The sequence below is a fragment of the Juglans microcarpa x Juglans regia genome, chromosome 6D (assembly GCF_004785595.1).
Source record: "Juglans microcarpa x Juglans regia isolate MS1-56 chromosome 6D, Jm3101_v1.0, whole genome shotgun sequence".
Lineage (NCBI taxonomy): Eukaryota > Viridiplantae > Streptophyta > Magnoliopsida > Fagales > Juglandaceae > Juglans > Juglans microcarpa x Juglans regia.
Genome location: NC_054604.1, coordinates 3,782,978 through 3,854,204, shown reverse-complemented (window position 1 = coordinate 3,854,204; position 71,227 = coordinate 3,782,978). Strand labels below are relative to the sequence as shown.

General features: G+C 34.6%; 6 protein-coding genes across 10 annotated transcripts in view; 5 read left to right on the top strand and 1 right to left on the bottom strand.

Annotated features, from left to right (window-relative positions):
* Positions 1–5,160, top strand: part of LOC121234944 (alpha-mannosidase I MNS5) — a 7,233-nt gene extending 2,073 nt beyond the window's left edge. The window contains exons 7-15 of the mRNA XM_041131099.1: positions 1,574–1,622; positions 1,709–1,888; positions 2,054–2,174; positions 2,948–3,029; positions 3,136–3,221; positions 3,385–3,485; positions 3,951–4,092; positions 4,209–4,359; positions 4,600–5,160. Coding sequence (XP_040987033.1) covers positions 1,574–1,622; positions 1,709–1,888; positions 2,054–2,174; positions 2,948–3,029; positions 3,136–3,221; positions 3,385–3,485; positions 3,951–4,092; positions 4,209–4,359; positions 4,600–4,830 — 1,143 coding nt within the window. The 3' untranslated portion in view covers positions 4,831–5,160. The remainder of the gene's footprint in view (positions 1–1,573; positions 1,623–1,708; positions 1,889–2,053; positions 2,175–2,947; positions 3,030–3,135; positions 3,222–3,384; positions 3,486–3,950; positions 4,093–4,208; positions 4,360–4,599) is intronic.
* Positions 5,161–21,271: 16,111 nt separating this feature from the next.
* Positions 21,272–22,239, top strand: LOC121235880 (snakin-2-like). Its single transcript, XM_041132309.1, has 4 exons — positions 21,272–21,432; positions 21,544–21,594; positions 21,678–21,720; positions 21,868–22,239. The coding sequence occupies exons 1-4, from the start codon at positions 21,379–21,381 to the stop codon at positions 22,050–22,052; spliced, it is 333 nt and encodes a 110-aa protein (XP_040988243.1). The 5' UTR covers positions 21,272–21,378; the 3' UTR covers positions 22,053–22,239.
* An 806-nt stretch (positions 22,240–23,045) lies between these two features.
* On the top strand, positions 23,046–32,802 carry LOC121268826 (putative recombination initiation defects 3). Of its 3 annotated transcripts, none has more exons than XM_041173091.1 (12): positions 23,046–23,414; positions 24,452–24,602; positions 25,030–25,183; positions 27,979–28,113; positions 28,509–28,561; positions 28,656–28,850; positions 29,100–29,165; positions 29,270–29,319; positions 30,306–30,447; positions 30,707–30,788; positions 31,622–31,724; positions 32,484–32,802. In XM_041173091.1, the coding sequence occupies exons 1-11, from the start codon at positions 23,353–23,355 to the stop codon at positions 31,720–31,722; spliced, it is 1,191 nt and encodes a 396-aa protein (XP_041029025.1). In that variant the 5' UTR covers positions 23,046–23,352; the 3' UTR covers positions 31,723–31,724; positions 32,484–32,802. The 3 variants fall into 3 exon arrangements, 2 of the variants coding, with proteins under 2 accessions (XP_041029025.1, XP_041029024.1); XM_041173090.1 differs by having other exon boundaries at positions 31,616–31,724; XR_005941265.1 differs by lacking the exon at positions 30,707–30,788 and having other exon boundaries at positions 31,616–31,724.
* Positions 32,803–44,829: 12,027 nt separating this feature from the next.
* LOC121234188 (calmodulin-binding protein 60 A-like) lies at positions 44,830–51,677 on the top strand. Of its 2 annotated transcripts, none has more exons than XM_041130023.1 (8): positions 44,830–45,022; positions 45,223–45,341; positions 46,213–46,291; positions 48,394–48,446; positions 48,554–49,044; positions 49,530–49,690; positions 50,450–50,653; positions 50,751–51,677. In XM_041130023.1, exons 1-8 carry the CDS (start codon positions 44,864–44,866, stop codon positions 51,378–51,380), a joined length of 1,896 nt encoding a protein of 631 aa, XP_040985957.1. In that variant the 5' UTR covers positions 44,830–44,863; the 3' UTR covers positions 51,381–51,677. The 2 variants fall into 2 exon arrangements, with proteins under 2 accessions (XP_040985957.1, XP_040985958.1); XM_041130024.1 differs by having other exon boundaries at positions 44,831–45,041.
* Positions 51,678–52,142: 465 nt separating this feature from the next.
* Positions 52,143–54,085, bottom strand: LOC121234187 (serine/threonine-protein kinase TNNI3K-like). 2 transcript variants are annotated; one of them, XM_041130022.1, is made up of 3 exons: positions 53,760–54,085; positions 52,702–52,815; positions 52,143–52,564 (listed from the first exon to the last, which is right to left on the bottom strand). In XM_041130022.1, exons 1-3 carry the CDS (start codon positions 53,793–53,795, stop codon positions 52,481–52,483), a joined length of 234 nt encoding a protein of 77 aa, XP_040985956.1. In that variant the 5' UTR covers positions 53,796–54,085; the 3' UTR covers positions 52,143–52,480. The 2 variants fall into 2 exon arrangements, with proteins under 2 accessions (XP_040985956.1, XP_040985955.1); XM_041130021.1 differs by having other exon boundaries at positions 52,143–52,361.
* Positions 54,086–67,526: 13,441 nt separating this feature from the next.
* Positions 67,527–71,227, top strand: part of LOC121236046 (LIM domain-containing protein WLIM1-like) — a 3,825-nt gene continuing 124 nt past the window's right edge. Inside the window, exons 1-5 of the mRNA XM_041132540.1 lie at positions 67,527–67,896; positions 69,606–69,702; positions 69,786–69,826; positions 69,966–70,055; positions 70,805–71,227. The exon at positions 70,805–71,227 is cut by the window's right edge and continues 124 nt beyond it. Of these exons, the coding sequence (XP_040988474.1) occupies positions 67,759–67,896; positions 69,606–69,702; positions 69,786–69,826; positions 69,966–70,055; positions 70,805–71,059 (621 nt within the window). The 5' untranslated portion in view covers positions 67,527–67,758 and the 3' untranslated portion in view covers positions 71,060–71,227. The remainder of the gene's footprint in view (positions 67,897–69,605; positions 69,703–69,785; positions 69,827–69,965; positions 70,056–70,804) is intronic.

Here is a 71,227-nt window from a genome sequence, read left to right as displayed (position 1 = left end):
TGATATACTTATAAAAAAGGATATATCTCTGATATCCTAGTAACTTTCTAAACCAATTTAGGTTGCCTTCTTCTAGAAACAAGAAACATATAGGATTGTGCTTTTTGTTGCACCAGCACAGTACCAAGCCTCTGAACAAGGCTTGTAAAGTTAAATAATATTATTAAATTTAATATTTAAAGATATTCTTCGAGACAGCTCTATATATGAGTTTTCCATTTATATTGAAAATAGCTTACTTTTTATGTAGGATAACTGACCCGTATTTTGTCTAGTCAATGCTCAGTTATTTTTGGCTATAAATTAGCCTGATTTCAGTACTTTTAATATCTGAGATTGAGAATTTGAAAGATACTACTGGTAATTTGTAAAAAGATACCATTATACGCCAAATTGAGTATAAGAGGTTCTTGCCAGATTTAGTAAAAAGATACTATTAACAAAGCTTTACTTTTACTTATCAAAAAATAAAAAGATTTGAGTATAAGAGGTGTAGGACGTCGTGAATGAGATTCTACATTGCCTCGGAATGAGTAGTTCTTGCCCTAGATAATGATTCCAAGGGATCCTACTTAGGTGTCTCTTTTGTATGCGTCCCATGTACATGGATTATACCTGTTGTTTTCATCAATAAAGTTCTTGATTACTTAAAAGAAAAATCAAGGGACTCAAATTTTAGTATTGACTAGTCGTTTCGGGGTTATAACACAAACATGGCTAGCGCTTTCCCACATCATGAATGGAATTTTGTCACTTATTCCACGGATCCCACATTATGAATGGAATTTTGTTTCCTTGACCTAGAACTTTGATACTAAAGACCAAAGTTTGTTTACCGATAAAAAAAAAAAACTAAAGACCACCATTGATATGTCCAAGGGTTTGAAGTTACCTTTTGGGATCTCCATGTAGACTTCCAATTCATCAAGCTGTTTCAATAACCAATCCGGTTGGATTTCGATTTCTTTCAACTTTTTGGTTCTTCTTTGTCATGAAGTGATAGATAACCTTTGATACAACTGACACAACCAAGGCCATGATGAGACAAGAAATTACTTCAACTGTCTATTGAACTCTTAGTTTCTTAGAGGAAAAAAAAAAAAAACTCTATGTAGAGTGCTGGAATAAAAAAGATCCTAGATTTCTTGGAAGAACCAACGAGGCTAAGGCAATTGTATGGATAACAAAGAATAGCCATCATACATTTAATCCTAGTCATCAATAAAAATTTCTTTACCGATCAAAAAGAACATTTAATCCTAGCTACTTTTTAAACAAATTTTGACCTGTATCAGTCCTGCTTCTGATGCTTTTCAGAAATGTAAAGCGGCTGCAAATTTATAGAGTTAAAAGATCCCTGTTGTCATCCTACACGAAATGTCATCAATCATATACTGGAGCATTCTTTGTTGATTCTACTAAGATGTTGAAGACAAGCTTAGGCATTACTTGCACACATCTTACATAATCCTTTCAAGCAATTCATGCTTAAATTCTTAAAATGTATGAATATTGTCTGTTTGTTTGTAAGAAGGATATATGACTCCGCATCAATGCGAAATTCTGTGGACAGTATGGAGTGATGGTGAATGAGACTACTGAAACAAGCACTTCAGGGTGTGGTAATATGCTTATCTTTTAAAGTTAAAGATGAGGCAATCAAAAAAAGTGCCGCCCTGAAATTGGCTGGTTTTCATTGTGGATTTAGGGTCTTTGATTCTTGAAATGGGAGCCTTATCACGATTGACTGGTGACCCCATATATGAATATGCGGCTTTACGTGCTCTTCGTAAGTTGTGGAGCATGCGGAGCTCATTGAATTTATTTGGAACAACGCTGGATGTGGCAACTGGGGAATGGCTCGAGCATTCGTCTGGTATTGGGGCTGGTAGGTAATCTTTGGGCATAGATTTTTTTTTTTTGCTTGATTTTAATGTCTGGTTTCTGAGGCTTCTAAATATGTCAGCATCCTTTTATAAGCTTCATTTTGCCTCTTTGAATTTGGCGAGCAAGGGTTGAATATATCTCATTTTGGATTCTGTGTCTCTTGTAGGGGTTGATTCATTCTATGAGTATCTATTCAAGGCCCATATTCTTTTTGGGAAGGAGGAGTTTTGGAGAATGTTTCATTCTGCTTATCTTGCAGTGCAAAAATATTTTAGACATGGTCCATGGTACTGAACCAATGTGTAGCTCTGTTGAATTTGACTGTTTCTAAGCCATCTTTTTTTCCGCCCATGGTCTTTTAGTTTAGGTTTGTTACTTGTCTAGAGAATTTTACTTATGATGATTTTGTGTGCTGGCCTTTGCCGCCTTTATTTTGGCTTCTCGAATCTCCAGTTGTTCATTCTGCCAAAATCTCTGGCCGGTTTTTGAAAATTCAGGTGGTTTGATTTTCTTGAGTATTCTTAAGCTTGTCATTTTCATACCGTTTTGTTGTGATGAATCAAGTTTCAATTAATGTGTGGATTCCATGTTCTAATGCAAGAATAGATGCAGCCTCAGTAATATATAATTTGAATGACCTACCATCTCATATTACATTTGACCAACACATTTCTAAAATTAATGCTGGTGAAATTAATACATTATACAGAAGTAGAAAAAATACAAACTGAAGGGAAGTGGATGCTATAAACCACAAATTTTGGGGGGAAATCTCTCTCTCTCTCTCTCATAATTAGAACTTTGCAACTTGAACTGTCAATAATATATGGTTTTTAAGTTACTATGGGCAAGTTGGGTGTGAAACGCCTTATACATCATTTGTGTAAATATTAATACTTTGTATTTTTACCTTGCATATCCTAAAAGAACCTCCTCAAATATAAATATTATAGTAGGACTTTTTATCAGGAACCTAGAAGCCAAAAGAATCTATATTCGCCTATCAATTAGTTTGCTGGAAAATAGTGTTTGTTATTTGAAGCTTGTTATTATAATTTAGGTACCACGAAGCTGATATGAGAACGGGAAAGGCTACTTATTGGCAGCTTACAAGCCTTCAAGCATTTTGGCCAGGCCTACAGGTAATTACATTTCATTTATTATTTTATTTAATTTTAAAAAGTGAATTAAAATTTGAAGCCTCATAAAAAAATCTTCTGATCTTTATATTTTAATTATGGAAATTAGGTTCTCGTTGGGGATATTGCAGCTGCTAATTCATCACATCGTGAATTTTTCCATGTATGGGAGAGATTTGGGGTTCTACCAGAGAGGTACCCTGCTTTTGAGGTTTTTGTTATGTCTTCCTTTACTCATATAAACTGGAATAATTACTAGCGTTGCTTAATTTAGTTTCTGTGTTTGGTTTCTTCTATGGCAGAAGTTTTTGTTCATAATGGTAAAGAAACAGCTAACATGAACTGTAAAATTATTCAGGTATCTACTGGACCATCAAATGTTGCATCCCACAGAAAAATATTACCCTTTGCGCCCTGAATTTGCAGAGTCAACATTCTACTTATATCAAGCCACCAAAGGTCTGAGAAGTTTTTATATCAGTTAATTTTATTGACAGTCCATTATTTTCTCTAATGTTAATTTCGTCTAATCTTATATATATATATATATATATATATATATATATATATATGTTACCCTTGTTTAAGCTTTGAACTTACTAAACCATCTATAGGTGGTAAATTTTGGGTAACGTCCTAAAGTTGTAATCTTCCTTTAAACATTTCAGCTTCCAAGTTGACAGTTGCTGGACCTTTTAGGCATTGTTGTAACCAAGTTGCAAGGGACACATTAGTTACACTGTCATTATTGTGTCCTTAAAAAGATTAAAAAAATCTGTGTTTGCTTTAAGTTTCATTATGTGCATGCTTGTAGTCACCATGCAGACGCAGCACGCTTCTCTTTTGAAGCATGGCATTGTTTAGCTGCACTTTGAACTATTCTGATTTTTACATCTTTGTTTCCTGTCATTTATCGTGTTTCAGATTCATGGTACTTAGACGTGGGTGAATCAATTGTTAATTCTCTTAATTTACACACCAAAGTGGAAGGAGGATATGCAAGCGTAAGAGATGTAACAACTATGCAGTTGGAAGATCATCAGCATAGTTTTTTCCTCGCTGAAACGTGATAGCCTTTTTCCTCTTCTTTCTTCCTGCCATCTAGTATATTGTCTCTGCCATAGAATTGTCACACTCGAAATTATAACGATGCCTTCTGGCATGTTTTTAATGTTTCTGTAGGTGCAAGTACCTGTATCTTCTGTTTGATGATTCATTTTTGGTCAATCGGAATTTTATATTCACGACTGAGGGTCATCCCCTTCCAGTATTAAGTGACTGGCATGAAAGGCTTCCAGAGACCTACATCCCAACAAACTGGACTTTTGTTCAGGTGCTTTGTTACTTATCTGGTTGTATAGTAAATAATATATCTTAAACCCATCTTTAATCTTTTCCAAATATGCTTCCTGAATCCTGATTGAATCAAAAGTTTCTAAGAACTCATCTTCTGCATGCATGCCTCGTGATTTTGATATCAGTTTTGCAGTTCTTACTGTTTTCGTTCTGAAATGAATTGTGGAATTGAGTGTGTACTGTACGCCCATAAGTAATGTGGCTTCTTCCGGCACAGGGTGAAAAGCAACCAAGTCGAGCCAGTGCAATGTCTTTGCAAGTCTGTCCAGCCACAGCATTGAATACATGGGGACAAGGCGACCAACAGGCAGAGAGTGCTTGCCACATCCCGGATGCTCGTATTGACCACCGGTGTTTGACGGAAGAAGAATGTGGAGTTGATTCGACCACGTGTCGACGAAGATCATGTAGCATGGCTGGCTACTGTGGGCTATGGTTGTTCATTTGATAACCATTCAGACAAAACTCTTTTTTTTTCCTCTCGTGGTAAACTAACGCTGCATGATACAAGAAGGTTTTGGTAATTATTCTGGCAGGCTTACAAGCTCGCACCCATGTGAGATAAAATAGGGAAAAGGGGAGAGAGTAGGAATACATGATATGAAAGTTTCTTTTTATTTTTTGGGTCGTCCATAACATCAGCATATTTGTATTTTGAGACCATGAGCCTTCTGTAAGATCATGGAAATCAAACTCTAGCTGCTCTGCATATAAACTTTCAAAAGGTTCATGCTGTGTATCACAAATCACTAAGGCGTGTCTTGCAATTGCATCTCAATCGTTCAGCTTCGAAAGTGGCTTTGGCATTTTAATTTGAGTTATCGCTTCATATTAGATTTTATCATCTGTTGTTATAAATATTTAAGTAATTTTATATGTCAATACTGCATAGAAATATCATTCTTCATGTTAAATTGTTTCAAGTGATTGCGAAAGTTATAGGCATATAAAGACTTAAATTGTGTCACTTCAACACGTGTGACGATGGTAAAGTTTAGGATTAGAATAGTATTACTCATCACTTAAATCAATGCTCACTAAATATGTCGCATAATAAAAAGTTATAAGATGAATATGATTATGATTTTTTTTTAAGAAAAACTGTCATCATTCATTCATTAGAAAAATTTATATCCATGACTGAATACATTTTAAGATGTTTTCATATCAAACATGACATCATGAACTAAAATAATGCATTTAGAGCTCTATCAATATACTATTTCCTTTTGTGACTGGTTTAATTTTCACTATTATTGATATTCTCTACAGACAAATATTCAAGAGATAACACTCTGCCTAAACAGAGATTCAACCTCACACTTCATAGAAAAAGATGACTCAACCTCTACAAACAAACGTCCGAGAGACAAACTAACCACCACTTTTCTCTAAACGATTTTCGACCTGTAAATCTATTTGTGCTGTACGTGTCTCTCAAGAGCTGTAAGAAAGATGTAGATCTATATTTTCGGCATTGAAGAAAGCAAAATAAAACTAAGCAAAATAAACTTTGATAAACAAGGTGGATGAATAGAGGAATGAGGAGGAAGAAACCGAGGCCTCCTTCCCCTCCGACAAAAATTAGATCTAAAACCCTTACTTTTTTATTTGCAAGTTAGTGTATAAAATATATTTTATATCATTGACGGAACATGATTTGATTTGCAATATAAGTCATTTTTGAACTTTTTTTACCACTTAAGTTATACCATGTAGTAGTGTGGAAGGTGTATCCTTTCAGCTTCCACTAAAGTTTTGTTTTAGTTACCGTTTAGATAGTTAAAATTTTGTAATATATCTGTAAATAGTAGTGAAATAATTTAAATTAATATATTTTATTGGGTTTGGAAAAAATAGAGAAAAAGTTGAATAAAAATATGATAAAGTTACAAAATTGTTTGAATATAATTTTTAATATATTTTTCTAAATTTGAAAAATTTGTATTGTTTTTTGTATTTTATTTGAAAGTTTGAAAAAGTTATAATGATTAGGTATAGATGAAATAAAAATCGAAAAACCAATTGAACTGACCGAACCAGCGGATTTGGACTGATTCATAACCAGTCCAGTCTAGTATTGGCTTTCATATTTAAAAATCGGTTTGAACCGAACCAGACCTGTATAAACATATATTTAATTTTTATATAATATATAAAATATTTTTTATTTAAGTTTTTTTTATATTATATTGAAATTTTATATTGTACTATATTATATATATTATATGCTAAATTGCTAATTAATATAACATGAAGTTTTAATCTTATTATTCATATATATTAATCTTATAACATAAAATAAATACAATATGAAATTTTAATCTTAAACATGAACATAATATTAAGTTATTAATATAAACTTACTTTTGAATCTTAGATATATATATATATATATATATATGTGATAAATTTATTTTTGGCATAATAAATTATAATATATACTTTTTTATAAATATATTTTTATACATTTAATCATATATCTTAATATTTGATCAATTTATATAGTGCCACACATGTAAACGATAAATTGAAAAAATTAAAAGTTTCAATTTTGGTGATGAATCGAACCGTATCGGTTCTTAAATTTTTAAAACTTGTGTATATCACTAATCACTTCAATTTTAAAATTCATTCGAACTGGATTATTTAAATCCTTATAATTATAAGTTATACAACCTCTTATTGTTCACCGAACCTCCACATACCAACCTACGTGTCTTTTTTTAAATGTTAAACATGCATTTTGATTGTGAGAGGAAATTCCAAATTCATTTACCCTCCCCCGCATTCTCCCCCCTCCCGGTTCTCTCCCCCTATGTTCTCTACCCCCTGCTGGAGCTTGTTGTCCTTTCACCGGCCTCACCCTCCCCCGCATTCTTGCTACTGACAATGTTTGAAGTCCATTGTGTACTTCTGGCACTGTGTGGCTTCACTGTCAAGGCTAACCAAAGTTCAAAGCTTCTCTAGTTTCACCACTTCCGGCACAACTTCATTCCTCTGCTAGCATTCTTGCTAGCGACACCCATCGTCGTCTGGCTCCGACGACAAGGGTAAGAAATGAAAGAAAATGGTTTTTATTTTTCTCTTTTCGTTTCATCTCTCAATTTCTAGCATTACTCATATTGTGTGTTTTTTGTGTTTAATGAATATGTGTGTTGAATGGATCTGCGATTTTGTGTTTATTTGATTTGTGTTTGGTGGGGTTTTTGGTTGCTGATGTTTTGGGTTTTTTCTCATCCGAGAATGGCATTAACTATCCACAGCACGCATAAATTTCGTATACCATCAACTGTGCACAACATGTATTATCAGAAATCACCATTTGGCTCGCCTCTTAGACAATCATGGGGATCGGTTAGCACCAATTCATAAGCTCTAAAATAAGTTTATCTTCCACAATGACTTGCACCTAAAAGAAACCAAAAAATGTATTATCAAAATCTTTGCTTTACATTTTGACATAACTTTATAGTGAACAAATCACTTGATTAAGCTTTATAAGCATGATTCATGTGTTATGAATAAGCTTTAATTTGTGCTGAAGTTGTTATGATTAATGTGTTTGGGAGAAAGATCACAGTACTGATTGTTATTTATTTATATTTTTGAGCAACATTGAATGTTCAATAAATGTTGTAACACTCATTTCATGTGCCTATTTATCTACCATTTAAAGCTCTCAAATTCAAATGAAATATTTGAAATAGAATCTTTCAATACTTGGGCAAAAGTACTGTGAGATGGATGCTGCGGAGAGAAATAGAAACGAAAACACAAAAGCAAGAATCACTCAACTGATCTTACATGTTACTGTTTAATGTAAATTGCATCCAATAATGGCCTGACAAGACGAGTTCTCTGTTTGATAATTTTATCATCATTTTTGTGATAATATCATGCAATTGGTAATGAAATATGCGTTTGAATTGTAATTGTGAATTCAAAAGTGCAGTTGGGCATGGCAAGTGCACTAGAAACTCTCTATGGGCAAGCATACATTGCGAAATAGTATAACATGCTTAGAGTATATCTTCAAAGATTGTGTATAGTCTTGTTTTGCACCTCAATGTTTCTTCTTCCACTACTTATCTTCACAACCCCAATTCTTAAGATTTTAGGCCAAGATGGGAATATAGTTGATATTGGAGGGGACATTGGTCACTGGTTCATTGTCGTGCTATTTTCCTTGATTCTAAGTTTTACATGTCAAATGTTCCTACATACCAATCAATTGCTTGCTGTTAGTTCGTACTGAGTTATGTTAGTTTGATCACTAATTATTATTGAATATGACATTGTGTACTCTTTTACAATTAAGTTAGTTTGGTTGCTGATATTAATTGTCGTTCTCAAACTTAGTTGAAATAACATCATGTCCAAAGAGGAAGCGACATCGATTTCACCAAATTAGATATGATATAGATTGGTTAGTTGAAAATGTCATCAATGTTTTATATGCATCTTTAAGTTAATGCATTTTTTACAGTTTATTATAGGGATATCCATACTACCCGCCATATATGCTACCATCAAATACATATCCAAATCCATATCCGTACGCTTGGGGTAGCCAGGTAGATATATGTATATTTTATTGCATTCTTTTTAGTTGCATGCATTTGAGGCTTTATAATATAATGTGTAATTTCTGCAAACAACAATGCCACCGTATGGACCAACTATGTCTTATCCTCTGTCGAGTAATCCGAAAGTTGTAAGAGGAGCTCAAGATATTATCCATGGTAGTATATTTTTTTTTTTAAAAAAAATGTTTGTTGTACGTGCATGCAATAGAGTCTTTCTAACAAAGTTGGTAATTACAGCATCCGACAATTCGACCATATGGACCAACTATGCCCTACTTATACTGCCAAAGTCATTCATCAACTATGTCATTTAGTGCTGAAAGTGAAAATAATGTTAGAGGTACGTCACAGCCAAACGACCAAACTTTGTCATATTATTTTTTTGGGACACTTTGTTCTCGATGAGTTAATTTTAAATGTATATAATAAAAATGCTAATATGAACGTAAATATTATTGCACCAGAAACTCCATCAGACATTAACATAAAGTCAAATGTGAAGGGGACGAATAAAGTATCAAATGATGATGAACAAGTTGAGCCTCCAAAATCTAGTATGGTGTTTAAAACTGATAAAGAGGTTTTAGTCTATTACAAACGATATGTCAAGCAAAAAGGTTTTGGAGTTATCACAAAAAGGATGAAGAGAGAAGTAGATGGGAGTGCGGAGTATGTGATGATTTAATGTGCACGTGGTGGCAGGTACTATTCTAGTCATAGTAATTTATCAAAGCTACAACTAATAATTAAAACGAATTGTAAGACGAAGGTAAATGCTCACTTGGTGAATGGGGTATGGATTTTGATCACTGTTGATCTTGTTCATTAGTCCACAAAAGTCTAAATTTTTAGATCTCACAAATGTTTAGATGAATACAGTCAGAAGATGCTCGACTTGAATGACAAAGCGGATATTCGAATGAATAGGAACTTCCAAGCACTTATGATTGATGTGGGGGGGGGGGGGTTTGAGAATTTAGAATTCCAAGAGAAAGATTGTCGGAATTTTTATTGACAAAACTAGACATTTGAGGCTAGGTAAAAGAGATGGTGAAGCATTGAATGACTACTTTAAGAGAATAAAGGAGATGAATGATGGCTTTATGTCCGTCATGAATGTGGATGACGAGTGTAGAGTTAGGATGTGTTTTGGGCTGATGCACGAAGTCGAGCGACGTATGAGTATTTTGGATATGTTATCACGTTCGATACGACGTACCTAACAAATAGGTACGAGATGCCATTTTATCCTTTTGTTGGTGTCAACCATCATGGATAGTCCATATTGTTAGGGGTAGGTTTGATTTCAAGCGAGGATACAAGTACTTTCGTGTGGTTGTTTGAAGCATGGTTACATTGCATGAATGACCGGGCACTCAAAGCAATCATAACATACCAAGACTGGGCAATGAAGAGTACTATTGCCATTGTATTCCTGAACTACCGCCATAGATATTGTCTATGGCATATAATGCAGAAATTGCCAGAGAAATTATAGGGATCCCACTCGGAATACAACTCTAGATTGAAGATTGTCATTCAGAGTGCACTCTATAATACACAAAGTTACGAAGAATTTGAGGAGAAGTGGAGGCAATTACTTCATAAGTATGACCTTACTGATAATGCATGGTTGAAGGGGTTGTACAATGAGAGGTCATTTTGGATACCAGTTTACTTGAAGGGTGTATTATGGGCTGGTATGAGCATTACACAACGGTCTGAAAGCATGAACGCCTTTTTCGACGGATTTGTTCATTCCGGTATGACATTGAAGCAATTTGTCGACCAATTTGACAATGCTCACAAGAAGAAGGTGGAGTTGAAGACGACAACTTATTTCCATTATTGCAACCAAACGATCTCATGTTTATCCCCATTCAAAATTGAGATATAGTTTCAATTATTGTACACAAATATGAAGTTTAAAAAGGTTCAACGAGAGGTTGGGGGGATAATTCTATGTAACCCTGCATTTGTCAGCACACAAGGTTGCATTTCCACCTCCAATATTTTCGAATAAATTTCCACCTCCGATGAACATGTAAAAATTGTCAAGTACTCAGTTTATTATATGAAAAGGAGTGCGAAGTTAAATACACGTGTGCCTTGTTTGAGATGAAAGGGATTATCTGTAGGCATGCATTTAAAGTTTATCAAATGAAGTACTGTGATACACCATATTTTAATGTATTTTAATTGAATGATTATTTTAATTATTTTAAATATTGGTTCTCTTATTTTAAATTTTATTGGATTTCTCGTTGGATTTATTTTATGATTTTTAAGTTGTGAAATTTATTATGATGTGCATTTAAATTGTTTTTTACTTTAAATTAGTTCAATGTTAGATTTTAAAAGTATTGTATTGTTGGATTTTTATTATTATTTTATTTTAACTAGTCTCTGCATTTAAATTATTTTATTCAGCTTACTGTTTTGAAATTATTTTCGTTGGATCAATTCTGTGACCCAAGTTGTGAGGATCATTTCTTTCTCTCACTTTTTTCTTTTTTCATTTTTCCATTTTTTCGTTTTTTTTCTTTTCCTTCTTCTCTTTTCTTTTTCTCGTTCTTTTCCTTTACTTCTCTCCTCTCACCCGACACCACCCTCCCCTATCCCTTGTCCATTTTCTTCGTCTGCCCACAGCGCCGCCGTGCGCCATCCGTGAGCGACACCGCCCCTATCATTTTCTTCCCCTCCGGCCGACGACCTTCCTCCCTTCATTTTCAGCTCCTCCCTTGCCGACGTTAGCATCCAAGCACGGCTTCAAGCCAAGCAGTTTTTGTACTCCAGAGTCACCATGCCGCCACCATTGGCCACCAACTTTTCACCACAGCACCGGCAGCCTCCCAACTACTTAACCCACCCATCCTCAGCTCAGATCCACCATCGTTGAAGCCCCCTTCATCCCCATTTCCAATTTGGGTGTTTTGGCCTTCAATCGCCTCTCACGTGGCCACCCACTACCAACCACCACTACCAGTAGCTTCACAACACCCATAAGCCATTCACTAACCATCCCAAGCCTTCGTTTGTCCTCGTTCAAAAGTTGAGTTTTTTATATCCATGACCCTTGTCAATTTTTGCATTGTTGCATGGTTGTGCCGCCACTTCTAGCACCTCTTTGATATTTCGAAAGTTATATTTTGGCACTGTAAGTAATTTTTCAAAGAATTCCTTGAAATTTAAATATATTTTTGCTCTAACAAATCTTCTGCAATCTGGTTGGTTGTTTTGAGTTTAAATATTTGTGTTTTGAGTTTGACGTTGGTTATGGTAGATATTGATAAATTTATAAGGTTAAGAGAATTTTAAGTATTGAGGAATTAAAATAAGTACTTCAATTGTAAATATAAGATATCTGTTCATTGGAAATTTATTTAAATTACATAAATTTTTTATAGGTGATGATTGATATGCATTTGACAGAGTTGTGAGGAAATTTAGAGAAGCTAAAAAGTACAGGTAAGTGAGATTCCTATACTAGACTTTCATCAAAATAAAATGGACTGGGGTCAATTTTGAAAATGTGCATGTTGTGTTATAAAAAGAAATGTTAAATGATCTCAGTTATTTGTTTGGCATTGCTTATGAGATTCTGTATAAAAATAAAATATTTTCTGGCATGATTGGTGTAGACATTAGCTTATTTTTGGTATTCTGTTATTGAACTGAGAAAAATTAACGAATATGAAAATTTGATAAATTTTGCATGTTGCTTGAAGATGTTATGAATCTATTTTGAAAAATGTGAAATGATCTGAATTGCAATACTCTGTTTTGATATGATGTGGCATCGTAAAAACATTTGGCATGACTTTCTGATTCTGTTCTGACTCTGATTATGATTCTATTCTGACTCTGGTTCTGGTTCTGATTATGTTCTGACTTTGATTTTGATTCTGGTTTGAGTCTGATTCTGATTCTGTTCTGACTTTGATTCTGATTCTAATTCTAACTCTGATTCTAATTCTGATTCTGTTTTGCTCTGATATGTGGTCCTGTCACGGAATATAATAGTGACCTCTGACCCTATCACGGGATACAATAGTGACCTTTAGCCTTGTCATGGGATACAATAGTGACCTCTGACCCTATCACGGGATACAATAGTGACCTATGACACTGTCATAGGATTGGATACAATAGTGACCTATGCCCCTGTCATAGGATACAATAGTAACTTCTGGCCCACCACGAGATATAATAGTGGTTTTTTGTTATGAGTGCAATCGCTTTGATATTCATGGTGATTTATGTTCTGCTTGGCTTTTCGCATAATACACAACCCTTCCACGGAGGTTAAACATAAATTTCTATTCTAACATGATGTTTTAGTTATGTTATGGCAAGGAAATTTTGAATAAAAATGTTTTCTGAACGTTTCGCTCTTATATTTTTAGTAACATGTTTCGATTTTGGATTCTGAAAACAAGTTTTTTGATTTTGCATTCTGAGAGAAAATATTTTGTTCAGCATTTCAAAGTCTGATAAATACTCATGTTTATATACTTGTATATGTTCTCTACTTACTAAATTGTTGATAACTCACCCCCTTATCTCCACTATATTTTTCAGATGATTTTGGATATTTCAGCTGAGGATCAAGACGATGAAGCATTGTATGAGATGACTTAAGAATAGTGGATTAAGAATAAAGAGTTTTCTATGAGTACTGGCGATTTTTGTTAAGAAATTTCATTATGTTCTGATGACTTGGCATTTTGAAGAATTGATTATATTGAGAAAATTAGTTTGAATCAAGATTTCTTTATAATATTAGGAATTTAGAGTCTATAATTATATTGTTGAAATTTTAGTTTAAGTGACATGTAGAGAAGCTGATATTTTTGGGTTACTGTATCTATGAATTGATATATGAGTTTGTGTGGTTAATTAAATTTGAAGTGTTTATGTTTGATTTAGAGCTTTTGGAATTATATTAGCAGTGTTAGGGCTGATTATCATGTAACATGAGTTAACTCTCTGGACCATCAGGAACCGGGTGTTACAAGTGCATTCATGTGTTGTCAGAGAAATATGTATTGGATCGATGGAGAAAAGACTTAAAGAGGAGATACACACTGGTGAAGAATAGCTATGATAACTTGTGGGTTAATGCGGATGCACGACAGTATGACATTGTGGTTAAAATATGTTTGAGATTGGCAACGGGTATATCCCCAAGTGATGACCATGTGAATGCATTCTTGCACCATTTGGATGACTTTGAGCACAAGTTTATAGGATTACAGCTTGAGTCTGGTTCAATCAAGGTAAAAGAGAATATTATTGCTGATAAGGGTAAGAAAATATTAAGCGCTCAACTTGTTTGAAGGAAAGGGAGACCTCCAATAAGAAGAAAGGTTCCAATGGTGGAAAAGTTTGGAATAAAGAGAAAGAAAAAACAGGTAGTTGGTCTTTTTCGAGTACTTGTGTAAATATTGGATTGCATGCATGCTACTTTCTATTCATTATTTATTTATTTTTTTTTTTGCCAATTTAGTTTTGTGGAAAAATATTTGGTAATGAATCACAATATGGTGACCTCCTGGAATCACAAGTTGGTGGTAGTGTTGACGAGGTTGTTAACTCAACCCAGTGTAGTACTCTAACACAACCAATACCACCCGACAATGATGGTGTGAGGTTATTTTTCACATTTATAAATCATAATGGAATATTCAAATCTTGATGTCTTTGTTTTAATTTTTCAATTTTCTATTCCATAGGAAATATCGTGCATGCCCCATGGGAGTTATTGCAAATTAGTGGCCGAGTTTGAGAGAGAATTAGTTTAGATGAATTGGTGTCACAAATGGGCAAATGTGTAATTGTGTATTTTGTATATGGCCCATGGTTAAATGTGTAATTGTGTATTTTGTACATGGGTTTAGTTTTTACCCATGGGTAAATGTGTGATTGTGTATTTTGTAAATGAGTTTAGTTTTTATCCATGGTTAAATGTGTAATTATGTATATTGTAAATGTGTAATATGTAAATGAAATAGTGCTGATCTTGATCATTTATGCAAGTTGATTAATCTTACAGGTTATGGTTGTGAAAAGCCTTAAATGGTTTTAATTTTTTTTTCCACTAAAGATCAGATTATGGTTGTGGCTGATTATGGTTGTGGTTGTAGTTAATTTTTTTTTTTTTTTTTTTTTAGTTGAGCAATTGATGCTTGTTATGTTGCTAGTGATTTACAATTTATTGGATGGTTATGAGAAATTGATGATGGTTATGCTGCTAGTGATTTAAAATTTATTGGATAGTTATGTTGCTAGTAATTTACATATTTTAATTAAAGAATTGATGTTTGTACACTGAATTAATCTCCAAAATTTGTTGAGCTAGAGAGAGCAGCTTAGAAATCATTGTACTAGAGAGTCCATTGTGATAAATATAACTTCCCTGCGAGCTAGGAAAGAACACTTCGATACAGATTATATAGATTAGATTACATTAAGCTTGACAAAAATAGATTGGAACTATCCCTATACATTCTATAGTCCGATCCACCCAAAAACTATTACAAGAAATACGCTCCAGTATTAACACAACAATATACGTGCACTCATATTCTCTACAATCCGCCTTAAAGTTTATCTTCTTGCTTATAAAGCTCATTCTCTCTCTCTATTAGTTTATCTTTTTTTTTTAACTTCATACTCACGTAGCAATAAATTATCCTCCCTCTTTCGAACTACATTATCTCTTGTCATATTTTTTTCCTTTACCAATTGCAGTATATCTGCCCATATGAAGAATTTATATCTTGCTTCTCCATGCGTAGAATTCAAGAATTTTAAGTTTCAAATGTAATAACTTTGTACATCCATTCCAAAACAAGGAAAAAAATATATGAGAAATTAGTTATTGTGTTATAATTCGGGCAGGAAAAAAATTTCCTTCCAGGATTTTTGTTAGTGTGGGAGATCTTTAATGATGCTTTCAAACCACACCAACAAGTTAGTGTGTCTATTTCAAACGCATTAACAACACATAACGAAGATTGACTCAATGTCGTAGGTGATCTACATGATGATTGAAAGACCGAATGCTGACGAGATTTTTCCATCATGAATATATCACTCAAATGCATCAACAATACAACCTCATCATATATATTGTGGGACAATATTTGGAGAATTTGATGTTTTGGCCTCATAAATAATTGTATAACTGTGGCAAAAAAAAAAATAAATAGTACACTTTTCTGTAAATTAGTGATAAGAACAAATGGAAATTGGTACACTAAAACTTGTTTAAAACAAAATGAGGGCTTGGTACCCAGAAATTGACTTCGTACACTACAACTAAAATTGGTATACTAAAGATTGTCTAAAACAAATAAGCTTCATACTTGCCTAATAAATGACTTGGTAGCCTGCAAAGTATATATGGTGCTGAAACATTTACATCAAATCTTTGAGTTGAGTTAACCCAAATGAGCTACTATTATTCCTTCTAAAAAAATAATTTACCATCTTGTCTCACCTAAGCATCAAGTCCATATCTTGCCAAAGGACATTCACATGACTTTGTTTCTTGTGAAAATGATAAATTACTCTACTTTTTTGCTCACGGTTAATTCTGCTGCTCACATACCTAACCACTAAGAAGTTCATATATTCTTCTATGTGATAATGTTTTAAAAGTTATTCCTATTGAAATAACTATTGATAAAAAGAAACTTATCTTCAAGTGTGGTAGCTTTAATTTATTTTATTTTTTATATTTTTCCATCATAAATCACCATGAATCCGATGATGCTCTGTCTGTCATTTCCTCTTTGTTTCTCATTACACAGAATCCACAAAAAATTACCTTCACCAAACTTCACAACAGCCTCATCCTTGTACAAAAAAACTTAGGCACAAATAACAGAGAGTGATATTCCTGTACAAAAAACTTAAGCACAAGTAAAAAACTTTAACACAACTTAGACAAACAGCCTCCAAAATCTACACAATCAGTGTATACTACCAAAAATAACTTTAGCACGACTTAGACAAACAACCTTCAAAATCTACGCAATCAGTGCCAAAAAAACTTTAGCACTACTTAGAAAAACTTGGAAAAAATCTACACAATCAGTGTATACTACCAAAAAAAACTTTAGCACAACTTAGACAAAATCTACAAAAAACAACTTAGACAAAATCTACAAAAAAATTACACAAAATCTATAATAAAAAAAAAACAAAAGACAAAAAACCTTCACGAAATAGTGTTACCATGACGCCACTATTGATTTAGGAATCTAGGTTTCTCTACGACGTTTGGACATTGCAAGATCACCTCAACCGACTGTCTAAAGTTTGAGTGTGAGAGAGATGGCTGGGGTTAGCACAAGATCCTTACAAAAGAGAGGGCTTGGTGAGAGAGACAAAGAGACAAATAGAAAGGCCATTAAAAGGAGGAATCAGTGAGAAAGATCGGGATTGAATGGGGTGAGGGAGATGGAGTCTTCATTGAGGACGAAATGAATTTCAAGAGAACGAATAAAAATGGGGTCTTCTAGGGTTTCAGGGGTGAGAGAGAGACGTTCTGTGACTGGGGTGAGGGTCGTCGGGGTGATGGGTACGGGGAGTCGCATGATTGGGGGTGAGGGAGAAGAGATGTTTTTCGGTTTGTGGACATTGGGGTGCTACAACGAGGTGCTTACCGTGATCGCCGTAAGGGATAAATTCATTTTGTTGCTTTGGGGGAAGAGGGATGTCTGAAGCTTGGGAGAGTGATGGGTGTGAGAGAAGAGAAACGTGACATGGGCCACAGTGTTAGGGACCTCAGTCTAGTTCCTAAACATTAAGGTCCGCTAGCTTGCCTTGCCTTGCTTTGCCTTATGATGACCGAATGCCTCTTGCCAACTTGCTTGGCCTTGAACGAATTATGGCAATGGATGGTCTCTAGGTTGATAGAGATATGATGTTTAGTGGTAGAATTGATGATGATGATGAGTTGGGGGTGATCTAAGTGATGAATTTGTGTTTTTGATGCAATATGGCATGGCTTGATGATGACCCTTAGTGTTGGCGCCACTTGGGTGATGTTTAGGGTTGGTATGGTGGAGTGAGCCTAGGGTTTGGATGGTGGCTAAGGGGAATTACGAAAGTGGAAGGAGTTGGAGTAGGGTTGGCGTGTAGGATGAGGTGCTAGGGTTTGAAAGGATGTAGTTGAGTGAGGCTATGATTCCTAACTTGGAGGAGACAATTTAGGGATGATAGGATTTCGGCTAAGGCTTGGAAATGTAGGTCTTTTAGGTGTTTGAGAGAGTCTTGTGTTCTTAGAATTTAGGGATTTGGATATGGAATGTGGGATTAGAATTCTTAAAATATAGGAAATTCCTTGTGGGACTCTAGGGTTTCAGCTAGGGCTAATTTGGATGAAGGGAAGGTAACTTTAGGAAAGTGGAAATTATTGGAGAGATGGATTGGAAAGATGGAAGCTTAAAATGTGTTTGGGAGGTAAGAAAGCATAAGAAAATGTATGGACAAACTAAAAAATATATGAACAACAATGGATAATTTGGATATTGAATGGGAAATAATCATAAGACTTATAAAAAAATCAATACCCATTCATGAATTACAAGGTGATGAAACATAAGAAAGATAATTGGAATAACATATTCACAAATTGCACCCAAGTAGCTCAAGTGCAAAGGCTTCGAAAGTGATCTCAAGAACAAACAATACATCCACAAAGGAATTTACGAAAAGATATAAATGAAATGTCTAAAGGTCATATTTAAAGCAATAATATAAGTGAGAAATCCTAAAAGACCCCTTTGTAAAATAGGTCTTGGATGAGCCCCATAATAGCCCGTGGCATATCTTGGCCCATGGTGGCCTAGGTTGGCATGGTCCAGGCATAGGTCTGACCGCTGGCCTGCTTGCTGGGCTGCACGTAATGCCTGGCTGGCATGGCCCAAGTAATGGGCGTGCTGTTGCTGCCTGCTGGCCTGGGTAGCCACTAACCTTACTGGCTGCCTGGATTGTCATGGGCGTGCCATAGCATGCCTGCGGTGCTGTCCTGGGCCCACCGCAGGGGCTACCTATGGGTTGTCTTGGGCATGCCATGACCCCTGCTATGGCATGCTTGTGGGACTTTCAAGGCTTGTCAGCGATAGTGTCAAGGCCTGGCCCATGGGGCTGTCGAGGCATGTCAGCGACAGTGTCCAGGCATGGGCCGTGGGACTGCCAAACCCTATCATTGACAGTGTCAAGGCATCAATCATGGGCCCGTCAAGGTTTGTCATGACATGATTGGCAGCTTGGCCGTGGGCCACTAAAGTTGGGGTTTTGACACATAGACCAGATTCACCATGTGGGTGTGTGGTGTGCGATCATAGATAAAGATTGAGTAGAGTTTTTTATTATATAATAATTAGATGAAAAGTTAAAATTTTAAAATTAAAAATATTTTATATTTAAGTGATATTTAACATATAAAAATATTACAAAATAATCCAGTTGCCAAATAGATGCGAGCAAACATTTTTTTTTTTTTTGGAGTTGTACTATTGTGCCGCTTGCAGCTTAACGCTTCAAGTGATTGCTAGCGTAAAAGTAGTATTTTTTTTATTCACATTTTTTTTTATCATTTTTAAATATTTTTAAAAAATATATCAATACACTAAAAATTAATTTCTTAATTATTAAATAAATAAATAAATAAAATTAAGTGAGTAATCAAATGGAACAAGATACGTTTGGATCTTTAACTCTTTTCAATTTATCTCAATTCATTATTACAATTTTTTCTAATTTTAACATAAAATATAATAAAATATTTAATTTTTTTAAATTTTAAAATAATAATAATATTAAAAAATAATATTTTAATAATACTTTATCATTTTAACTCAACTCAATTTAATTTAATTTAATTTTATATTTAATGTAGATTAATAAATATTTAGCGGCGTAATATTTTTTTTCTTTTTAGCCGAACGATTGATAGAGATGACAAACATGAGTCTCATCCTTTTGACCATCATTCCCACACACCAAGAATTCTCAGAAACGCGAGGCAATGAGATAAACATGAAAGATGTGGGATATTTCTTTCTTAAAAGAAAAAGAAACAGTGAGACTGAGGCCAAGGTCTGTACTCTCTGAGCTGTTAATGTCATCTCAAAAGATGGGAGACAGATAGATGATGAGCTGGCCTCCATCCCTAGGCCAGCCTGGAAGGCTGATCCCTTATTTAAACTGAGCAAAGGGTACCTCCTCCCAGGTAAAGTGGGCCCATGTTTTGTTAATCTGACCGCTACCCGACAAAATACAACTTACCACCACAGCCAGTTCAGGCCATCCGATTCGATCTCCTCCGCTTTTGCTCTCTTGTCCTGACTCCCTCGTGATGAGAGTGGGTTCAGATATTTCCACCTCGGGTTGGACTGCCAATCATGACGCTACGGCTTAATGCCACGTGACATGAAAACTTTGGTACGGATGATACTACGTACAATCTCCTAACCTCCTTCTATTTTCGCAGTAAATTTTATACCGTCTCAACTCATTTATTCTTATTATTATATTTTTTTAAAATTTTTATAAAAAAAAAATAATAATTTAATTTTTTTAAATTTTAAAATAAAAATAATATTAAAATTTTTTTATAATAATATTTTATTTAACTTTTTAATTTTATTCACCGACTTTCCCTCAGCCATGGTATTCGAGAGTGGTGAACAGTTTTTTGGCCATCGTCCAGCTGTCTGCAATTAACTTGGACCCTTGGTATGGTCAAGGCCAGCAGGGAATATTGCAGTACCACTTGGAATAAATATAGTTTATTTTTTACTAAAAATGGATAAATCCCGAACGAGCTTGCGGTATTTTTTGGATTTATTCCAGATTTAAGCATTAATCTAAAGTTGAAGATAATACTACCCTAAATATGAAAGAAAACCTATTTGAAATCAATATAACAATTGTTTCGGCAAGAAAAAGAAATTATTTTTGGGAAAAATTACTCAATTTTCGTTGTTTAGAAAAAAATGTGAAAGATGTTGTGAACTTTATTCTTAGGCTAGTTTGAATAGTATTTATACGCAACCACAGTTTGATTCATTAGTGATCAAGATCCGGATACAAGAGCATAAAGTCACTCCAAACTCGACTGCCCTACGAGAGCATTTACCAACCCTGGCACTAGCACTCCAAAGCAACGACACGGTCGCACATACATAGTATTTGGCCTTGCCCAAAGCTCGAGGCGTCCCCCACCTGGCTGGCAGGCCTAATGGTAATAAGAAGCAGAAAGTGTGACCACTTCAGTAATATCGACACAACCGAAATGGCTATAAAGAGCACGCAATGCCAGCAGCTTTCAATTCAGCGGTGACTCCCGAGAAGTGCGATACTGATCTACCTACTCGGTGCTTCTCATAATGACAATGCGTGTGATTTTTCTCTTCGGCGCCTTCCTCTTCTACTTCACGATGGTACAGAATCCGGATTGCTTTCGATAATAATGTTTATTTCAAGAATGGTTCTTCTTGAAAGAGACTCCCTAGTATCAGCCATCTCTGATGATCTTCATGTATTATATGCAGGTTTCTTCTGATATTAAGATAGAAGAAGAGCTACCTCATCTTGACCTGCCAGTACGATTTCTCTTTCAGAAAATAATTTTTAAATAACGTGTTTAAGTAACGAATATTCACATGTTTGGCATTTGTTTTCTCAGCTTGTTGTAAAAGGTGTAAACAGAAGGCTCATGCAGGAAGTGGGTGAGTCTCTCTCTCTCTCTCTCTCTCTCTCTCTCTCTCTCTGCAAGATCACTTTTTTATGCGAGTATTTGCTTGTAGTAGAGATTTAAGCTTGATCTTCATAAAAATAATGCTTTTTTGTGTTTCATTTTTTGGGGGGGATTACAGATTGTGGAGGATTGTGCAAGCAGAGGTGCAGTGTTCATTCTAGGCCAAACGTGTGCAACAGGGCATGTGGGACTTGCTGTGTGAGGTGCAAATGCGTTCCACCAGGGACCTCAGGAAACAGAGAGTTGTGCGGGGCATGCTACACTGACATGACCACCCATGGCAACAGGACCAAATGTCCATAGCCACGCAGATCGAACGTCTGGATTTCTCTTTTTTTAGTTTCCTCCTTGTATTTAGTCTCTCTCTAATCACGATGTGTGTGAATAGTGGTTGCCAGATTGTGTGTGCGCTCTGTTTCTGTCAAACTCTTAAATCTTATTTCTGTGTAATCAATATGTACAAGCAAGCACCTCTCAGTTTCTGAAGCCTTCGATTATTATTCCTTCCTGTATGATATCGCAAGTGCTGGGGTGAGGATGACGACGGTCCGTTTTAGCAAATATCAAATCTCAAGATACCAACGATAGGTACAACGCACTAGAACGCACTACAACACACGACATCAATGACAAAATCGGTTAGAAGCAAAATGATTTATTTAAGATTATTTGTAACTATTTTATAATATGAAGGTAAGTTAGATTTTTAATAGAATGGCATATCATATGAATTAATTAAAAATAAATCATAAAAGTAGATGTACGATTATTTTGATTAAAATGAACGAGATGGATTAAAATAAGAATTATTAAAAGCTATTATTTAATTTTATTATTTTTTTTAGATTAAATAATCTATTTATCATAGCACATAAATATGTATTCACACTGAATAAAAAAATTACAAAATCTTAAATTTATTTGATAAATATAAGGATTAAATAAGAATAATATTTAGTGACCTAATAAAGTTAGCAAATTTTAGGATTAAATAATAATAATATTTAGTGACCTAATAAAATTAGTAAAAGATTACTTTGTCTACTAAATTTTACCGCTAACGATCGGTTAAAAAAAATATATATATATTCATTTTACTTAATAATAAATAATTAAGAAAGTAATTTTAAATATTTTGGTGTATTTTTTTATTTTTTAAAAATATAAAAAATATATAAATTTAAAAAGTTATATATATTAAAAAACTGACGGTCAAACCGTGCGAGTTTCTCTGAGCACAGCGATAGAGTAGCCCGACTTCTCTTAAAAATAAAACAGTGTTGGGGCTCCCTGTTGACCGGGGTTGAGCCCAGAACGCAAACCCCGAGTGCGAACAGTTTCTGGAGTCCCTTTTCCCGCCACGCTTTGAATAGAATATAAACCCGTCCAGATTCCACTCTTCTGCACTGGTCTAAGTCTCTCTCCAGTGTTCTCTCTCCTAAATTCGAAGAAAACCCAAGCACTCAGACCGTTTGCCTTAATTGAAAGTTCGACGACGACGACGACGACCTTGTCACTGATTACCTAGGGTTTTTAAGCAGAGTAATAACACGGCAAAATTCGATTCTCATCGGACCTTTCATATCTCACTGAATCAAAGCCAATGAAGCTGCAGATCAACAAAGCTTGTGATCTCAGCTCCATCTCGGTCCTTCCTCATTCGAGGTTAGAATTCTCCTTCACAACATGCTTTGCTTGGTACCTGAGTATATGTGCAGGAAAATGCTAAGACCAGATAATCCTGAATGCTTGAATTTTTCAGTAATTTATGAAAATCTCTGCTCAATTCAGCTTAACCAACTCTTTGGATTTTGGTTGAGTGCACTCCGAATCTAAATATAAGCTGTTCCTCGTCATAAGTTGTTCAAATTTTCCTTTAAAGTCGGAAATGTGCATGAAATCGAAGTTCTATCGAGATTCCTGAGTTTTATTCGGTTAATGACTTTAATATTACTATTTGGTCAACCTCAACCTGAGCTCGACCTTTGCTCTTCCTCGAAAATTTGTTTCTTACTCTTCTGCTTTTCCTCCGTTTTCTCGGCATCCAAAAGAAACAAGCACAGATTATTTCTTTCAATCTTCTATATTTCCTTCGTCATATAGATATGAATGAGAAAATGCGATTTCCGTGTCTTCAGAAAGTATCCATTTGGTTGCTGAGAAAATTGAGGAAAAAAATAAAGTTCAAAGTTGGAAACCTTTGAATTCCAATTGTACTAAAAGTAACGAGTCAACTTCGATTTTTTTTTTTTTTCAATCTCGGTTTTTCTCAGAAGCCGAAGAGAGGGAAACAGCATCTGTATTTGTTTATAAATCTATTCTCAGAACTGCCTATTGAGTATTGATACACAACACATTTCACAATAATGTTGGAAGAAGTATTGTTATGAAATATTTATGAAGTATTTTACAAAATTATCTCTCATTTAATACATTGTTATGAAATATGTCTGTGTATAAATAATTTTCCAGAAAATAAAGAGATTCAGAATTTATTTTAATCTTGAATTATCGCTCGTTTTAATTCAATGTGATTAAAATATCCTCTCAACTGAGGCTTAATCAGCTATCTGCCTCGATGTCATTTAATTTTATGAGTATTTTTTTATTTAATGATCTTTCTCTTCCAGCACCTCTCTAAGTTAAATTCTCTCATCTGTCTTTTTTTTACATGTGCCTTTTGTTTTGGAAATGATCTGCAGAAGATCAAATTCCGTGCCAACTGGACCTCAAGGGTCACAGCTTCAATCACAACCATCGCAGCAATCATTTTCGCAGGGTCTTTCATCTCAGCATGGCATGTTTTCCCAGCTCTCTCAAAACTCTCTTAATGAGGTTCTGACAAATGATCAGGTTTGAACTATTTTAGCTTGCTAGAAGATTTGAGAAATGCTTTGACAGCAAAGAAAGTCACAAAAAGATACTTCAAAAGCTAACATGGTCGATAACATATATCATATTGTGAAAGTCTTTTTATTAAAATGTATATCAGAAGTACCATATCAGTTTGTAAGTTTCTCAATATTATTTTCGTTGTAGGCCTGCTGTTTCTTAGAAAACAATGGTTCTCTCCTACATTGCGATGTGTTTGTGAAATCCTTTTTGCCTAACTAACATACTGGCTTGTTTTCCCCTTTTAGGCTTTTGAGATGAGCACTTCAAAATTCAATCAAAACAGCAGTCTATCTTTTCTGAGTTGCTTATTCTGTTTTTCTTCGGCACAAAAAATGGTGTTAATTATTTGTACTTTTCTGTTTGCTATGGTCTTGAATCTTTGCAGAAATTCTGTTCTCAAGAACGAGAGAACTCTGTGAAGAAGATTCCTTGCTTGCCGCCACCAAGTTGTTCACGAGAAGAGAATCAAATGCTCATCTTAAGATCTTCGGCAAATCCAATCCGCAAATGGAGTTCTGCTTCTGTTCCAGATCATAGATGTAAGGTCACTCATTAGTGTGAACGTAATGAATTATCTTGAATTGATTAGGTAAAATCAGTATGTTTTTATTTTAAGAGAAAAATAATTTTATTGATGAAAACCTCACTTATGTGGAGGAAAACCGTATTGAAACATCATATACCCCTTTGACAAGGTCAAGGTGTTAAGTAAGACTATAATCTATCTGTGGACTACCTACACATAAGAAACCTCATTTAAGCCAAAGGACCGGTAGGCCCAACTTGTCTATTCTCAACATGCCAACTAAAACTCGTGGTCGATCAGAGTTCCTCAAAAAAACACCCTCACAGCCATTTGCCCCTTGTTTTGCCAAGAAGTCCGCCACTTGGTTGATCTCGCTAAAAATATATTGGAGGAGAATAACTCTTCCGTCATTAGCCCAATTCTTGACCGGCTCCCAATATTCTTAAATTGACCATGGTACCTCCCACTTATTCTTCCACCACGTCAATATTAGCATGGAGCGAGTCTCCACTTCCACTTGGTTGATTTGGAGCCTTTCACATAGCTTTAGTTCTAGGAGAGCACGGACTTCAGCCATATTATTGGTTCCTTCCCCGTAGGACTTGGAAAAGCCTGCAATAAAATCACCCTCTGCACTTTGAACAACCCCACCCCCAGCACATTGCCCTGGGTTACCCAAGCAACTACCGGCGATGTTTAATTTCACAAGGCCTGGATTCGGATTGGCCCACCTTAGAATATTAGCTCTTGGTACTACAGTAGGAGCTATAGAAATTCCAAGCTGTTGGAGAACATGTTCATCAGATTTTTTCCGGTACTTTGGATTGTGAGTGGTCCCCATTCTCTCAGCCAAAAGGCTCCTGATCTTGTGACATTCGACTTCCACTGTCTCCAATTTATTTTCCATACTTTACATCTTCTAAGCCATAATACCCAGCTGATAGTAGATGGAAGAAGGCCAATCAAACAGTTGAGTTGGGACACACTCGATGCTTTGTTGAACCACCACAGAACCATCTCATGCCAACTTCTCATCACCCTACAGTATAGACCCAATGAAATTGCAAAGTAACTCAAAACAGCAGAGGCTACTTCCCCTGTAAGCAAAATATGGTCTAAGACAGGCCGCTCTTGAGCAACAGTTACATTTTGAGGCCAAGGATACATTCATTTTGAATGCGACTATCAGTTGGAATGGCCTTGTAAAGACCTTTCCCACATAAATATAGAAATTTTGTTGGGAACCAGTTTATGCCATACCCATCTTGCCCAACTTACTAGTTGCCCCACTTGTCTAGACACTTGCCAAGCCGTTTTTGTTGAGAAAATTCCATTTAAAGATGGCTTCCATATCGGTTTGTCTGGCTCCGCTGATCGAAAGACATGTTTGGAGCTAATTTGGGCCATCAACTCTACCCCAATCATCTGTTTTAGCATATCTAAATTCCATCCATTCTCTGACCAAGTGTCAGCTACCTGCAGATTAGGACAAGAGACAGATTCCACCTGCTCCCCCAATGGTCCACAACTCAGCCAATTATCATACCAAAAAGACACCTTCCCTTTTTTGAGAATCCATCCAGTGTGCTTGTTCACTTTTGGGATAAGGCCTCGTATTGATTTCCAGCGATTAGAGTCATGGCGGGATGGGAAAATGAAAAAAGGATTTTGCTGTTGTATTTCTGCCTAAAGAAATCAGACCACAGAGATTTTTCATGTAGAAATTTCCATGCAAACTTCATGTGTAAAGCTTTATTCAGTTCCTGTAAATCCCTCACGCCAAGTCCACCTTCATCCACAGGTTTGCAAATTCTATCCCAAGCCACCCATTTGGGCCATTTCCTTTTGCTTTTCCCATCCTTACTCCTCCAGAAGAAATTAGCCAAGATTTTGGAGATACGACTCATCACAATACTAGGCACATTTAGAACTGAGAGTAAGTGAATAGGCAAACTAGTCAGTACATATTTTATGAGCGCTAACCTTCCACCATTGGACAAAAGGGCAGCCGTCCACCCAGCCAACTTCTTCTCTACCTTCATAACAAGTGGATCTAAGAGGCGAGCAGTAAGCCTGCCTGTGTGAATTGAGCTCCCAATAAATGCAAGGGAATTTGGCCTCGTGGAACCCAAGCACTTGAGTCCCAATTGATTTCCTAGCAGCAGAGGCATGGGCTGGAAAGCATATGGCAGATTTGGCTTGGTTAACTTTTTGACCCGACATCTCTTCATAAGTCTTAAGAACCTCAGCACATGAGATGTGAAATCGGTTGACAGCTCCTTCAAAGTTCAAATGCCCCAATTTTACCCTCATTATGGGCTCGATTAATCAAACGACTCAACACTTCCTCCACAATAATAAAAAGATATGAAGAAAGGGGATCCCCTTGCCTGACTCCACAAGAAGACTTGAAAAAACCTCGATAGGTGCCATTCATCATAATTGAGAAAGAAGAAAAGGTGATGCATTGAAAAACAAGCCTCCTCCATTCCTCTGAAAAGCCAAATGAGCTAGTACTTCTAAAAGAAAGTCCCACTCCAGCCTATCATAGGCTTTGGCCATGTTCACCTTTAGCATAACATTGCACCCTCTGACTCTAGAGTTTATACTTTGCACCATCTCTTGAGCAAGAGAGATATTCTCATGAATACTTCTTTAGAGTTATGCAAGGAAAAGGCGGTGTGCCTTCTTTAGAGTTATGCAACAGCAGGCATGTCAATCAAGCTTTTGTTCTTGCATGGATGATGATGGCATGATGCATATGTATGTCTTTGCATTAGTTACCGAATTTTTTGTTTGCCTGAGCAGGTCAGATTAGTGAAGAACTTGAACATCGGATTGGATTGATAGAAACTTCACTAAGCAGATTAGGAATGATTTTGGATTCTGTTCAGAGTGATGTCATGCAAGCAAACAAAGGAACGAAAGAAGTTTCACTGGACAGTGAGTAACCTACTCTATTTAATAAACACCTTCAGTTATCTATTTGTTCGGAAGAAAAACTAGAGCCGCTAATATGAATGCATCTCATCTAGTTCCAAGAACTTAGATCTTTTTATCTCCTCTTTTTCCGCTTGGCAGACAGATATTCTGAATGTTTGGCACTTATCCATCTTTTATTTGTAAAACTTGAAGTTGATGGCTTCTGAACTTGAGAACTTGACAAGGATTCGGTTATGAATGTGCTCAAATTTGGCTTGGTAGGACTGAGATTTGAAATCAGACAAACAATCAACGAAAGAAACCAGAGTAGATTATGACTGTTTGTGTGCAATTTCAACAGTTGTAGAACATAATTAACCATAAATAATTTTTTTTTTTTTTCAATTTTGATCCAGCGGAAAGCATACGACAGAAGCTCATTCTTCATGATAGCTTATTGCAGTTAATGGTAAGGCCTGGTTTACGTACAATGTTGACCTGCTTATTGGTTTAAAATATCAATGCATGTGTCCTTTTCTAACATAAACGAATATGGTAAACAGAAAGAGGGACAAGAAGATGTCAAGGCCAGTCTTGCTGGGGGCTTTAGGATGATATCTGATCAGCTAAGCAAAGAGACATATCAAGACAAGTTACAGAAGATTTGCTTGCAGGTGTCAGCTTTTGCACAGCAGATGGAAGCATCCATGTTGAAACTACAAGATAAACTCAGCAACATTCTCACCAAAGAAATGCAGGTATGACGTCTTTCTTAGAAAGATAACGCTGGTATATGTGTGGTACTGAAGGCTTATAAAGATAATTCGTTTTGTGCTTGTTGTTATTGACTAAAGCAAATATCACATCTAATTGTATTTTTTTTCTGGACACAAATGCTCAAATCTTCCCTATTTCCTAATCTTCTAAATATGAAGTCAATATTCATATCATAGATAACGCCATGCCTCTCAGCTCATTGGATGCCTTTTTTTGTCACTTGTCGTCAGTCAATAGCTTGCAGGCTGAAGACTACTGACTCAAAAGATCTGACGTCGTCCATCCTTCTACCCGAGGTGCTTCATTCTTCTTGGCTTTTCTGTTTTTGCCTCATTTTTTTTAACTGCTCACTATCTGAATTTATGTTCTTAAAAATCCGCTTACATTTTCCACTTTGCAGGATACCGCCCACTGTGCTACTCCACAGAGACGTGCACAGCCCCCTAAGAAGTATGTACAACTCTGTTAATTTCTGTTGACTTTAGTACTGCTCAATTGGACAAGTTACATCCATTGACCCTGGTAAACAATGTAATACCTGCATATTCATAATCGGAGCAATCCATTGAATCTTGAAAGATTTTCTATCTTTTCTCTGTTTTCGCTCTGTACCCTAAAATCTGGCAAAAGTTTTGCAAATACAGAATCATTTCAAATAATCCGTTTACCGAAAATGGGAAGGACAAGAAAATATTTAGATTTTGAACTGAATTGAGTTGAGTTGAATTGAGATAAAAATTGAAAATAAAATAAAATATTGTTAGAATATTATTTTTTAATATTACTATTATTTTGAAATTTGAAAAAATTGAATTGTTTATTATATTTTATGTTGAAATTTGAAAAAGTTGTAATAATTATATAAAATGAGTTTAGATGGATTTGAGATCCAAATTGGCCTTTCATTTCCAAGTGAGAGAAAATGGATTTTTCGTTTGGTTCCTAAATTCATCTCAATTTATCATTACAATTTTTTCAAATTTCAATATAAAATATAATAAACAATTCAATTTTTTTAAATCTCAAAATAATAATAATATTAAAAAATAATATTCTAACAATATTTTATCATCTCAATTCAAATCAATTCAGTTCAACATCCAAACATAGATTTAATGTGAATGAGCACAGCAATCTTTTGGAAGCAACAAATTCGTGACGTTGCATTTTAGAGCTTTGCTTTGTCTGATGCAACCAGTTGCAGTAGTGCTTGTTTGAAACTTACCGTCGATGTGATTGAGAATTAAGATCTTTTTCAGCATTTTCCTTTTAAGAAAAGTTCATGAGTATTTGTCTGACGTCATCTTTTATTATTATTTAAGAAAAACTCTCCAATACCATCTGCTTTGACATACATGTTGGTTCTTTAGTTAGTTTTTTAGTCTAGTTGTTTTGTGAAGCCGTCCAAGAGATTACAAATTTTTTCCTTATTCTAGTTTGGCAGTGCCTCCAAAGTTGTGTGTGCAAGCTAATGTAATTCCAAAGATGGAGTCGGAAGGCTGGAAGTCAGTAAAAGCGGATGCCAAGGACGGGGCATCGAACAAGGTGCAGAAACAAAACGTGGTTTCCCTCAAGCAGGTGATTTCTTAGTACCGGCACCCTCCCTCTCTTTCCTCTTTTCTGTCACAAAAGTCCGCATGTTTTCCAGTGGAGATATGTTAGCTAAAACCGGAATCTTCTACATGATTGGCATGACAATATTTGTGCTGTTGAGTACATTCATTAAAATATACTAGACAGCAGAAGGTGACCTTCTACCTCTAGTACTGCATGAAAATCTTGGTGCTTACTCATTTGAAATAATACAAATCTATTTTCTTGGCAATACATGATGCAGGAAAAAGGTTGTAGAATCAACATTGAATCGGATGAGGAGATTGATGGAGGTTTTTCCTGGTTGCTTGAAGAAAAAGAAACAGGTGGTTAATGAAAGTAAATAGCAATATTTATGATTCCCAACTCGCTCATGAGTCATGTCTCCTTGATGAGTTTTTCCGTTGGAAGTGAACTATCAACTCTTAAGATTAGATTAACTACGCATCTTTTATTTTGAGATACTATTTTCTAAGTACAAAAAGATTAGTGTTATATAGACAAATATTACAAGATAAATGTTTACTTCAAAAAAAAAAAAATCTCATAAAATAAAACTTGCAAGCGGTGTGGTTTGTTGGTGTATTAGATTATAAAACAATTTTTATTATAAAGTAGATCTAACTTATTCGCATCTAGCCACATCAATTCCTAAAATTATTTTTATTAAGATTTATTTGTGAATCTAGTAGGGCTCATGTTAAAAACTAAAAAACTATCGTTATTAAAAACTAGTAGGGTTGCTGACTGATATTTAATAACAGATGATCATGTCGGGTGGACTCAAAAATCATTTCACTCGTGATGATCTGTTTTTATTAAAGAATTTAAAGAATAATCAATAATATGCGTGGCGTTTACTTTACTGAGGTGAGCCGTGTTTTGACAGTTAAGACAGCAGAGGGGAAAGAAAAATTTATCTCTCTTTTTCGTCTTTACGCCTGGCACACATTGATATCAAGGTTTCAAAATCTTCGCTAGTTTTCCCAATCATATTGCCAGTAGATGTAAGATTCATCTTGATAATTGGTTTACAGTGAGAATGTTACTGTTATTTGTTTTTTAATCCTTGATTTACAGCAGATGTACGAGTTTGTTTGGTTTACAGTGAGGATGTTACTATTATCCTCATTCTAACTGCTTCTTGTGGAAGGCATAGGAAAGTGTTTGATCGAGGAGGCAAAGGAAGAGACAGAACGGATTTTGAAGAAAGCTAGGAGGCAAAAGAGAAAGTACCGGAATCCAATAATTATTAATTGAAGGTAAAAAAAAAAATATATCATCACATAATTAAAGAATCTCTATGTTGGTTCCTCAATATTATAGTTGAAGGGGAGGGATGAGGGGATATGTCTTGTAGTTTTTTATAGTAGTACTGTTTAGTAGTCTCATAATTAAAGAATCTCTTTGTTACGAGATTATCAAGGTTAGAAGTTTCACCTCAGAAGATAGAGACATAGAGATCGATTTTGTTTCAATTCAAACAAAAGCGAGTCTTTTGGACTTCATATTATTGAGCTTCATGATCTACTAGTCGTCCAAGTTAGACAATCTAATGGCACTAGTAAAACACAGGAGAAACCATAGGCATAAACCTTTTAATCATCGTCCTTTTATTATTTTATCATATTATTGTAATAAATAATTTAATATAATCTCATTTTTCAAAATACAATTTTAGAATTGTTGGACCAGAAATCTAATGCATAGATGTTTGAAAATTCCCCTGGTGTCTCAAATTATTCAAGACAGGTTTACTGCCTTGTTTGACAACTATTCATCTTCTAGCAAGAAGCACTCTTTCATTGCCTGAAAGACCCACTGTATCAACAGTAGGAAACCTACTGTATCTTCCACGCAGTTCCGGACACTAATACGTGCTTTAGCCATTTTATTGGATGAAAACACTATGCCTACAGAGGATTTCTACCGAAATTTTTTTTATTTTTTTTTACTTATCGGATATCTCTGCTTTTAATTTGAGGTTATGACATGGAAGTATGCCTTTTCTGGTTGTTCAGGTGCATGACATCTGAAAAGACAGGCTTTTCGAGTAGTTCTAGCTGAATGACCCTTGGTGCACCCCCTGCCACGACTTCTGTCATACTTGGGAGTTCGATTATTTTGGTACATTTCTTTCCACACCCATGAAATTGTTTTTCTTTCCCCTTCAGATCATTTTTTATCAGTAAGTAGAGATTTCCAGAGAGCTAGCTTTGTAACTAGGTCTTCGCACAACTTGGATAAATTTCCATTGCGGAATAGTAAGTACTGTTGTCCCATGAAAATGAAACCATATTTCTTTAAACCACCAGAAAATAAAACCATTCTTTTGTTAGATATTCTAATGATGTTTATTACAAGCCGAGTGTAGCGTAAAAGCAGATAAATCGTGGGTTTCAGCTCATCTCTATTGGTGACTACCATAGTCTATATATTATATGAACAAATCTCATCAGTAAATTAGCAACCTAGTCAAAAGAAATATAAAATGTGGAGTTCAGATCAATCAGTAGGCGTGCACAAACCAAAGACATACCCCACAACTTAGTGACAAGAATAGCCATAACATAATATGCAACAAGAGCATTATAGGCTGGATACCTATAATGCTGATCTAAGGGATACTAGACCTGCCACCTCATTCGTTCATCCCTATACATTAGATCCAGGAAAATTATTTATCTTATTGAAATTTAACCATAAAAATCATACAAATTTTATGTGTTTGGTGACATACTATTATTACCATTATAAGTTAATTCAACATTTTTTTTATGTGTTTGGTGACATACTATTATTACCATTATAAGTTAATTCAACATTTTTTTTCTTTAATTTTAAGGTTTGATTGTTGAAACATCAGTCTGTAAAGCCTATGTAGTTGTAGCTCTAGTATTACTCATAACTCTAATCCAACGCTTTGGATTTTTGTTTACATGTTTTTCCTTTTAAAGATTAGGTTAATAGGTATTGATTAGTACCATTGAAGAATTAACGTCCACTAATCCAAACCCCTTAATTTAATCGAGCTGAAACCGAGATTTTGTTAATTGCGCACTGTACATTATCGTTAGAGGTGAGAACAGGCAATTCGACCTCAATGGCCGAAAGCAAACGAACATGAATAAATGATTCTTGGTAGCAAAGAAGGTAGAAGCGATAGATGTTTTATGGTGTAGATCCAACGACTGATGAGTTTTGGAACAAAAGCATGCAAGCCAGACAAGCCCAATACATCTCTTCAGTAGCCTTCCATACCATTTATTGCCACTAGGCCAACCCGGTCTCATCTAGGATGGACTATGGGCTCAAAAGAATTGTAAATAAGAGGATAGATATACTTGAGTTTCGATGCTAGTTAACATACCGGTTATACTTGTGTCATCGACTTAATGTTTTTGAAATGTAGATTTCTGGTAGATACACTTTACATGCTCGAGAACCAAGCTCCAATGTAACTTGATCAATTTGATCAACTGTCCGATATTTATGGGGATTGGGTATGCTTTACATGCTCGGGAGCCGAACTCCCATGTAATTCGACCAATTCGCGCGCGCGCACCGGGGGGCGGGGGGGGGGGGGGGGGGGGGGGGGGGGGGGGGGGGGGGGGGGGGGGTTACATTTTACATTCTCGAGTCTAGCTCCCACGCAATTTGACCAATTCGACCTCCCACGTATGCATTAGATTCCATGAAGCTAGTACGATGTGCATAAACTCCCACTGTCATCGAGCACGATTTTCGAGCATGTAATGCAACCTAAGTGCTTGCCCTTCAAGCACAAAATGTGGTTGGTCCTTTGAGAGAAGCAGGAGCACTTGGCAAGCATCACTACATTTAATTTTCTTTTTAATGTTCGCCTTTGATCGAACCATTTGTGGCTCACCCCAGGGTGTGATCACTTTTGCTCGATTAGATTTGAGCAATCTTTGGTCACCACAAGGTTCGAAGCAGTCTTTGCACACCCTGGGAACTCGCACCAGGAAATGGAGGCGGCAAGTATTTTTGCTCGTGCCGAGCAAAGTGTGGGCACTTCACTTGCCTTTTTAGATGGGAGGACTTTTGCTCGCACCAAGCAAAGTGCTCGCCCCCTAGGTGCAAGATAACTTCAATTATTTAGTTGAATGCTCGCCCTTGAGAGGAGAACATTTCAAGGCTAGCTCTTTTGGTCACCTAGGTTTATTTTTCCATCTTATCTTCGTTTTTTGCCTACCCTCATTTTCCAACATACCTTCATTTTCTGGGTTACCTTTATGTTTTCGTCCTACCTCATTTTCACTTCCTACCTTCATGTCTCCAACCGAGCTTCATTTTCTATTATATCTTCTTTACATCCTATCTTTTTTTTTTTTTTTTTTTGTCTTGGGTTCATTTTCCATCCTACTAGCATTTACCGGCCTACCATTATTTTCCGACCAAGTTTCATTTTTCGATCTATCTTCATTTTTTTCGCCCAAGTTTCATTTTCCAAACGCTTTTTCTTGCCACTCCACCGGGTGAGCACTCTGAGCCACTAGCTTGGCCTTTATGCTCTTTCATGGTGCTCGCCTTGAGCGCGAGCACTTTCAATTGCCTTATGTAGGAACTCATTGCTCGCCCAGGTGCAGGCACTCTTTCCTTGCACGTGGAATGAGTACTCCTTTCTCGCTCGGCATTGCTTGCCCCCAAGTCCGAGCACTTTCCTCCCATAGTGTTTTGAGAACGGGACGAGCATTCCTTCAGTGCTCTCACTTGCCCTTTGGATGCGAGGACTTTAGCTCACATGTGAGCGAAGTGTGCACCCCTAGCAAAGTGCTCGTTGTTGTTGCTCGTCCTTCATAGGAGCATTGTTGCTCTTTAAGGGTCGAGCTTTATTGCTTACACATGGGTTGGTGATCTATTCACTTGCCTTACAGGAAAGGAGATTCCACGTGATCCGAGCAACTTGATTGGGGGTCGGATATGTGCTTGATAACCGATCTCACATGATTCGATCTATTTCATTATAGGTCAGATCTTGTGCTTAGGAGCTTAGCTCCCACAAGAGCGTGATCCAATCAATGTGATTTGACCACTTTAATCGGGGGTGATACTTATGGAGATTTGATACGATTTACATGCTCACGAGCCAATGTCTTATGTGATTCGATCTATTTGATTGGTGGTTGGAACATGCTCAGGAACCAAGTGCCCACGTGATCGAACCTATTTGATCGAGAATTGGATCACATACTCGAGAGCCAAGCTTCCACGTGATCCAATCACATGCTCTGGCGTTGAGCTCCCACGTAATCCAACCTATTTCATCCGGGTAGGATGACATGCTCAAGATCCGAGTTCGTACATGATCTGACAAACTTGTGCTATCAGAGCACTTTGCCAAACTCTCTCTCTACATATTCAATATTAGTCACTATAGTGGATGAGCAATTACCTTCCACGATATTTTCAAAGCATCATTTTTTTCTTCAAATTTGAAATAGTCTGTATAGAGGGAATTGAGCACCTGCATGTGCCCTCCTACTAGTTGTTCTAAACGAAAGACATTTATATAAAATTTTAAATCCAAATGAGATTGAAAGATTTTAAAAAGATAAGGGATTTGTTTGGAAGATTGATTGGTTTCATCTCATTTCATCCTATCTTATTTTCTTCTCAAGCACAAAAATTTTTTAATTTCAAATTTTTAATTTTTTTCATCTAATCATTATAACTTTCCTAAATTTCAAACAAAATATAAAAAATAATTCAATTTTTTCAAATCTTAAAATAAAATAATATTACAAAAATTATATATTGATAATATTTTATCTTTATAATATTTTTATTCAATTTTTTCTCTCATTTTCCAAAATCTATAAAATATTATAATTCAAATCATTTCAATACTATTCATAAATAATTTTACCATTAATTGTATATTTTTTTATCTTATCTCATTTTATAAACATCTCTTACTTTGTTACGAAGTTGCCATATGGTATTATTTTATCAAAATGTATTATAAAGGGTAGTGATAGGGTAGGTTTATTATCCTATTATTATTCATTTATTATCCATTTATTATTTACATGTATTTGAATTTTTTTTTTATCATTTTCTTTTAAGTATTTTTTTAACATCTTTAATCTTTAAGAAAAAATTAAAAAAATATATAATTTTACTAATAATTACTTATTTAACTATTAAGAAAAATTAAAAAATTAAAAAAAAATTAAATACGAAAAGAATAATAAGAAGATAATAATCCTATATTTTTCATTATAAAATGGTTGTATCTACAGTCTACTTGTCCCTTCTCTGGTAAGCTGTTCGAATAAGGGCCTTATTGTATTATGAGCATTTATAGGCATCAGCCTGCAGTCGTAGTACACTTTACCATATTTATTTATTTTTTTTATTTTTTATTTCTTTTACCGTTATGGGCTGATGCAAATATATTTTGTTATATTATTTTACCAAAATATAAAATGCGAAATGATAACAACCCTTTATAATTTTTCTAAGCATTGACCGTGACTAGACGGAGTCACAGACCCTTATTCCATAAGCTTAACAGACAGAAAAGGACAACTAGACTGTAGATAGAACGTCGCGCATTCCCAAGTCAAACTTCGTCCTACCAAATACAATATTATTGTAAAAAATTATTATTATTTTAAAATTTAAAAAATTAAATTATTTATTATATTTTATATAAAATTTTAAAAAATTTATAATAATAATAATAAAATGAGATGAAACATTTTCATTATCTAATTAAACCATAATTTAACATGAGATTTTCTCGTCACCTTTTTCAAACCTTCCTTCTTGTATATATAAAAAAATAAATAAAACACGCAAGGTTTGATATTTGAGATTAATAAATTAGCAAATGGTTATATTTTCCTGAGGAAAAAGCGTTTAGAAAATGATGGTTATTGGTCAGTGTATAAATACATAGTTTAGCCCACCCACCCTTAATTGTTTTGTGCTTTGTTTTTTTTTTTTAAAAAAAAAACCTAGGTTTTATAACTTCCTGATATGACTGCTATTAATACTAACAATTTTATTTTTAAAACTTTCGCTGTGTGAATTCTCTTTCGTAAAAGGAATAGACGTGTTCAATTATAAATTGTGAAAGGAAAGAGCACACATTTCCCGTGTACATCTTTTTTCCTACTGACCTAGTATTTAAATATAAAGACATCAGGATGACGTCTGGTCGGATAGAAATTATTTGAATTTAGAGATAGATTGAGATGATTTATAAATAATAGAATAAAAGTTAAATTATTTATTATATTTTGTGTGAAAATTTAGTAAAGTTGTTTTAGAATTTGAAAATTTTGAATTGTTTATTATATTTTGTATAAAAATTTGAGAAAATTATAATAATAAAAAAGTTAAATTATTTATTATATTTTCTTTCCTGTGCTAGCTTGTTTCACACTCAATCGTAGCTGGTACAATAGCGGGCGGTGCTACTCCCACCGTTGGGAGCTCTCGCTAGGCTCCCGCTAGTTGTTTTCTATATTTTTATTTTTTTGACTTCTTTTCATGTAATTTTTAATATTTTTAAATATTTTAAAAAAATCATAATATTATAAAAAAATACTAACTTAATCATTAAATAAAAAAAATAAAAAAGTCTCAGCAATAACTTCCAACGAGAAAAACTAGTAGGAAGACTAGCATTTTCCTTCCACTAATTAGAAAAAGTGTACTTGCATGTATCATGCCCAGATGTTTGATTTGTTTTTGCCAACAAACTTTGTAAATTGTCAAGTTTGTCACATATCACACTTTCTCACAAAGTTCGAGATGGCACTTAAGAGGAATGATATAAATCCGAATGATAATGTTACGTTCATATATAAGTAAAGAATACTTTCTATCCCACCTTCTTCTCGAAAAACAAAAAGAGATATTAAAAATTTAGAGGAATTATATATATTAATTACTATTTATTTTTACACTTCATATTTATAGATTATAATTTTTTTTTCATATATTATAGAAGTATTTTTCATAAGATACGAGATATTATATAATAAACGGTGACTGATGCATAAAATTTTTCAAAAGTTTATCATAATAGTATGAAAAACTAATGTTAAAAAAAAAAAACATAATAGGTATGGATTTTACTTTTTGGATTTGAGAAAATTATACCTGAAAAATGATAAATCTATAATCAGTCTACAACTATTTTATAACTCTACTTAAAATGAGTGATAGTTACGTAACACTGATTTTTTTTTTGTATTTTTTATTGAAGTGTTACAATTACACTAGACACTGGTTGATTTAAAATGAATTGTACAATAGGTGTAAAAAAAAAAAGTGTAGATATATCATTATCCACATACTTTTAAACCCTCAAATTATAGAGATTTTGCATACCAAATGGCTAAGATTGATGCTTTGTATCATTCACCTATAAAAAGTTTACAATGTAATTCATTAAGATCTGAAGTCAAATTGTATAATCTCATCTAGTTTTCTTCTATCTTAAAAGTCATATTTGAACAATAGTGTTGTTTATCAATTTTTGTAATTAGATAGTGCAGTGTGTTAATTTTCGTAGTTTGGGATAAAAAAATGCAAAATCTTGATAATTTAGGTTACAAATTATATTTCTTCGTGCCAATTATTTGTAGCCACATAGCTCTTCCCTCTGTTGACAAATATCTAGTCCTCATCTCCCACAAAAGGGTTCCCCGTAAAAAGGAGTTTTCAATTATTTTTTTTTTTTTTAATATGAGTAATACTAGAAACTACACAATCATCTTTCTATGCTAACATTGCAAGTGTAAATAAAATTCTAAGAATTATTGTATATCGACAAATTAGAGATTTTTTATAAGATTAATTATTTATACTTATAATCCAGGAAGAATATATGTTTATCCTTAGTTATTAAAATATGTAAATAAAAATGATTTAGACAAAATTAGTTTTAAATTTTTAAACAACTCTTTAATTTTAGAGAAATGTTTGGTTTACACATAAATTTTACATAAAAAAGTTTATACACTGAAATGATTTAATGTGATTTATTAGACTGTATAAATATTTTTATTATAAAATAGATTTGATGCAACATATATATAATTATGCGTATAAATTTCTTTTATGTAAAATTTATGTAGATCCAGTCCGGATAGTGCTAGGGCCATCGAGAGTGATTCCCGACACTGCCCATCGAGAAGGCTATTTTCTTTTTTTTGTATATATTATTTTTCATGCATTTTTTAAATTTCTTTACACATTTTTTTTTAAAAAAAATTTATAATATCATTTAAAAATATTTACTATTAACGACATAGTGTATCGGTGAGTTTAGTGTTTTCCCACACGTGATGCAACCCGCTTATGTCACGCAACACGGGCCCACGTGACAATAAGAGAAAGCCCGTTTTCTAGCCCGTGGGCCCTAGCCCAGTACTTCACGAAAAATCGTGCAGTGTTCACACTACTTTTTATGGTTTCCTTCACTCATTTCCTCTCAATTCATCTCATCTTATTTTAAAATCATTATAATTTTTTTAAATCTTCATACAAAATAAAATAAATAATTTAATTTTTTTAAATTTTCAAACAAAAATAATATTAAAAAAATATTATAATAATATTTTATTCAACTTTCAATTTTTATCTCAACTTATCTTATATGTAAAAACAAATAAGGCATAAACATATCCTGAGCGATTTACTTATTTTTTTAAAATTTTACTTATAAATTCCTTATATCATACATCAACATATGATTTATTATTTCTATTTTTCTATTTAAACACACGTATTAATGTTTAATATGTGTATTTAAATAGAATGATAAAGATAACAAATCATTATATATATATATATATATATATATATATCCAAAGACAAACTTGTTTTTCTCTCATTTATTCTTTCCTTTTTTATGAAAAATAATATTAATTGGGATGTTAAGATCGATGTGGTAAGGAAGATTCCTGGAAGCAGGAGGATTTTGATCCTCAAGATTTTGGGAAGGTGAAGACTTGGATTTTTAGTTTTTAATAACAAATTGGGGTCTGAATAATATATTGTTTTGGTAGCATACTTTAGACAAATTTATTGGGAAGGTAAATAAAATTGATGTAGGAAGGAAGATTCCAGGAAGTAGAAGGGTGAGTTGTTTGATGGGTATCTTCTGATGTTTGCATTTTGTTCCTTTGATTTTGCTGCCAAAACTCCAATAGCCTCTATCACTCTATTGTTTTCAATTTGCAATTGATACTCAAGTCTAGTGAATACCATATTCAATCATCGAGGATGACTTACCAAATACTCTTCATTAATATTCCTAAGAAGTTAGAACATTTAAAAACTTCGTTCTAACCACATTCGGTACATTCCCAAGTTGTGAAATGGACCGCAACAAACAACATGTATGGTGGTATGCTAGTAAAAACTCATCACGATAGTGATATTTGTATCTTATATGATATCGCATCTTGCTTAAAAAAAGTTTTAGATTTATTTATTGGTAGCATAAATCCTTTTTTAATAATTAAACTATGGTTGTAGTGATAACAATGATTGTAAATTTAAAATTGGTTATACTTGAAATAATCTTAAGTTAAAATCGTGACGACTTATATTATTAAGAACTATTTATTCAAAAAATCCGAACACGTAACCCTAATCACCTCTATTAATTAAAGATGGTTTATAAAATCATAATCATAGTAACTCATGTTAATTAAGGGTGTAAATAGTTTCAAGGGATTGTTCGTTCATCTTGCTTCACTTCGATTTTCTTTTTTATATGAGTGATTTCTTGGTGATTTTGGGCTAGACCGATAGTACTTATCGACCAAAAAATCTCATACCTTTTGTCCTTAATCTAGTAAAATTACTAATTTTGGAGGGTTTGTATGCAAATTGTTTGTAGACACTCTCACCATCCAAAATCAGAGAGTTGCCCATTTTGCAGTTCTAGTTTTAAATTATTAGTTCTTTACAAAAAAAAAATTATCATATTTTTGTCCTAAATCCAATACAATTAAATATTTTTTGCATACCATCGTGACCATCTTAACAAACACAGGCTCAAGCTGGGCAGCAACATCAAGGAAACAAAATTTTCTGGGGAAAAAAAATATAAATATATTTTTATATGTAAAAAGTCATATAGGTTATTTAATAAGAATTCAAGTACATAACCTTTACGCCAAAAAAAAAAAAAAAAAAAAGTCAAGAACTTTACATTAATTTAGAGTAATGCTACATACAATCGTAGAGTGCCGTGCAGTTATTTTAAAAAAAAATGAGATCTACTATTAAAAAAATAATTTTTTTTTCAGTTACGTCTTATATTTATTTACCTTTTTAAAAATAATTATACCTTTATTATTTATTATTATTATTATTATTATTATTATTATTATTATTATTATTATTATACCATCGTCTAGGCTCGGAGAATATGATTATTAAGTATATTGTGTGTTGATCAACTTTGTAGATTGAAATTAATATGTTTCTGTCACGCCTAAGTCCTATAATCCTCGTCATGCTATATCTTAGAATAATAATATTCATATAATTATTTTACACTCAACGTGATAGCGCTACTTTATATATATAAAAAAAAATACTAATTTTTTATTTAAATTTTAAATTCTACCAACCGACTTCTACTTAACATAGAGTTGTTTATAAAGTTACGAAAAAAAGTTGCAGGTGTATTGAAAACTCTAGTGGATTTAGAGAATCATGAGCTTCAACCTAAGATGATTTTTCTTTCTTCTCTTAAACTTAAAGTACTTGAGCTGATTTAATAAGATAAGCCTCAAATGTTTTATCTCATTTTATCTCATCTCATTATTATAAATTTTTTAAATTTTCACATAAAATATAATAAACAATTCAACTTTTTCAAATTTTAAAATAATAATAATATTAAAAAATAATATTCTAATAATATTTTATTCAACTCTCATTATCCAAACGGCAACTATATATATATATATATATTTTTTTTTTTTTTTACCTGGATTTGGACTTTTTGCAAGAACAAAGGTCTTCTAATGCACTTTCCAACATTCAAGTGATATATTTATTTGATTAGGTCTACAATTAGTTTAGAGTATTTTAGTGCTGAATCTAAGGAAGGTTTGAGGGCCTTCCCCCACAACAAAATTGGAGGAAAAAACAACATAAATTTGAAGGTTCATTTTTCTTATTTTACTAAGAAGCTGATTGATTCCTAGATTCATCCCTACTTGTTAGATTTCTAGTTTTTTTCCTTTATCATTTGGTGAATTCTAAGTGCTGCGTAGTAAACCAATCGTGAAAATAATGTTTGTTTTGGCCTAATTGTAGTGTATTTCGGATTTAGCATGTGGAGTGTATTGGGTGTGAAATTCATGGGTCATATATTCGATCGGAGACAAGATTGGACATTGAATAATCAACATGACATGTAATATATCAAAAACACGAGTCTAGTTGTGGATGATCTATTCAATATTATCCATGTTGTGATTATTGTGTTTGACACACTAAATTTGTATATATGCTTGAATCAAATTTGAGCTTTAAAAATTATAATATATATATATATATAAAACAATTATATGAATAATTTATGTGTTTGGTTTAGAATTTGAAATATGTTTTTCATTCGACCATTCTCTCTTTGCTCTCGTGTGCGGTCTATTCTCCCTTTACGTGCAAATTATTTTTCAAACTTAAGGTCTCGTCTAGTTATGTAGTTCAGATAAAATGAGATAAAATATTTTGTTAAAAGTTAGATAAAATATTGTTATAATATTATTTTTATTTTAAAATTTAAAAAAATTAAATTATTTATTATATTTTGTATGAAAATTTAAAAAAATTATAATAATTATATGATATCAAAGCTTGATTATGATATCAAAGCAAGTGCTCAACAATTCAAGCCCTACCCATTTGTCTTCTTTCTTATCAATCACAATGGTGCTGATAAAAACAATTGATTCTTGTGAATATTTTTTTCCTTGCATGATCAACAACTTACACGATAATATGATTCATTTAGATTTGATGGCTCGAGCAATCAAACACGTGAAATGGGAATTTAGGAAAAAAGGAAAAAAAAGGTCACGAATACGTAATAATTGTTATGCAATTTCACAATTAGGATATGTTATACTTTCATTCTATTATACGATGCAAGAGCATCTTCAATAAATTAGTTAAAAATTAAATTTATTGAGTATTTAGTTATTAGAGAGTAAAATATACTCACAATGAATTAGCTAAATTCCAAATAATTAGAATTTAACTACAGTAACTTTTAAAATTTTTTTTAAATTTAAAAGTTATTGTACATACATCAAATATATATTTTATCAATTATTTCTCCCTCCCTTTCTTTCTATCACATATTTTATCACAATTAATATATTAATTTGAGTTAATAATATATTAATTTAATTAGAATATGATTATTAATTAATATATAATAGGTAGAATAGTAAAATATAATAAAATTAAATAAATTAATAATTAAAAAAAATAAATATTTTTAGTTACTCATTATTCTATAACGAATAAATCGATATTCTAAGATAGAAATTTAATGTGAATAACTAAAACTAAATTCATCTTATATTATTTTATTGTTATAAAATGAAAAAATAGCTATTTCAATATGGAGATTTATGTGAATAGAATAATAAAAAATTAAATTTATCTTATATTCATAAAAAAATATTATTTAACTTTGACTAATCTATTGATGATGCTCTAGTGTCGTTGAAAATTAATAATAATTATGCACATGACATGTCAAGAAAGAAGGTGAGTATTTAAATATCGTTACTCCTAAATTACTTAATAAAATCTATCAATTGATACATCATACACAATATTTAAATATAAAAGAGAAATGATTTAACTATAAAGAAATCTTATAAAACACATTCATAAATTGACGTTGTTTAATGTTAAACGTTAGATTATAAAATTAATTTTATTATAAAATAAATCTAACGTATTATATGAAATCATATCAATTTGTGAGTTTATTTTATAAATTTTTTTTTATGATTATAGTATTTTTAAATATACAAATATTATGATAAAACACAAGAGGCGTTGTAAATCCATTGCAATAACATGTGTAATTTGTTTTTTTGTTTTTTTTTTTAATTTTTAATTTTTTTTTTATTTTACAAAAGGGGAGAATCCGATGTTACAAATCGAAGGAGAGTGGACCCATTGTTTGGCAATAGATGTAGTGTTATGGTCATATAGATGAGTGGTTTGGTCACGTAACGCGCCAAATAGATAGATATATACTCACCGAAACCCGCGTCTTTCTGTGGGTGGGCCCCCCCGTCTCTCAACCAAGTCCGTAACGCGCTTTGAATTGGGCCCCACAAACTCCATAGTCCTCCCTAATCTATCTCCCATGCTCGATCCTCAACGCTTCCACTCTGCAATGCCAAATAGCCATTTGAGGCGTTTTGGTTTGGACCCAAAGAGCCAAAAGAAGATGAATGGGGTTATGGGAGAGCCTCAGGGCCGAGAAGCATCCCAGACGCAACCAAATTTAGACAATGGATTCTGGGTAGAAAGATGACACACAAGTACTTGAATGATTTTGGAGTTTACTTCTTAATTGTCATTTATTATGGTTGTGTGTGTGTGTGTGTGTATATATATAGCTGTCTAGTCTGCTTATTATTGCTGCGCCGCATGTTGTCTCTTTAGATATTGTTGTTTTTTTGTTGTTGATGTTCATGGTTTGCTGCAACACCCACCGAACAGTGTTGTGGGTGTTGCTGGGCTTTCATGATGTCGCAGAAGAGGCAGCAAGAGGACGTGAAGGCCCGGCCAGAGGGTAGTTCTTCCGAGGATAAGCGTAGGAGGATTCCTACCTTGAAGAAGTAAGAGGGACTTATTTGATACTAGCTCTCGATTTCTCCTCTCTATTGTTTTTTTTTTTTTTTTTTCTATTTATTGATAGGAACTTTTCTCTCTATTGTTGCTATGCTAAGGTTAGTAGAAATCTTGTTGGGGCTAAGTGGATTATTATATGCGAAAGGAAGTGGGTTGTGCTTTTTTAGTGAAAATTGTTGACCAGTGTCATTCATTACTGTGATATATGGTGTGAACCGAACTGGGTTTGGTAATAACTGAGCTGTGTTTTCTTCTCTCGTGGAAAGTTTGCTTAAATGCGTATTGTCCATTCGGAATTTGATTGCTGCTGGCTTTGTTATCTTGGAGACGTGATGCCAATGGTCCTTCGACAAAATTAAACCTTCTTTCCTTTAAAACAAACGGTGGAGGGTAAGGTCGGAGTTCCAGTACTGTACGGGTGTGGGTTTGGACTACTAATGTTGTTTCTTTTGTTTTCTAGAAAAGGTTATGAGTGCTATAAATTCTGGGGGAAGATAGTAGAAAAAGGGTCTCCGATTGAAGAATGGCTATGTTGAGTATGCTCAGTGAAAATTGCTTTTCCCTTTAGATGTCAGTGCTTTCGGCTCCATGTCTTGGATACATTATTTTAGGATCGCCATTTATAGGTAGGTATTAAGTTTTAAAATTTTGACGAGCAGTAAATAAGATATGAGAGAGCTATTGATGATAAATGTACCGAGTATGAAGTGGGTTACTTTTGATGTTAGCAAATTTGCTAGCAACTTCTGTGAATTTGATGATACACTGGACCAGACTGACTTATAATAACACTGGACGAAACGTGTGACCCTGTTTCCCATAAATTTGATTGCTAATGATTTTGTTAATGACATTCAGTGTGGTTTTGGAGGTTATGAGGAGGCAATCAGTCCATCATTTGCTGGAGCCGATTCTAGAGCCTTTGATTCGTAAAGTCGTAAGTTATCTTTTTTAGATACATTTCTTCTTTATAAGTAAGAAAGACATTTTTATTAAATAGAAGGAAATAGGCGATGCCCATGTACATACAAAAGAAAACACCTAAATACATTTTAAGAAGCAGAAAACGACAACAAAAAATCATGAGCAGAAGCTCCGTTAATCAATAAAGTAGAAAACCAAAGCAATAAAGAGTGCACAAACAAATTCCGAAGTTCCTCCAAAGTAATCCTTATCATTGAAATACCCCTCATTCATTTCCGTCCAAACACACCACATGAGACAAAGGAACCATCTTCCAAACCGCATCCACTTGAGAGCAACCGTGTAGCCCGTTCCAACACGCAAGAAGATCAATCACACTCAAAGGCATCACCCAAGCCAGCCCAGTTCTACAAAAAATCCCATCCCACAAAACCCTTGCCGCCTCACGATGCAAAAGTAAATGATCCACAGATTCTCCATGCTTCTTACACATGGAACACCAATCCATAACAATGAAACCACGCATCTTCAAATTATCCATGGTCAAGATTTTCTCAAGAGAGGGAGTCTATATAAAAAAAGCAACTTTGGTAATTTGCTGGACTGTATATATTGAACTTAAAATTTGTGTTAGAATACTTCTTTTCTCTGTCCATGCTAATTCATTTGGAAGTATAATTCTGAATATATAATTGGTGGGTTTTTTGAATGAATTTGATAAACCCCGCATTAATTTAATATTGATAGAAGTCATCTGTATAGACCCTTCTAAGCATCGTTGATGTAAGTTACTACCATGGCTTTGCAAGTTGCAGCTAACATGCATGTCAACCCACTCTATGATGGCACTCACTATAGGCTGCCCACCGGTATCTTCCATTGTCTGATGACTTTGCTCTTATTACTAAGCAAACATTTTAATTGGTCCATATTCTCAGTCATGGTTGCCACTTTTATGAGATCGAGTTACATGGTATAATGCAATACCATATATGGAGAATACATTAATTTTGTAGAAGCTATAGAGCTTATGAATTCAGTTTTTGGGATTCTAACATACATCTGGATTCTATGTTAGACACTGTGAACTTCATCTAACATAATTTTACAGAAATTTCCTTTCCTTCAAGAATGGCGAAGCTTATGATCATATCATTACCTCATAAATCCCCAAGGTTCCTAACTTGATAGATAAGGATTTTAAAAATGTCAGAACCATACTGTGCTGACTGCTGCAGCTCTTTGTGCCTTGGCAATTGGTTTTCTGTTTGCTATATTATTGGTTAAAATAGTGATAATATAGAGATGTGATGGTACTGTTTTTCTCTAGTCTATTTCTTAATTTTCTGTAGGTTGTAAATTCATGTCGTTTGAGCTGTTTAATTTTTCACTCGTACCTTTCTTGCAATTATTATGAATTTAGTTTTACTTGCAACCTTCCACACATACACTGCACATTTAAAAAGATCTCAGAGCTCAATTTAATATGATTCCTTTGTGAGTTTGAGGATTTCTTTAGCACAATAGCACTGTTGTGGCCATAAAGAATCACATGGTTCTAAATAATTGTTTGATCTACTGAAGAAATTATGACCAACTATTGCCAAGTCTTGTTCATGTTCTTTATGTGTGCCGTTGTTTCTAAAATCAGTTGCAAATATTGTATTCTTTCTAATTTATGGGGTATGAAGGTGACTGGAAATCATTCTGTGAATTGAAGCACTAAGGGCTAGTTCACAAGTGTTCTATATTTCTTTCACAAACATCACTCAAACCCGAAACACTTTTCAATTTCAAATCTTCAAAATTTTCATTTAATCATTTCTTAATTATTACAACTTTCCCAAACTCCCAAACAAAACACAAAAAATAATACAACTTTCTCAAATTTCAAAACAAAAAGAATATTAAAAAATTATATTCAAACAATTTTTTAACTTTATAATATTTTTATTCAACTTTTTCTCTTTCCTTTTCCAAAATCCAATAAAATCAATTCTATGAGTTGTTAGCTCCCTTATCTTGCAATTGTTTCTGTTCTAAATTTATATTGGTAATAGTTTCAATTGGTGGTTGTATAGTTGGTCAATATTCAATGATGTCATGTGTTAACAGGTCAGAGAGGAAGTTGAATTGGCCCTAAGAAAGCATTTGAACAGCATGAAACAGTAAGAAATGATACTCTGGTGATTAAGATTTTTTTTCAAACGTTATATTGTTAACTTCCCTAAGCAATAAGATTCGATAGATGATGCATTTCTGCCATACTGTTCAGGAATTGTGGGAATGATGTTCATGTCTCTGAGTCAAGAAGCCTACAGCTTAAGTTCGTTAACAACCTATCTCTTCCTGTATTTACTGGAGCTCGAATCGAAGGAGATGATTATTCTAACATACAAGTGGCTTTAGTTGATATTCTTACTGGGCAAACTGTAAAATCTGGGTCAGAATCCTCTGCTAAGGTGGAAATTGTAGTTCTTGAGGGTGACTTTGATGGTGATGAGAATGAGAATTGGACAGCTGAAGAGTTTAAGAACAACATTGTGAGAGAAAGGGAAGGAAAAAAACCCCTACTTACAGGAGATGCGTTTGTAAATCTTAAAGAGGGCACTGGTTTAGTGAGTGAGATATCTTTTACAGATAATTCAAGCTGGACAAGAAGCCGTAGGTTCAGGCTAGGTGCAAGAGTTGTTGATAACATCAATGGAACAAGAGTAAGAGAAGCAAAGACAGAATCCTTTATTGTCAGGGATCACCGTGGAGAATGTGAGTACTTGTTTTCAATATTCTTTTGCTTTGATTTATAAAAAATCCAACTTCAAGATGTATAATGTTAGTCTTTTATGGCTGAAAACTCTCTTATTACTTATCAAAAAGAAAATATATTTTCATCATGATGAAATTTTATTTTGAATGTTCAAGTTCTTTGTTTGACTATTTTCTATTATATTACTTTCCCATCCTTTTGTGCTCTCTGCTCGTTAGTGCTATCGATTCATGCAACGTATCAAATAGCTACCCAAAAATATTGAATTCACATCATTATGTATAGAGTCTAATTGGAAAGTTAAGTTATTCTATTAATTTGATCTTGTGATTTGAACAAGTTATTATCATGTCTTCCATGACTTTCTTCTATAGCTTATAAAGTATACACCTAAACTTAGTTGACAAAAATAGTTAGCATCTTAGGTTTCTAAAGTAACTGAGATCAAATGAAACTCCATTGTAACTTCTGATTCTGGTTGCAGTGTACAAGAAACATCACCCTCCTTCTCTGTTCGATGAAGTATGGAGATTAGAGAAGATTGGCAAAGATGGAGCTTTCCATAAGCGTTTGAGTCGGGAAAACATCAACACTGTGAAGGATTTTTTGATCCTACTCTTCATAGATCCTTCAAGGCTCCGAAACGTAATTATAAGTACACTTACCTCTATTAATTTTCCTTCCGAACAATATCTACTACTTTTTTTTTTGTAAGTACTACTTCATCTACTACTTTAACCACACTTACCTCTATCTGCTACTTAATGTCCATAATTTTTGTTTTAAGGTACTATTACCAGTGTCTAAATGTCCTGTGAAGGATGGTGTACTGTTGTATTGATTTACTGGTCTATATATGTAAAAATCTGAAAACAAGAAAGAGTTTACTGGTTTTAAAAGCCCTATTGTTTTATTGAGGATAATGGATACACTTGGGTGCTTTCCAAGGGAAAATTTTGTTGGTGCACTAGAGGGATAAAGGGATTTTGATTTTAGCTTCTGTGTTTTAGTCAGATCATGATGTGTGTCAATGTTGAACATGAATAGACATGGCTAGAGTTGCATCTTCAGTTATTTTTTACATTGGCATGGTGCATGACTTAGAAATGTCTCAATTGAGATTGGTCTGGTGAATCCTTCTTGGATGGTGCAGACGCCAACATGTGTGCATTTATTTCTAGAGTAAAGTCTGAAGCTAGGGTTATGTTCTGTCTCTTGGAATCAAGACTTAATCGGTGTTCTTGGTGAAACCTATGAACCAATGCTCAGACATTGAGCTTCTGCAGACAAGCTGAACAACACTGACTGCTTTTCACGAGAATTTTCAAAAGCTTCAGAAAAAATGGATTAAAGTCTCCTCTCTTTGAATATAGTAATTATGGCAATTGTTTTGGACATGTGTAGATACTTGGCACAGGTATGTCAGCTAAGATGTGGGAAGTCACCGTGGAGCATGCTCGGACGTGTATACTTGATAAGAGGATGCACGTGTACACTCCAAATTCTCAAGAAAAAACTGGTGTGGTTTTTAATGTTGTGGGAAAAGTGATGGGACTATTTTCAGAAGGCCAATATGTTCCTGTTGATAAGCTTTCAGAAACTGAGAAGGCACTTTTCTTATTACCTCAGATCTGGTTTATTTTCATTGTTTTCTCCCTTTCTCTTGGTGATGTCTGACTTCTTATAATCAACTTTTTTCCCTCAGGCTGAGGCCCATAACTTGGTGATTTCTGCATTCGAACACCGGGGGGAAGTCATCACTTTCGATGATGAAGCCTCTCTTGTGGGTGGCTCTTCACAGTTAACCAATGTTCTTTATGCCGTGAACTCACCCAGGACAGAGAGTTCTAATGGGAGCAAGTTTTTGGCTTCTCACAAGATTGGTGGCTTTGATTATACACAACAAAGCGCCTCTTCTCCTGATATCATTTCATCCATCTATTCCGTTGGGAGCACAAGTGGTTTGGATGATTATGCCTTGCCCAGTATTGATGGCATGGGTCTAAGATATGACCAGGCTTTGAGTTTCCCAGGCCAAGTCACCAACTCCCTGATTTGCGACACAGCGCCAATGTCTCAAGCTTTCTGTGATGAGGATCATCTACAATTTTTTGATACTGATCTTGACCCTCCGAATTTAGGATCACAATCGGATCTTCAGAATGCTGTTGACAACTTCCTGTTGGCACGTTCTACACCTGTTGCTGCTGTTGGTAAAGCTCAGAGGAGATGGACAAAGCTTTTCAGTGTGCTAAAATGGTTCTCAATAAGGAGGACTGTGGCTTTAAAAAGAAACAGGATACGGGAAACTCCGAAATACAGTAATGGATTATGAGAAGAAGTGACAACAAAATGGTTTGAGTATATTTGTAAGTTTGGAAAATAGTGTTGGTGAGTGCTGCCGATTAAATTTTTGCATGCAGTTGTAGAGAGACATTTGTAAGTCTCATTCGATGTATATACAAAGATAGTTCCAAGTATCTTCGTCAGATGCTGAAAGATTAGAGAAATGTCTTTCTGTTTAATTCAAGTTGTAAATATGTAGATCTTTGTCACAGAATTAATAAAGCTTCTGGCATCGGTTGCTGCTCAAACAAGAAAGCAGTAATGCCAGGATGCTTAATATTTTCTAGGTTGCATGCCAAGAATATAGTTTTGGATGAAATTATTTGATTAATAATGGTATTCTTAACACTTTTTTTCCTTGGATTTTATGGCTCACTTGGCTTCGTCCTCCAAATTACTGTATAAGCTAATTGTGCAAACGTCCATGAATGTCAAAATTATTACAATTCTTCTAGGTGCAAGCGGGTGGCGGATGAAGCTCACGTGGAACTGCTGTTGTTAGAGTTATTTTAAAAGAAAAGTAGAAACAAAGAAAGAAAACGAAGAGAAAAAGACTACCAATACCAGATCCCCTTCGTCAATCTCTCCTTTGTCGATTGCCACTCCATGAGCGTCACAACCATTTGCCAATCCCAAACCTTTCTATTTTTTTTTCCTCTTTTCCCCATTTCTCACCTCCACCACACTTTCAGTTTACTCTGTTCTTCCATGGATACTTTCTTTCTCGAGCCTACACGAAACTGATCTGTTTGGTTGCCTGGAAAGTTACCGGGATAAAAAAGAAAGTAAAGTTTCCGGTCTTTTTGGTGTTCTTTTAACCATCGGGAAATCCCCCTCAAACAATTGCAATCCACTGTACATTATCCTTAGCCCTATAGTCAACATTGTACTCGAGCAATGTATTGGCAGTCGAGCAATCTTCAGCTCGAAGTGAGTACCAAACAGCAAGATTTAATAGTGTAATTCCATTCTGCATTAATAAGACAGCACAAAATTGAGTTTACCATCAGAAATCTAAATCCCACTTTTAATTTGAACTTTTCAAAAATGGATCATAAGGTAATAAGAAAAAGCAAATTTGCTTTGGCTTCAATAATGGCACCATGACCAAAGCAACTGTGCAACATCATTGCATCCATTCTTTGTTGCCATGTGCAAAGGAGTTTCTCCATACTGCAAAGCACAGCAATTTGACACTCAGGAATCAATAACAAGATCAATAAGTCGTGAGCATAGGCTTAATAAATCCCAAGCATCATTGTAATGTACACACTTTTTCCAAAAGAAAAACCAATTATATTAATACTTACCATGTTCTTGGCTTCCAACTCAACCTTATGATCTGCCCTTTGTCGATCAAGAAGAAATTTGACTATCTTAGCCTTGTTATAACCAGCAGAAACGTGAAGTGGCATCTGTGCCATCTGAAATCAAGCAAACAAAAGGAATGCATTAAATAGAAGAATAAACAACTTCATATAAGATGCAGGTTTCAGAGTGGATCAACGAACACAATGAAAAGCAAACCAGATTTCTTCAACTCTTTAAAATAGAAGCAGATATACATAAGCAAAAGAAAAACACAATAACAAAAATAAACGCTATGCATTTTAATCTTTTTTACTAACAGTATTACTGCCGACAACACATTGCTTCCACTCCAACGTTTGCTGAAGTTACTACTCATCTGCTCCTTGTTCATCCTAACTATTCTAAACGTGCTCATTTTTATGCCTCGAGACCCTATTCAGCATTGACAGATTCTCTAGTATATGCAATCGTCGCATTACACACATTATGAAACTCTAGTAAATTTACCTAATGAGACCCTCTGTATCCAATGCACGGTTAAAAAAAATGACGATTGAATTATAGAACAATAATAAAGGCTCAATGCAACCCTTAATGCACACTAACATGAAATTCATTCGTCCCAATAGATCCATTTGCGTTTCTATTCTTGATATCAATAAAAACGTCAATTTTTTTGTGCATGTTTCCTCTCCAAACTGAACCACAAATCTGCACCGACCTGCCAAACACTCTCAACACTAACAGGTTTAAGAAAGAAAAACAGAAAAACAAAATTCTGGCATTAGGCAATGACAGTTTGAATTTCCTTGAGAAACTAATACAACATCCCTTACCCACCAAAATTCATTCCCCTCGGATCAAAAGTATATGGTAGTCGAGCATAGGGCTCAAATGTGTTCAATTCATTCAATTTTTAGGACACAATTTGCACCCTTTTCCAAAAAAAAAAAAAAAAAAAAAGAGCCATAAAACTGAAAGTACACAAAAGAATTACGATTTTGGGCCAAAGGAAAAAATCCAGCTCGTATAAAGAGAGAGAATGGGATCTTAAGACGGGTTGATAAGAGACGGGTTGTCTCAGAGTAGCCATTGAAATCCAAGAAGGTCACCGGACTGAGCACAGCCATGAATAGTGGTTGGTTTGGCAGATCTTGACCGTTGGTTCTTTGGCCTCTACATGCCTATGAATCGGGACTCTGTCTCTCTCCAAAAGAACAAAAAAATAGAGATAATGGCAATGAGAGAGAAATAGAGAAGAGAATGGAAGAGAGAACGAGAATCAACCGCCTGAAGAAAAGAGAATGGAGAGAAGGCACTCGGAGAAGAGAAGCATAGAAGAGAGAATGCAAAACTGTGCGTTTCAATAACTTTCATTTTAGATCCCGCCCAAAACTCATTTACTAAAAGTAAAACCAAAATGAACTGTTTCATTAAATCTTTCCAAGTCAGCTTCGGTCGGTGCACTTTGGTGCTCAAAAATGCTTGAAAGAAGAATTTTCCAAATTATTAATTATATTTGTTAGTGTGTGAATGGTAATCCCACATTGCTTATGTGAAACTCTTGTTTAGCCCAGTCCGTCTAAGTACAAGCACTTTAGCGCACCGATCCCACGGATGAAGCTGACATGGCAGTCAGCTTTAGTTTTTCTTTCCTTTTTTTGTGAAGAAAAAAAAAATACAAAAGAAGAAAAGGCTCTGTTTATCGTCTTAGTTTTACCATTTTCGTCTCCCCTGTGCCTCCCTCCATATTTGGTGAATTTGCTTTCAAGTAGAGTTTTCCCAGTATATATGCATTTACAAGGGCTCTTATCGTACACAAACTACAAAAATCCTTATCTTTTTTCCTTCATAGCCACCATCGATTGACCCAGAGGAGGTCATAGAGCTCTTTGATTTTTACTGGTTTGGCCTTAGAATCTTCAAGAAACAACTCCCAAACGTATACAATTCATTAGACTTCAAAGCAAACACAAATCATCAAATTCAAGAGTTAAAAGGGTTTATGGATTTGGGTTTTGTTTGCTCAAAAGAATATAGGAATTCAAGCTTGGCTTCAGTCATTCCTGGGTTTCAAAGATTTGGAAAGAAAGATGAGGAAGAAGATGTTGATGAATCTGCAACTTCAAGGCCTTATCTTTTTTAAGCTTAGGAGGTTTTGGGTAGAAAAAAGTCACAGAACCCATTGATGAATTGAGAAATTCCTACTTGAGCGATGACTTTGACATGAAAAATAATATGAAATGGTGGGATCACATCGTTGCTTCCACTGTTAGATGATGAAAATCTGGTAGGAATGGAAGAAGGAGAAGGGTGCGCCTCTTCAACACGCATTGTTTCATTAAACGGCTGCATTCCATGTCATATTCGGTGTGCATGGTTACGCAAATTCGCTTTCAAGTAGAGTTTTCCAAATAATTATATTACAATTCTAACATGATATTAGAGCATAGGGTTATGGGCCCACCATGCTTCCTTTGCGAATTGCATTACTTAATTCTATGTGTTGTGTTATATAATGTAGCCTATATATAAGAAACCAAGGGCTATACAAGAGTCTCACACTTAAGCAAGGTGAGACTATTATTTACAATTCTTAAGTAAGACTCTAGTAGAAGCTCTTTGCTTCTTATATATAGATCGCATTGTATAACACAAAACATAGAGTTGAGCATTATAAAGAATTGCACTATAATTCTAACAGTCTTTATTGTGATAACCCATATGATAAGAATAATGGTAGGTGATGTATGAGATCACACATAGGGGTAACAATATGTGACACAATCCCTTAACTTAATACGAACACAACACAAAATTAGCAGGTTTGAGTTTAATGTTAACGAGTTAACGGGTTAAAGTCAAAATGGGTTGATTCATTAATACATGATTCACTAACGTGTCAATTCGCTTAACCCGTTAGTAACCCGTTTAGACTCATTAAATTTTTTACTCAAAATTACAATTATATCATTTTTAACCTTCCAGCATGGGCGTGTTATGAGATATAGACTCAAACATCTTGGGCTTAAATTTGAATTAGGAGCACCCTGGATTACCTGATACATGGTTTTGGAGGGTGGGTAGTGTATCTAGAGTTTATTCCCTAAGGGTGAGTTTGAAGGGTTCTAACTTGGTGAGGTTCCATGTCATAAAAAAAAAAAATGTTTGGAATTGTCCAGTTGATGAACCTCTTTAGTATGCTAGCTTAAGGGCTAAAACTGCTGATAAAGCACTCTGAATCAATTTGATTTATTTTATGTTTGTTTCCACGCATTGGGAGCCAAAATTTGGAGACGTTTGGAGAATGAGATGAGAAATATGTTAATAGTAGTAAAATAGTTTGAGTTAATATGTTTTATTGGGATTTGTGAAAGGAGAGAAAAAATATTGAATAAAAATATTATAAAGTTAAAATATTGTTAGAATATAATTTTTGTTTTGAAATTTTAAAAAGTTGTATTATTTTTTGTATTTTTTTTTTTAAGTTTTGGAATGTTGTAATGATTAGATAATAATTAGATGAAAAATTGAAAAGTGTTTGTGTTAGAGTGATGTTTGGGAATGAAATTTTGAGAAATTTTGAAATAAGATTAGATGGTTTGTGTTCCCAAACAAGCCCTTAGTTTCAGCACTTTGTCCATGAGTAGTTAGTTATGGTCGCAACAAATTTTAATCACCATTCTTTCTCACAATTACACTAAGCGGACCCTTATCGTTTTGGATGGGATAGCTTGACATATTTTGGATCATGTCTTATGGGATAACAAAGAGCAAGGGTTACAAATTGTGGAATTATGGGTCATAGCTTGATAGAAATTATTGTTGAGTTTTTTGATAATTAATAAGAGAAATTTTAATCCAAGTAAATAGGCATAGCTCAAGTACACATAATGTATACAAATGAGAGCACCTACTTACAAGCTAAAAGACTTAGCCCGGTTTGTATTCGCAACTCATCTCAATTCATCTTAACTCATCTAAACTCATCTCACTACTATTCATTACTATTCATTAACTTTAACTCATAAATCTCACTACTATTCACAACTCATCTCAACTCATTTCAACTCATCTTCGAATCCAAACGACACCTTATTGTGAGAAAGGGCTTATTACTTTGACATCCTTTTTTCGATTGGGGAATTTTATGTTATGGCTTGACCGAAGCCCTTAATTACATTTTGAGAAGTGCTACAATCATAGAAATTTCACGAAAGTAAACTCACAAATCGACATGGTTTCATGTGGTACTTTAGATCTAGATTAGAATAAAAGTAACTTTACAATCTGACGTACCACATCAAGCCACATCAGTTTGTGGGTTTACTTTTGTAAAATTCCTATGTGGCCAAAACATTTCTCTTACATCATTATGAGAGAATTTATTTATGCCTTGACCTTAGGCTTTTTTACATTAAGTTGGCCAATTAACTTGTGGTTTGGGCCCATTGACTTGTGCTATGTTATTATTCTAATAAAAAAAAATGAAAAAAGAAACCTTAAGCATCTTATTGGGGTACGCAAAATAACAGACTTTAATTTCTGATCGATATTCATCTTGATTTTTGTTGTTGGCCAAATGGTGATTGGAAACCAAAATAGATTATCGATAAGAGTCGAGTTGGCTATCAAACAAGGTACATAAAATCTACACCATAACTTGAATTAATTTGGTTGCCTAGTCTGGAGTGGGGGTGATCGTTAATGGAAATAGATTTTCAATATCAATCAGGTCGCAAGTTAGAAATAGGGTGTTGAAAAACTAACAGTCTCAACTTGATTGATCCCCCATTGCCTAGTTTGGTGGTGGTGGTGTGAGTGGTTCTTGCGTCCACTAACAAGCCAACCAATTACCGACTGACAATTGTCAGCATTAGCGCAATGCACAGAACCAAGTGGTGGTTGGTTGGTTCAGTGAGTATTTCTCTATGCAGGCACATGTTTGAACAACCAACAACCAAACCGAGCCGAGCCAGTGACCACCTCAAGCATCTTGCAAGGACTTGCATCTCGTAGGAAAATGCTAGTCTACCAGAATTTCATTTATGGTCAAATTGGTAGAGTTTCTTCCCGGCCATTTTTAAGCTCGAGAATTGTAATCCCTTGCAAGATGAGTGATATACAGCATTGCGGGTTGGGAAGCCTGTCCCAAGTTGTTACTAAAGCTTGGGATTTTTTTGAATGTTTGTGTTTTTTTTTCTTGCACATATGCAGCCTCTAGTTGTTAATTAGCTGATAAATTAATTACTTTTTTATAAGTGATAAAATGGTTATGGAAACTTGTCTATTATTATGGCACAAACATTTTAACATTTTCTTTCTGGGAAATGGGTTGTGACCATTGTGTTCTAATCAAGCACAATCTAGACCTCATCATTGGAGAAAACTTCATCCATCAGCTGCTCAAATATTTTTATCATGGTCATTATGCATGACCTTGTAATTTGCTGGTTCTAGGATGTCTTCTATCACCACTAATTATGCTTCAATTTTAAATATGTTGATCAGTTCATAAGAGATATATAGATATTGCTCAATATACGAGAGACTCTGCTTTATTTGTGATTGTGAATCAATGTGGTTTGTTTTTAGATAAATAGTATAAAAGATATTTGCATACATTAATCAAACCATGAGGAAGTATAGTCATGTTTTACTCGTTTCTACTTTCAAAATTTTAATTTCTTGTGTTTGACGTGTGCTTGTTTCAGGCTGTTGCTATGAAATATATGTTAAAGCGGTAATGCGGGACGAAGCTCACAAACAAGCAAGGGCTGCAGGCGGGAGTGATTAAGGAAAGTGTAATAACTCTGAAGTACTTATTTTCCATGGAACAAAATCAGGAAAAAAAATTTAGCCAGGGAAAAAATTTTCCATGGAAGAAACCCAATTGAGCTGCCTTCAAGCCAAGGTAACGTTAGTCTTGGTGGTGGATAATTAATTAGAAACTTTTTAGTACCGATACTACTACTAGGAGAGGCGGGGTTTATTTGATTGGGTGGAGGAGAATTTCAATGCAGTGAATAAATATTTTTTAGTATTCGGTTGCCTTTTATTGATCGATATATCGGTTTGTTTTCATGGGCCAAAGATTACTAATTATGAACCTTTCAAAAACCTAATAGTTTACATTCCTAAATTACCAATGTTTTTTTCAATTTGCATCATAAATTATGAAAAGTTTCATTTTACATATTAAACCATCAAGGTTTGACAATTTATACTTATCAATCAATATCTAACCATTAGGATTGACTAAAATAAGATGTGGTATGATCAAAATTTGATGATTTAGAGTGTAAACTGAAAAAATATTGGGAGGACGTACATGGAGAATTGTCACAGATTGATTTAGAGGGGAGATGAAGATTGAGAAATGGAGGATAAAGGGAGAGAAGACGAAATAAGGGATGAAAGATTCTTAAATGGTGGTCAACGAGTCAAAGAGGGATAGTGTTAAGTTTAGTCTAGTTCACAGCCATTGGATTGCGCAGCTAAGGAGAATCTGAAGATGACACATGACCTGGAATGTAATTAGCTTGTTTAGCTTTATCGTATTGTCTTTTTATGAGCAGATATTAATTTTACTATTCTAATGTCCAATTTATTTATATTTTCGGTTGTATCCCGTTAATTGTCAAAGTTTGTATTGGTTGGGACCACACCAGTCAGGGGTCGGTCAAATGTTACTGCTGTGGTGAAAATATAGCCAAGACGGAAAGCATTATGGTTTTTTTATGAAAAAAATAATAGGCAATTATTTTATCTCTTCTATCATCTTCTTCTTCCCTTCGCACATTCTAAAGGTTCTCACCCTCAAAGTGAGAAAATTACCCTTATTCCAATACTAGTATCCATAGTGTTACAAGTGGTATCCAGAGTAATCGTTCCTTGGTTTCAACAATATGGGTGAAGGGACACGCCTTGAAAAATGCCACTGACTCACAATTCAAATGTCTGGAAACAGAAATGTTGGGTTTAAAGAAAGGCATCGAGTCTCAGTTCAGAAACCTCGTATATGAGATGTCTGTCTTGCTAAAAGAGAATTGGGGAACCAGCTGGTTGCCTTAACCCTGGAGTTGCAAAAGAAAAACCAAAATCAGTGGCAAGAAGAATCATCAACTGGCGTTACAATGTACTCAGAGAATCGTCAGGAGCAGTACGAAGAGGAGATGACCAGATCAATGAGAGTGGAGTTTCCTTCCTTCCACGGAGAGGATCCCAATAGCTAGATCTATAAGGTAAACTACTTATTTACCTTCCATAATAAACTACCACAACACCGATTAAGATTAGCATCCTTCCACATAGAATGGAAGACCCTTGCTTGGTTTCACGATATGGAGGAAATGGGGATGTTCCTGGTTTGGACTCACTTGTCCATGTCTTACTAGTACATTTTGAGTCAAGTGCTAACGACGATCCGATGGAAGCACTAACTAGGCTACGACAAACAGGCACTGTAGAAGACAATAAGGCCAATTTTGAAAATCTGTTGAATAGATTGAAAAGGTTCTCTGAAGAAAACAAACAAAGTTGTTTCCTAAGTGGCCTTAAGAATTAAATACATCTAACTATAAAAATGTTTAATCCTCCTAATCTGATTGCGGCCTACAACTTAGCAAAGATTCAAGAGGAAAATGTGGCACTGTCTAAAAGATATCATACAATACTACCATCTAATGAACCAGGGATTTTTAAAACCCCTTTGGCCCCTGCAACTGAGCAAACTAAAAAATGGCTAAGCCCCAACTAAAATAGGAAAGAGCGAGAGTTGAGCTATTATTGCGACTCTAAATGTAACCCGAGCCACATATGCCAAAAACCTAAACTATACATTTTGGAAGAGGTGCTAGAAGACGACGTGGAGGCAGAAAATGGGGAGGTACAGAACCAAGAAGCAGTTCCTAAGGCCTTAAACTTCATATATGTGGATGCTAACCCAGGAATTTCACTTCATGCCATCACAGGCTCCCTCAATCGTGTACAATGAGAGTTAAAGGGAAAATGGGTTCCCAATGAATCATCATTCTCATCAACACAGGGAGCACACACAATTTTGGGGACAACTACCTTTTAACCAAGCAAACAGGGTCGGAGTTAAGAAGGCTAGCAGGGAACAACTTTGTACTAAAGGGGAATGCATATCTACCAAATTCCGCATTCAGGGGTGACCTTTACAAACAGCTGCATGTTCTAGTGTTGGCTGGTTGCGACATGGTGTTGGACATACAATGGTTAAGAAGTTTGGGGTCAATACTTTGGAACTTCAAGCAACTCATCATGCATTTCACTTACCACGATCAGCACGTGCAGATAGAGGGGTTGGCAGCTTCTCAATTAATCGAGGAAGGGTCTACTCATAAGGACCCCAAGCTGGAGACTAGGGCTGTGGTGCTACAATTAATGGAGGAACCAAGGCTTGTGGACCAAGGGAAAACAATGAGACCAATACACAATTTGATGCAAGTTTATGTTGATGTTTTTGCTGAACCTCAGGGGCTACCCCTTCCAAGGTCCCATGGCCATGCTATAAACTTACTACCTCAAACTAAACTTGTTTTAGAGAGGCCCTATTTCTACCCTTACTTCAAAAAAAATGAGATCGAGAAGATAGTTAAGGAGCTGTTCAACTTAGGAGTCATTCAACCAAGTCAGAGCCCTTACTCATCCCCTGTACTGCTGGTCAGAAAAGTAGATGGAATGTGGTGCTTATGCATGGACTACCAGGCCCTTAATCAGGTTACAATTAAAGATAAATTTTTCATTCCTGTAATGGAGGAACTTATGGATGAATTACATGGTTCTAACATTTTTTCTAAGTTGGATCTTTGATCTGGATACTACCAGATCCATGTTAGACCCAACGATATTCACAAAACAGCTTTCCAAACACATGAGGGCTACTACAAATTTTTAGTCATGTCCTTTGGACTGACTAATGCGCCCTCAACCTTCCAAAGCCTCATGAACGAGGTATTTAAACCCTTTCTTAGAAAATTTATCTTAGTTTTTTTTTACGATATGTTAATCTACAATAAAAGTGAAATGGAGTATGTAGAGCACCTAAGGACTACCCTGGAAACACTGAGACAACATCAGTTTTTTGCCAAGCTCTCTAAACGTCGAAGGGGTTCAGGCAGATACTTGATTTCAAGACTACCCATCACTGAAATCACCTATTAGGACACTTGATTTCAACCCAAGGGGTTCAGGCAGATCCTGAGAAGTTGCAAGCCATGTTAAAATTGCTTCTTCCCAAGTCAATAAAGGGGTTAAGAGGGTTCTTGGGCTTAACTAGCTATTACAGAAGGTTTATTAGAGGGTATGGAGGCATAACAGCTCCCCTCACTTAGATGTTGAAGAAAAACAACTTTGTTTGGACACCAAAGGCAAAAATGGCCATTGAGAAATTATAAGAGGCTGTAACATAGCCTCCAGTCCTGACCCAACGAGACTTCTCACAACCGTTCACCATAGAGTGTGATGCCTCCGTGGAGGCAGTGGGTGTAATGCTTATGCAAGGGGATAGACCCATCACATTTTTTTAGTCAAAAGCTGAAGGGGAGAGCACTACAACTCTCAACTTATGAAAACGAATTATTCTCATTAGTCTTAGCAATCCACAAGTGGCACTCATATTTACTAGGTTAGTCCTTCATTATCAAAACTGACCAAGAGAGCCTAAAGTATTTACTAGACCAAAAGGTAGGTACATCTATGCAATAACAATGTGTGACCAAATTATTAGAGTATGAATTTGTCATAGACTACAAGAGGGGAAAGGAAAACAGAGTGGCTGATACACTCTCGAGGAAAGCAAATTATGAAGAAGCAACTATTTGCCTCATTTTGTTTCCTTCAGTGGACTGGGTTAATGAATTGAAAAGTGCCTATGCTGTTAACAACCACATACAGACACTCCTATCCAGCACCTTACCCGCCCACTATTCCAACTGAGAGGGCTTACTATTTTACAAAAAGCACTTACATATACCTAAGAATAAAACCTTTAAGGCTATAAGTTGTTGGAACTGGTCCACAATAGTGCTTTGGGTGGTCATGCAGGTTTTGATAAAACTATGGACAAGGCTAATAAAGAATTCTATTGGCCATGCCTCACAGTAGATGTGAAAAAACACATTAGGGAATGTGATGTATGTCAAAAGGTCAAGGGAGAAACCAGCTGCCTGGTGAGACTCCTACAGCCACTACAATACCCTCTCAACCATGGTCTCATATAACCATGGACTTCATAGAAGGCCTACTCCCTTCATAGGGTTACAATTGCCTCTAGGTTGTCGTGGACCGCTTAACCATGTACAGTCATTTCACACCATTGTCCCACCCTTGCACAACTAAGACCATAGCCCAATTATTCCTTAAACATGTGTTTAAACTTCATGGCCTTCCACTCTCCATAATCTCAAACCGTGACCAAACTTTCACCAGTAATTTTTGGCAAGAATTTTTTAAAATCCAAGGGACCCAGATGGCTTACTCCACTGCATACCACCCACAATCCGACGGTCAATCCGAAGCAGTAAACAAAAGTATAGAGAACTATCTGCGGTGTTTTGCTGGAGATCGACCAAGGGACTGGTCCAAGTGGATTCCCTTGGCTAAATGGTGGTATAACACAAATATCCATGCCTCCAAGAAGATGACCCATTTCGAGGCAATATATGGCTATGCATCCCCCTGCATTCTTAGCTATATCCCTAGCACAACACGAGTAGAGTCAATGGGGGAGGAACTCAAGTTAAGGGATCAGATTTTACAGGGGTTAAAACACAATCTCCATAGTGCCCAAGAAAGGATGAAGAAGTATGCGGACATGAAAAGAACAGAGAGGGAATTTACCATCATCAACTAGGTCTATCTTCGACCGCAGCCCTACAAGTAGATATCGGTGGCCTAGAGAAGAGACCTTAAACTTGCTCCAAGATACTACGAACCCTTTCAGGTGTTATAAAGGGTGGGATCTATAGCCTATTGCTTGGATTTACCTCCATCGTCCAAGATACATGCCACCTTCCATGTGTCTCAGTTAAAGAAGAAATTAGGAGCAAAGGTGACACCTCTAACCACTATGTCATTGGTGGACGCAGCGGGGACCTTAAAGCCCAAACCTGAAGAAGCCTTAGCTAGCCGTATGGTCAAGCGCCACAGCAGACCAGAGGTAGAAGTGCTTACCCGTTGGTAGGGACAAAGACCTGAGAACACCATTTGGGAGTTATACAACAGGTTGAAGGAGGTGTATCCCCAAATTGTGGGCAAGGTGTTCTAACAGGGAGGTATTGTCATAGGTTGATTTAGAGGGGAGATGAAGATTGAGAAATAGAGGACAAAGGGGTACGAGAGAAGACAAAAAAAAATGGATGAAGGATTTTGAAATGGTGGTCAACGAGTCAAGGAGGGATAGTGTTAAGCTTAGTCCAGTTCACAGCCGTTGGATTGCGTAGCTAAGGAGAATCTGGAGGTGACACGTGACTTGGAATGTAATTAACTTGTTTACCTTTATCGTATTGTCTTTTTATGAGTAGATGTTAATTTTACTATTTTAATGTCCAGTATATTTCTATTTTCGGTTCTATCCCGTTAGTTACCAAGTTTGTATTGGTTAGGACCACACTGGTCAAGGGTCGGTTAATTGTCACTGTTGTGGTGAATAATATAGCCAAGATGGAAAGCATTATGGTTTTTTTATGTAAAAAATAATAGACAATTATTTTCTCTCTTCTATCATCTTCTTCTTCACCGCTTCACACATTCTAGAGATCCTCACTCTCTAACTGAGAAAATTACCCTTATTCTCATACTAATATTCGTAGTGTTACAAAAATACAGCATTTTCTATTATTTTTCCAGTTGCACATGGTCAAATGATTCAACCTTTTATTTTACAAGTTTAGTAATTAGAAGAGCCCAAGTACAGGCTACCTACCACTTGTTTACTTCTGACTTTTTAAAATTTTTTTTTTCTTTTTCCATCATGCTATTTTATTTGCTAATCGGATAACAATATTCGTACTTCATTAATAGCTAACCAGAAAATAAAATAACTGCAACTTGAAAGCGTTTATAATATCTACTTTAGCTCTACATGATCTGCCATCTTACTGCCTTCTTAAATTTAGAAGCTGATATAACTTTGTACTTAGAAAAAGGAGTTGATAGAGGGATTCATCATCACCCCCAAAAACCAGTCGGTGGTTTCTTCCCGCCATAACCCATAAGCCGCATCCTTATTTACTTTTTAGCCCTCGACATGAAAGTCACTCAAAACTTTTCAAAGGAAGAGTTGATGTTTCACGACAATGCTTTACACGATGGATCATGAACTCCCATCAGTTTCTCTTGCTATAAGATTAACGGCCTGTCTCCTTTATTCAAGGATCAAGAAAAAGATCAGGAGGTGGGTCTTTTAAGCAACCACTCCATTAGTAGTAAAGTGCATTGCTGCCTAACCTTACACAGCTCGTAGCAATGGATCCACTGTCCACAAATATATATATATATATATATATATATATATATATATATCAAAACCACATTTTTATGTAATTTTCCTCTTGGTTTATTTCGAAATAATGGAAAAGGGTGGGCATTAATCCTTTTGTTATTTTTTTCTTTCTTTTTGTTAGTGTTGTACTAACTATCATGGAGTGTTTGTCACCCCTTACTCATGAATTTGCTTCTTTATTGTATGAGCCTAATTTGGGTACTGAGGTATCTCGAGAATACCGTATTAATATCTATTATTTTATTATTACTTCTCATATATTTTTTATTATTATTTATTATTATTTAATATTTTATCATTATTTTTTACTACAATTTACAAAATACATCATTATCTAAACGCAACGATAAACATGCATGCCCTTAAGAAGGGAAAAAAAAAAAAAAAAAAGAAGAGTAAATGTTATGTTACTTTTTGGCAAGGTCTAAGATTATACAAAAAGGCTAAAAAAAAAAAAAAAAAGAAGAGTAAATGTTATGTTACTTTTTGGCAAGGTCTAAGATTATACAAAAAGGCTCCCAACTACTGCCCAACTAAATATGAGCACTTCTTTGTCTTCTGAAATTGATTGATTCATTGTGGGGTTAGGAGAAAGGAAATAATTCAATGTGGGAGATGATTGGGTGCAGAGAGTTATATCTTTCGCCCAAAAAGTCTGAGATCCATAAAAGATAATATAAGACAGAAAAAAATGTTACTATCAATTGGAGAAAGTTCCTTCAAATTTCAATACAACTATGTGTGGTTACCCTTTTTTTTTTTTAATATGCAAAAATAAGAGGCGGGAAAAAATATTTGTAGATTAGTTCTATCTATTTGAGATAATTATACTAACTCATTATATACTGCATATATATATATATATATATATATATATATTTTAAAAGTTACAAAAGAAAATAAGGAGTACAAATACTTTTCAAGCGGGTTGAATCATAATTATATCTCATTTTAGATACGAATATTCATATATCTCAACTATAATTAAATAGAGAAAATGGAATTTTCAAAATTGTTTATCCAGCATATAATAATTGGATTCAAGATCTTGATTAAGTTTAATTTTCACATTTTAATTATAAAAATGATACACGTGCAACTCTTTTAATAATTATTCACATAATTCTATTTTAAATTAGGAATATTTTTATAAAATAATTTATAAAAATAAATAATCTTAATTTAAAATATAATTATATAAAAAATTACATGTATATCATTATTTATTTTAGAAAAAATGACAGTTTTTTTTTCCTATTTATTTGTTCGGTTTTTTGAAGTTTGGAATGAAAAGAAATGATTGAGTTGAGCTGTAGATGGTGCATGGAATCCAACCGGTCTCAGAGATGTTATAATAATGACAAAAAAATTCGAAAAAAAAGGGAAGATTGATTGTGAACTCATCATCATGAGTTTTAATATTTATTTTACCTTAGAAAGCCGAAAGGTATATTTGCGTCACCCCTCTCTCCACCATATCTTAAGCGCGTTTAAGACACCCGCTTTACCTTCGTTCAAATATGTCGTCTTAAAAAAATAAAAAAACTGAGTTTTCCCTACTTTCCTTAAAAAATTATTTTAATTTGTAGTGTAATATTCATTTGTATTTATAAAATTCAAAATCTAATTTTTCATTTGAATTAGAGAAATATCTTAATTAAAAATTTTATAAAATTAAATTTATGTCTATAAATTGATATAATTTTATATAATATATTAATTTTTATTTATAATAAAATAATTTTACAATATAACGTACCATATTAATTTATTTTAAGTTATAAATCTATTTTTATAATCAAAATTTAATGCGACGAATTATGATCTCGTTTAAATTTAAAGATGAGTTGAGATAATTTTATATGAATTGAATAAAATATTATTTTTAATAATATTATTAATTTAAAATTTAAAAATTTAAATTATTTATTATATTTTATTTTAAAATTTAAAAAAATTATAATAATAAAATAAATTGAAATGAATTTCGAATCAAACAATTAAAAGAAGTTCATAGATAAATTTTTTTGCAATGCAAATATAACTCACGCGTTTGCTCAGGAGAGTCGTATAAAACTACAGGCACGTAAAAACCGCGGTGTGTTCGAATATGTGTACCATTATTACTCTCACGACCGTAGGAAGGCACGAATTTCACAGTTGAGCTGTAAGCGATACACGTGTCTTCTTTAAGGGTAATATCGTAATAAGATCCTTAGGTGTCAGTCAAAGCCATCATTATTTAGACCAAACTATCCCTGGTGTGCACCACTAGCAATTTCTTTCTGAGTAGTTTTTTCCTTTCTATATTGCCTAAAGTCTAAACAAAGGCCAGTTTCTAGCTAGTTGGTTGGTTTATCTGACAACCTCTGAGCTGTCTATCTGAGAGTTGGGAGTTTGAAACAGATACTGAAAGTGTGTTTGGGGAGAGAGAAAAAGTCTTCTCCCTAGGAAAGTGCCTGAAGTCGTTCATTTTATCGGGTCTGGGTTTTTTTTTTCTGTTTCTGGTGGTGAAAGATCTTTTGGGATGGCAAAATTTGCAGGGACTACCCAGAAGTGCAAGGCATGTGAGAAGACAGTATACTTAGTTGAACAGCTTACTACTGATAACAAGGTGTACCACAAGGCCTGCTTCAGATGCCACCATTGCAAGGGTACCCTTAAGGTGACAACCTAAAAAATAGACTTTTTATGGTAGATAGACACATGGGCACACTTCTTTACATTGAGTTTCATGGTCTGTAGAGAGCTCTTAGGCTTCATTTATATGATCCCATCACATCATATCATATATGTTCCCAGGTCTCTGTTTTATCGCTTTTGTACTTGATTATGGATCTTTTTAATCTTGTTTTTGTTTGGAGATCACGATCAGGGAGCTTATATGGAGTATTGGAAATAAATATTATGATAATGGATTGCATACTCTGTTTGGTCGATGATGGGCTCATGAGTCATGATGATCATTGGGCTGATTTTTAATGTTGGAATGATCCTTTTAACAATAGTTTCTTTGAGCAAAGCCTCGACTTATTCACGATTTTGTTCTTTAAGAAGCTGACACTAGGTCTGTGTTGCATCAAGAGCCCAATTGAGCTGTACTTTGATGTAGAGTTTTGGATCAATTGGGATTTATGAAATCCTGAAAAGTACTCGGAAATATGCAAATAATCCTTGCCAGTATAAGCGGTAAAGCGGATAGGGAATTTCTTCTTAAAAAAATTTTGGATGAAATTGCAGAATAATATAAAAAAACAGAGAACTTTGTCGGATTTTTGTTTTTTGAAAAGTAGAACTTAGTCAGAATGCTGAGAAGTAGCCCCAGGAACTCATGCTTTAGGCAATTTGAAAGAAATAGTTTTATTTCGCATTATTTGTGTTAGTTTCCTGTGTAGAGAACATGACTGACTAAGGGCTTATCAGCCAAGATGGCAGCCTCGGGTTTGATCTCTTAAGCTATTCTCATAAGGTTTCTTTCACAATCTATTCACAATGTACCATCTCCACCATTGATTTGTTAATTATCAAGTACTGATCTGACAACTGTGATATGTGTGGAAGGATCAAGATGATACATTGTGATTATCTGTTGTATAATTGGATTTCCATGACAGCCAAAATAACATAAAAAAATGAATTGTTGAGAGTAGAATCACCGGCAATGTCGCAAGATTTCTCTGTTGTATAATTGCATTTCAGACATGTAAGTTGAAACTTAACTGTGGCATAAAAATTTGTTAAAGTGGTACTCCGAGTTCATGACATTAATTGCTACATAATATTGAAGTGCTTGAATCTAGGTGGTCAATTATTGGCTTTTTGTTCAAATGAAGAGGGATCATGTAAAACATTTTTAGCTGTTTACATCAATTAATGGAAATTAAAATTAGGGATTTCCTTCTTATCTCGTGATTGAGAGAAGCATGAGATTGGTTCTAACTAGCCACCAGACAATGCCTTGGGCCATTGACAACCTATCCTTTTCATCTTTTGCTGTCTTTAACTTCTAGAATTTTTGCAATCATTACGTGAGTACCACTTTAATCTTCTCCAGATTCTTCTACCTTCTTAGCTGGTCAACAGTTGGAGCACTGATGAGCGTATTTTGTATCTAATCTTAAATTTAATTACTATTAACCTGTTTGCCTCAAAATTTGGATGTTGGTCATTACATTATCTGCTTTACGTTGATAGGTCACAATGCACATTTATTTACTTCTCTTTATTTTTTATCTTTGCTTTTTATTGTTAATGATATAGAGGTCTTGAAATTCTGGTCTATACTGTTTCTTAAAAGGTTTTAAAGTACATCGAAATCATTTTTTGCTGTTTCTACTTTGCTGATATATTTCATTTTCTTCAATATCTTTGCAGCTAAGTAATTATTCCTCCTTTGAGGGTGTTTTATATTGCAAGCCTCACTTTGATCAACTGTTTAAGATGACTGGCAGCTTGGATAAAAGTTTTGAAGGTGATTGGCTGTCATTGAGCATCCATATTCACTTCTGCTTGATGAGCATATTCATAGTTTCTTTTTTGTTTTCCCTTCTATAGGTACCCCAAAAACTGTTAGAGTTGACAGATCTGCTAATCAGGTAGCTGAAGCCTTATTTTGCTAATTTTACTTTTCTAGTCATAGAAAATCCAGTTGAGTGGAGGGAAATGCTCCTTATAACTGATACTGAGTCCTTAATGTTTACTGAAGCTTTCTTTTACTGGGATGGAACTGTGCAGGTCCAGACTAACAGCAGAGTTTCAAGTTTGTTTGGTGGAACTAAAGAAAAGTGCATTGCATGCAATAAAACTGTATACCCAATTGAAAAGGTAAATTTTGGCAATTCGATATCTAATTATGAGCCCTATATAAGGTGATGCATTTCATTAATGTCATAAGATTTTTGGGTGTCTACTCAGCACTAGAGTTTATTCTCCTCAGTCAAATACCTATCATGTTCTCATTTAACCATTACATTGTGCACGGCAAATGTGTATAGAGATCCATTATTACTTACTTTTTGACCAGTCCGATGGATCTTTTTTGTCAATTAAAGGATTTTAACAAGACTTACTTTAAGCAGTATAACATTGTGGCACCTGCTGCTCTCTAACCAGAGTCCCAGAAACCATTAGGTGATTGTGGGAAAAAAAAGAAAAAGAAAAACAAGAGCCTGTATAAAAACTAAGAAAAAGATTTGAAACTTGTACATGATGTGAAATTGTATGAATAAGCTTGTTTGAAAATTTTTAAATCTGAGAATCCATAATAACATTATTGACGTGTGAAGTATAAAAGTTGTACATTAATCACAATCCCTATTGCTGGAGGGAAAATCTCACAGTAATCTTGGAAAATCTCAGTTCAAGAAAATTAGAAGTGTATATATGAAGCACTGCACATATGCTCAGAATGATTAATAAAAATGGAGGTACTGCCAGGGGCCAAACGATGCTTTGTGTTGGTGCTTGAAGAAGGTGGCATGCATTTCAGCACATTTTGAGTTGCTGAGAGAGAGAGAGATGGTGCATTACCCTGACGCCTTTCTCTTTTCTCATTTTTCTCACTTTTCTTTCAGGTGGCAGTTGATGGTTCAGCATACCATAAGGCTTGTTTCAGGTGCACTCATGGAGGCTGTGTGATCAGCCCATCAAACTACGTAGCCCACGAGCATCGTCTCTATTGCAAGCACCACCACGCCCAACTATTCAAGGCGAAAGGCAACTTCAGCCAATTTGATAGGCGTGAAGAAGTTACAGTGGTCAGTGAGAAACTCCCCCAACTTGATACGCAAGAAGAAAAAGTGGTAGCCGAAAATGCAGCGGCAGAATAGTAATATGAAAATTTCATGGTATAATATGATATCACTCGGATGGTGGATTTCTCAGCAAGAGTTGGGAAGCAACTGTTATGGCATACGAGAATCTTTGGTATTCGTTTTGATATATATAAATATATATATATATATATAACTGTTAATCCGGTATAGATATTTATTTGG

Excerpts from the sequence above, each read along its gene's own strand:
- LOC121235880 (XM_041132309.1), top strand. The coding sequence starts at position 21,379 with ATGACAATGCGTGTGATTTTTCTCTTCGGCGCCTTCCTCTTCTACTTC. Across the intron at positions 21,595-21,677 it reads TACCTCATCTTGACCTGCCA|CTTGTTGTAAAAGGTGTAAA; the intron begins GTACGATTTCTC and ends TTGTTTTCTCAG. Across the intron at positions 21,721-21,867 it reads AAGGCTCATGCAGGAAGTGG|ATTGTGGAGGATTGTGCAAG; the intron begins GTGAGTCTCTCT and ends GGGGGATTACAG.
- LOC121268826 (XM_041173090.1), top strand. The coding sequence starts at position 23,353 with ATGAAGCTGCAGATCAACAAAGCTTGTGATCTCAGCTCCATCTCGGTC. Across the intron at positions 28,114-28,508 it reads GAAAGAAGTTTCACTGGACA|CGGAAAGCATACGACAGAAG; the intron begins GTGAGTAACCTA and ends ATTTTGATCCAG. Across the intron at positions 28,562-28,655 it reads ATAGCTTATTGCAGTTAATG|AAAGAGGGACAAGAAGATGT; the intron begins GTAAGGCCTGGT and ends TATGGTAAACAG.
- LOC121234188 (XM_041130023.1), top strand. The coding sequence starts at position 44,864 with ATGCTCGATCCTCAACGCTTCCACTCTGCAATGCCAAATAGCCATTTG. Across the intron at positions 48,447-48,553 it reads CATTTGAACAGCATGAAACA|GAATTGTGGGAATGATGTTC; the intron begins GTAAGAAATGAT and ends CATACTGTTCAG. Across the intron at positions 49,045-49,529 it reads CAGGGATCACCGTGGAGAAT|TGTACAAGAAACATCACCCT; the intron begins GTGAGTACTTGT and ends TTCTGGTTGCAG.
- LOC121234187 (XM_041130021.1), bottom strand. The coding sequence starts at position 53,795 with ATGGCTACTCTGAGACAACCCGTCTCTTATCAACCC. Across the intron at positions 52,816-53,759 it reads AACCCGTCTCTTATCAACCC|ATGGCACAGATGCCACTTCA; the intron begins GTCTTAAGATCC and ends GCTTGATTTCAG. Across the intron at positions 52,362-52,701 it reads AGTTGGAAGCCAAGAACATG|AATGGAATTACACTATTAAA; the intron begins GTAAGTATTAAT and ends TTATTAATGCAG.